The sequence below is a fragment of the Psittacula echo genome (genome assembly GCF_963264785.1).
Source record: "Psittacula echo genome assembly, contig: SCAFFOLD_52, whole genome shotgun sequence".
Lineage (NCBI taxonomy): Eukaryota > Metazoa > Chordata > Aves > Psittaciformes > Psittacidae > Psittacula > Psittacula echo.
Window position 1 is genome coordinate 248556 of NW_027664280.1, and position 69169 is coordinate 317724.

The following is a 69169-nucleotide window of genomic DNA, read 5'->3' on the forward strand; positions in this document are numbered from 1 at the left end:
TCGTGCTCTACTCCCTGGGATGCTGGGCAGCCCAGCACGGGTGCCAAAGAGGTTCCATTGTAATGGACTTTGAGTTGGGAAATCGAGGAGCGACAGCCATGCGGATGGCAGCGTTGCAAAGCTGACTTTCTGCAGAAGAGGCACAGCTCAAGTTTTTTGCCCTGGCTCTTCGGCTGTGGGAGCAGAGGCCAACCGTTTGTGCTCTACTCCCTGGGATGCTGGGCAGCCCAGCACGGGTGCCAAAGAGGTTCCATTGTAATGGACTTTGAGTTGGGAAATCAAGGAGCGACAGCCATGCGGATGGCACCGTTGCAAAGCTGACTTTCTGCAGAAGAGGCCCAGCTCAAGTTTTTTGTCCTGGCTCTTCGGCTGTGGGAGCAGAGGCCGAATGTTCGTGCTCTACTCCCTGGGATGCTGGGCAGCCCAGCACGGGTGCCAAAGAGGTTCCATTGTAATGGACTTTGAGTTGGGAAATCGAGGAGCGACAGCCATGCGGATGGCAGCGTTGCAAAGCTGACTTTCTGCAGAAGAGGCACAGCTCAAGTTTTTTGCCCTGGCTCTTCGGCTGTGGGAGCAGAGGCCAACCGTTTGTGCTCTACTCCCTGGGATGCTGGGCAGCCGAGCACGGGTGCCAAAGAGGTTCCATTGTAATGGACTTTGAGTTGGGAAATCGAGGAGCGACAGCCATGCGGATGGCACCGTTGCAAAGCTGACTTTCTGCAGAAAAGGCACAGCTCAAGTTTTTTGCCCTGGCTCTTCGGCTGTGGGAGCAGAGGCCAACCGTTCGTGCTCTACTCCCTGGGATGCTGGGCAGCCGAGCACGGGTGCCAAAGAGGTTCCATTGTAATGGACTTTGAGTTGGGAAATCAAGGAGCGACTGCAATGCGGATGGCAGCGTTGCAAAGCTGACTTTCTGCAGAAGAGGCACAGCTCAAGTTTTTTGCCCTGGCTCTTCGGCTGTGGGAGCAGAGGCCAACCGTTTGTGCTCTACTCCCTGGGATGCTGGGCAGCCGAGCACGGGTGCCAAAGAGGTTCCATTGTAATGGACTTTGAGTTGGGAAATCGAGGAGCGACAGCAATGCGGATGGCAGCGTTGCAAAGCTGACTTTCTGCAGAAGAGGCACAGCTCAAGTTTTTTGCCCTGGCTCTTCGGCTGTGGGAGCAGAGGCCAACCGTTCGTGCTCTACTCCCTGGGATGCTGGGCAGCCCAGCACGGGTGCCAAAGAGGTTCCATTGTAATGGACTTTGAGTTGGGAAATCGAGGAGCGACAGCAATGCGGATGTCAGCGTTGCAAAGCTGACTTCTGCAGAAGAGGCACAGCTCAAGTTTTTTGCCCTGGCTCTTCGGCTGTGGGAGCAGAGGACAACCGTTCGTGCTCTACTCCTTGGGATGCTGGGCAGCCCAGCACGGGTGCCAAAGAGGTTCCATTGTAATGGACTTTGAGTTGGGAAATCGAGGAGCGACAGCAATGCGGATGGCAGCGTTGCAAAGCTGACTTTCTGCAGAAGAGGCACAGCTCAAGTTTTTTGCCCTGGCTCTTCGGCTGTGGGAGCAGAGGCCAACCGTTCGTGCTCTACTCCCTGGGATGCTGGGCAGCCGAGCACGGGTGCCAAAGAGGTTCCATTGTAATGGACTTTGAGTTGGGAAATCGAGGAGCGACAGCCATGCGGATGGCACCGTTGCAAAGCTGACTTTCTGCAGAAGAGGCCCAGCTCAAGTTTTTTGCCCTGGCTCTTCGGCTGTGGGAGCAGAGGCCAACCGTTCGTGCTCTACTCCCTGGGATGCTGGGCAGCCCAGCACGGGTGCCAAAGAGGTTCCATTGTAATGGACTTTGAGTTGGGAAATCGAGGAGCGACAGCAATGCGGATGGCACCGTTGCAAAGCTGACTTTCTGCAGAAGAGGCACAGCTCAAGTTTTTTGCCCTGGCTCTTTGGCTGTGGGAGCAGAGGCCAACCGTTTGTGCTCTACTCCCTGGGATGCTGGGCAGCCGGGCACGGGTGCCAAAGAGGTTCCATTGTAATGGACTTTGAGTTGGGAAATCGAGGAGCGACAGCAATGCGGATGGCACCGTTGCAAAGCTGACTTTCTGCAGAAGAGGCACAGCTCAAGTTTTTTGCCCTGGCTCTTCGGCTGTGGGAGCAGAGGCCAACCGTTCGTGCTCTACTGCCTGGGATGCTGGGCAGCCCAGCACGGGTGCCAAAGAGGTTCCATTGTAATGGACTTTGAGTTGGGAAATCGAGGAGCGACAGCAATGCGGATGGCAGCGTTGCAAAGCTGACTTCTGCAGAAGAGGCACAGCTCAAGTTTTTTGCCCTGGCTCTTCGGCTGTGGGAGCAGAGGCCGAATGTTCGTGCTCTACTCCTTGGGATGCTGGGCAGCCGAGCACGGGTGCCAAAGAGGTTCCATTGTAATGGACTTTGAGTTGGGAAATCGAGGAGCGACAGCAATGCGGATGGCAGCGTTGCAAAGCTGACTTTCTGCAGAAGAGGCACAGCTCACGTTTTTTGCCCTGGCTCTTCGGCTGTGGGAGCAGAGGCCAACCGTTCGTGCTCTACTCCCTGGGATGCTGGGCAGCCGAGCACGGGTGCCAAAGAGGTTCCATTGTAATGGACTTTGAGTTGGGAAATCGAGGAGCGACAGCCATGCGGATGGCAGCGTTGCAAAGCTGACTTTCTGCAGAAGAGGCCCAGCTCAAGTTTTTTGCCCTGGCTCTTCGGCTGTGGGAGCAGAGGCCAACCGTTCGTGCTCTACTCCCTGGGATGCTGGGCAGCCCAGCACGGGTGCCAAAGAGGTTCCATTGTAATGGACTTTGAGTTGGGAAATCGAGGAGTGACAGCAATGCGGATGGCACCGTTGCAAAGCTGACTTTCTGCAGAAGAGGCCCAGCTCAAGTTTTTTGCCCTGGCTCTTCGGCTGTGGGAGCAGAGGCCAACCGTTTGTGCTCTACTCCCTGGGATGCTGGGCAGCCGAGCACGGGTGCCAAAGAGGTTCCATTGTAATGGACTTTGAGTTGGGAAATCGAGGAGCGACAGCAATGCGGATGGCACCGTTGCAAAGCTGACTTTCTGCAGAAGAGGCCCAGCTCAAGTTTTTTGCCCTGGCTCTTCGGCTGTGGGAGCAGAGGCCAACCGTTCGTGCTCTACTCCCTGGGATGATGGGCAGCCCAGCACGGGTGCCAAAGAGGTTCCATTGTAATGGACTTTGAGTTGGGAAATCGAGGAGCGACAGCCATGCGGATGGCACCGTTGCAAAGCTGACTTTCTGCAGAAGAGGCACAGCTCAAGTTTTTTGTCCTGGCTCTTCGGCTGTGGGAGCAGAGGCCGAATGTTCGTGCTCTACTCCCTGGGATGCTGGGCAGCCCAGCACGGGTGCCAAAGAGGTTCCATTGTAATGGACTTTGAGTTGGGAAATCGAGGAGCGACAGCCATGCGGATGGCAGCGTTGCAAAGCTGACTTTCTGCAGAAGAGGCACAGCTCAAGTTTTTTGCCCTGGCTCTTCGGCTGTGGGAGCAGAGGCCAACCGTTCGTGCTCTACTCCCTGGGATGCTGGGCAGCCGAGCACGGGTGCCAAAGAGGTTCCATTGTAATGGACTTTGAGTTGGGAAATCGAGGAGCGACAGCCATGCGGATGGCACCGTTGCAAAGCTGACTTTCTGCAGAAAAGGCACAGCTCAAGTTTTTTGCCCTGGCTCTTCGGCTGTGGGAGCAGAGGCCAACCGTTCGTGCTCTACTCCCTGGGATGCTGGGCAGCCGAGCACGGGTGCCAAAGAGGTTCCATTGTAATGGACTTTGAGTTGGGAAATCAAGGAGCGACTGCAATGCGGATGGCAGCGTTGCAAAGCTGACTTTCTGCAGAAGAGGCACAGCTCAAGTTTTTTGCCCTGGCTCTTCGGCTGTGGGAGCAGAGGCCAACCGTTCGTGCTCTACTCCCTGGGATGCTGGGCAGCCGAGCACTGGTGCCAAAGAGGTTCCATTGTAATGGACTTTGAGTTGGGAAATCGAGGAGCGACAGCAATGCGGATGGCAGCGTTGCAAAGCTGACTTTCTGCAGAAGAGGCACAGCTCAAGTTTTTTGCCCTGGCTCTTCGGCTGTGGGAGCAGAGGCCAACCGTTCGTGCTCTACTCCCTGGGATGCTGGGCAGCCCAGCACGGGTGCCAAAGAGGTTCCATTGTAATGGACTTTGAGTTGGGAAATCGAGGAGCGACAACAATGCGGATGGCACCGTTGCAAAGCTGACTTCTGCAGAAGAGGCACAGCTCAAGTTTTTTGCCCTGGCTCTTCGGCTGTGGGAGCAGAGGCCAACCGTTCGTGCTCTACTCCTTGGGATGCTGGGCAGCCCAGCACGGGTGCCAAAGAGGTTCCATTGTAATGGACTTTGAGTTGGGAAATCGAGGAGCGACAGCAATGCGGATGGCAGCGTTGCAAAGCTGACTTTCTGCAGAAGAGGCACAGCTCAAGTTTTTTGCCCTGGCTCTTCGGCTGTGGGAGCAGAGGCCAACCGTTCGTGCTCTACTCCCTGGGATGCTGGGCAGCCGAGCACGGGTGCCAAAGAGGTTCCATTGTAATGGACTTTGAGTTGGGAAATCGAGGAGCGACAGCCATGCGGATGGCACCGTTGCAAAGCTGACTTTCTGCAGAAGAGGCCCAGCTCAAGTTTTTTGCCCTGGCTCTTCGGCTGTGGGAGCAGAGGCCAACCGTTCGTGCTCTACTCCCTGGGATGCTGGGCAGCCCAGCACGGGTGCCAAAGAGGTTCCATTGTAATGGACTTTGAGTTGGGAAATCGAGGAGCGACAGCAATGCGGATGGCACCGTTGCAAAGCTGACTTTCTGCAGAAGAGGCACAGCTCAAGTTTTTTGCCCTGGCTCTTTGGCTGTGGGAGCAGAGGCCAACCGTTTGTGCTCTACTCCCTGGGATGCTGGGCAGCCGGGCACGGGTGCCAAAGAGGTTCCATTGTAATGGACTTTGAGTTGGGAAATCGAGGAGCGACAGCAATGCGGATGGCAGCGTTGCAAAGCTGACTTTCTGCAGAAGAGGCACAGCTCAAGTTTTTTGCCCTGGCTCTTCGGCTGTGGGAGCAGAGGCCAACCGTTCGTGCTCTACTCCCTGGGATGCTGGGCAGCCCAGCACGGGTGCCAAAGAGGTTCCATTGTAATGGACTTTGAGTTGGGAAATCGAGGAGCGACAGCAATGCGGATGGCAGCGTTGCAAAGCTGACTTCTGCAGAAGAGGCACAGCTCAAGTTTTTTGCCCTGGCTCTTCGGCTGTGGGAGCAGAGGCCGAATGTTCGTGCTCTACTCCTTGGGATGCTGGGCAGCCGAGCACGGGTGCCAAAGAGGTTCCATTGTAATGGACTTTGAGTTGGGAAATCGAGGAGCGACAGCAATGCGGATGGCAGCGTTGCAAAGCTGACTTTCTGCAGAAGAGGCACAGCTCACGTTTTTTGCCCTGGCTCTTCGGCTGTGGGAGCAGAGGCCAACCGTTCGTGCTCTACTCCCTGGGATGCTGGGCAGCCCAGCACGGGTGCCAAAGAGGTTCCATTGTAATGGACTTTGAGTTGGGAAATCGAGGAGCGACAGCCATGCGGATGGCAGCGTTGCAAAGCTGACTTTCTGCAGAAGAGGCACAGCTCAAGTTTTTTGCCCTGGCTCTTCGGCTGTGGGAGCAGAGGCCAACCGTTCGTGCTCTACTCCCTGGGATGCTGGGCAGCCCAGCACGGGTGCCAAAGAGGTTCCATTGTAATGGACTTTGAGTTGGGAAATCGAGGAGTGACAGCAATGCGGATGGCACCGTTGCAAAGCTGACTTTCTGCAGAAGAGGCCCAGCTCAAGTTTTTTGCCCTGGCTCTTCGGCTGTGGGAGCAGAGGCCAACCGTTTGTGCTCTACTCCCTGGGATGCTGGGCAGCCGAGCACGGGTGCCAAAGAGGTTCCATTGTAATGGACTTTGAGTTGGGAAATCGAGGAGCGACAGCAATGCGGATGGCACCGTTGCAAAGCTGACTTTCTGCAGAAGAGGCCCAGCTCAAGTTTTTTGCCCTGGCTCTTCGGCTGTGGGAGCAGAGGCCAACCGTTCGTGCTCTACTCCCTGGGATGATGGGCAGCCCAGCACGGGTGCCAAAGAGGTTCCATTGTAATGGACTTTGAGTTGGGAAATCGAGGAGCGACAGCAATGCGGATGGCACCGTTGCAAAGCTAACTTTCTGCAGAAGAGGCACAGCTCAAGTTTTTCTCCCTGTCTCTTCGGCTGTGGGAGCAGAGGCCAACCGTTTGTGCTCTACTCCCTGGGATGCTGGGCAGCCGAGCACGGGTGCCAAAGAGGTTCCATTGTAATGGACTTTGAGTTGGGAAATCGAGGAGCGACAGCCATGCGGATGGCAGCGTTGCAAAGCTGACTTCTGCAGAAGAGGCCCAGCTCAAGTTTTTTGCCCTGGCTCTTCGGCTGTGGGAGCAGAGGCCAACCGTTCGTGCTCTACTCCCTGGGATGCTGGGCAGCCCAGCACGGGTGCCAAAGAGGTTCCATTGTAATGGACTTTGAGTTGGGAAATCGAGGAGCGACAGCCATGCGGATGGCACCATTGCAAAGCTGACTTTCTGCAGAAGAGGCACAGCTGAAGTTTTTTGCCCTGGCTCTTCGGCTGTGGGAGCAGAGGCCAACCGTTCGTGCTCTACTCCCTGGGATGCTGGGCAGCCGGGCACGGGTGCCAAAGAGGTTCCATTGTAATGGACTTTGAGTTGGGAAATCAAGGAGCGACTGCAATGCGGATGGCACCGTTGCAAAGCTGACTTTCTGCAGAAGAGGCCCAGCTCAAGTTTTTTGCCCTGGCTCTTCGGCTGTGGGAGCAGAGGCCAACCGTTTGTGCTCTGCTCCCTGGGATGCTGGGCAGCCGAGCACGGGTGCCAAAGAGGTTCCATTGTAATGGACTTTGAGTTGGGAAATCGAGGAGCGACAGCAATGCGGATGGCACCGTTGCAAAGCTGACTTTCTGCAGAAGAGGCCCAGCTCAAGTTTTTTGCCCTGGCTCTTCGGCTGTGGGAGCAGAGGCCAACCGTTTGTGCTCTACTCCCTGGGATGCTGGGCAGCCGAGTACGGGTGCCAAAGAGGTTCCATTGTAATGGACTTTGATTTGGGAAATCGAAGAGCGACAGCAATGCGGATGGCACCGTTGCAAAGCTGACTTTCTGCAGAAGAGGCCCAGCTCAAGTTTTTTGCCCTGGCTCTTCGGCTGTGGGAGCAGAGGCCAACCGTTCGTGCTCTACTCCCTGGGATGCTGGGCAGCCCAGCACGGGTGCCAAAGAGGTTCCATTGTAATGGACTTTGAGTTGGGAAATCGAGGAGCGACAGCAATGCGGATGGCAGCGTTGCAAAGCTGACTTTCTGCAGAAGAGGCACAGCTCACGTTTTTTGCCCTGGCTCTTCGGCTGTGGGAGCAGAGGCCAACCGTTCGTGCTCTACTCCCTGGGATGCTGGGCAGCCGAGCACGGGTGCCAAAGAGGTTCCATTGTAATGGACTTTGAGTTGGGAAATCAAGGAGCGACTGCAATGCGGATGGCAGCGTTGCAAAGCTGACTTTCTGCAGAAGAGGCACAGCTCAAGTTTTTTGCCCTGGCTCTTCGGCTGTGGGAGCAGAGGCCAACCGTTCGTGCTCTACTCCCTGGGATGCTGGGCAGCCCAGCACGGGTGCCAAAGAGGTTCCATTGTAATGGACTTTGAGTTGGGAAATCGAGGAGCGACAGCAATGCGGATGGCAGCGTTGCAAAGCTGACTTTCTGCAGAAGAGGCACAGCTCAAGTTTTTTGCCCTGGCTCTTCGGCTGTGGGAGCAGAGGCCAACCGTTCGTGCTCTACTCCCTGGGATGCTGGGCAGCCGAGCACGGGTGCCAAAGAGGTTCCATTGTAATGGACTTTGAGTTGGGAAATGGAGGAGCGACAGCCATGCGGATGGCACCGTTGCAAAGCTGACTTTCTGCAGAAGAGGCCCAGCTCAAGTTTTTTGCCCTGGCTCTTCGGCTGTGGGAGCAGAGGCCAACCGTTCGTGCTCTACTCCCTGGGATGCTGGGCAGCCGAGCACGGGTGCCAAAGAGGTTCCATTGTAATGGACTTTGAGTTGGGAAATCGAGGAGCGACAGCAAAGTGGATGGCAGCGTTGCAAAGCTGACTTTCTGCAGAAGAGGCACAGCTCAAGTTTTTTGCCCTGGCTCTTCGGCTGTGGGAGCAGAGGCCAACCGTTCGTGCTCTACTGCCTGGGATGCTGGGCAGCCGGGCACGGGTGCCAGAGAGGTTCCATTGTAATGGACTTTGAGTTGGGAAATCGAGGAGCGACAGCCATGCGGATGGCACCGTTGCAAAGCTGACTTTCTGCAGAAGAGGCCCAGCTCAAGTTTTTTGCCCTGGCTCTTCGGCTGTGGGAGCAGAGGCCGAATGTTCGTGCTCTACTCCCTGGGATGCTGGGCAGCCCAGCACGGGTGCCAAAGAGGTTCCATTGTAATGGACTTTGAGTTGGGAAATCGAGGAGCGACAGCAATGCGGATGGCAGCGTTGCAAAGCTGACTTTCTGCAGAAGAGGCACAGCTCAAGTTTTTTGCCCTGGCTCTTCGGCTGTGGGAGCAGAGGCCAACCGTTTGTGCTCTACTCCCTGGGATGCTGGGCAGCCGAGCACGGGTGCCAAAGCGGTTCCATTGTAATGGACTTTGAGTTGGGAAATCAAGGAGCGACAGCAATGCGGATGGCAGCGTTACAAAGCTGACTTTCTGCAGAAGAGGCCCAGCTCACGTTTTTTGCTCTGGCTCTTCGGCTGTGGGAGCAGAGGCCAACCGTTCGTGCTCTACTCCCTGGGATGCTGGGCAGCCGGGCACGGGTGCCAAAGAGGTTCCATTGTAATGGACTTTGAGTTGGGAAATCAAGGAGCGACAGCAATGCGGATGGCACCGTTGCAAAGCTGACTTTCTGCAGAAGAGGCACAGCTAAAGATTTTTGCCCTGGCTCTTTGGCTGTGGGAGCAGAGGCCAACCGTTTGTGCTCTACTCCCTGGGATGCTGGGCAGCCGGGCACGGGTGCCAAAGAGGTTCCATTGTAATGGACTTTGAGTTGGGAAATCGAGGAGCAACAGCCATGCGGATGGCACCGTTGCAAAGCTGACTTTCTGCAGAAGAGGCACAGCTCAAGTTTTTTGCCCTGGCTCTTCGGCTGTGGGAGCAGAGGCCAACCGTTCGTGCTCTACTCCTTGGGATGCTGGGCAGCCGGGCACGGGTGCCAAAGAGGTTCCATTGTAATGGACTTTGAGTTGGGAAATCGAGGAGCGACAGCAATGCGGATGGCAGCGTTGCAAAGCTGACTTTCTGCAGAAGAGGCACAGCTCAAGTTTTTTGCCCTGGCTCTTCGGCTGTGGGAGCAGAGGCCAACCGTTCGTGCTCTACTCCCTGGGATGCTGGGCAGCCCAGCACGGGTGCCAAAGAGGTTCCATTGTAATGGACTTTGAGTTGGGAAATCGAGGAGCGACAGCAATGCGGATGGCACCGTTGCAAAGCTGACTTTCTGCAGAAGAGGCCCAGCTCAAGTTTTTTGCCCTGGCTCTTCGGCTGTGGGAGCAGAGGCCAACCGTTTGTGCTCTACTCCCTGGGATGCTGGGCAGCCCAGCACGGGTGCCAAAGAGGTTCCATTGTAATGGACTTTGAGTTGGGAAATCAAGGAGCGACAGCCATGCGGATGGCACCGTTGCAAAGCTGACTTTCTGCAGAAGAGGCACAGCTCAAGTTTTTTGTCCTGGCTCTTCGGCTGTGGGAGCAGAGGCCAACCGTTCGTGCTCTACTCCCTGGGATGCTGGGCAGCCGAGCACGGGTGCCAAAGAGGTTCCATTCTAATGGACTTTGAGTTGGGAAATCGAGGAGCGACAGCCATGCTGATGGCAGCGTTGTAAAGCTGACTTTCTGCAGAAGAGGCACAGCTCAAGTTTTTTGCCCTGGCTCTTCGGCTGTGGGAGCAGAGGCCAACCGTTCGTGCTCTACTCCCTGGGATGCTGGGCAGCCGAGCACGGGTGCCAAAGAGGTTCCATTGTAATGTACTTTGAGTTGGGAAATGGAGGAGCGACAGCCATGCGGATGGCACCGTTGCAAAGCTGACTTTCTGCAGAAGAGGCACAGCTCAAGTTTTTTGCCCTGGCTCTTCGGCTGTGGGAGCAGAGGCCAACCGTTCGTGCTCTACTCCCTGGGATGCTGGGCAGCCCAGCACGGGTGCCAAAGAGGTTCCATTGTAATGGACTTTGAGTTGGGAAATCGAGGAGCGACTGCAATGCGGATGGCAGCGTTGCAAAGCTGACTTTCTGCAGAAGAGGCCCAGCTCAAGTTTTTTGCCCTGGCTCTTCGGCTGTGGGAGCAGAGGCCAACCGTTCGTGCTCTACTCCCTGGGATGCTGGGCAGCCCAGCACGGGTGCCGAAGAGGTTCCATTGTAATGGACTTTGAGTTGGGAAATGGAGGAGCGACAGCCATGCGGATGGCAGCGTTGCAAAGCTGACTTTCTGCAGAAGAGGCCCAGCTCAAGTTTTTTGCCCTGGCTCTTCGGCTGTGGGAGCAGAGGCCAACCGTTTGTGCTCTACTCCCTGGGATGCTGGGCAGCCGAGCACGGGTGCCAAAGAGGTTCCATTGTAATGGACTTTGAGTTGGGAAATCGAGGAGCGACAGCAATGCGGATGGCAGCGTTGAAAAGCTGACTTTCTGCAGAAGAGGCACAGCTCAAGTTTTTTGCCCTGGCTCTTCGGCTGTGGGAGCAGAGGCCAACCGTTCGTGCTCTACTCCCTGGGATGCTGGGCAGCCCAGCACGGGTGCCAAAGAGGTTCCATTTTAATGGACTTTGAGTTGGGAAATCGAGGAGCGACAGCCATGCGGATGGCACCGTTGCAAAGCTGACTTTCTGCAGAAGAGGCCCAGCTCAAGTTTTTTGCCCTGGCTCTTCGGCTGTGGCAGCCGAGGCCAACCGTTCGTGCTCTACTCCCTGGGATGCTGGGCAGCCGAGCACGGGTGCCAAAGAGGTTCCATTTTAACGGACTTTGAGTTGGGCAATCGAGGAGCGACAGCCATGCGGATGGCAGCGTTGCAAAGCTGACTTTCTGCAGAAGAGGCACAGCTCAAGTTTTTTGCCCTGGCTCTTCGGCTGTGGGAGCAGAGGCCAACCGTTTGTGCTCTACTCCCTGGGATGCTGGGCAGCCGAGCACGGCTGCCAAAGAGGTTCCATTGTAATGGACTTTGAGTTGGGAAATCGAGGAGCGACAGCAATGCGGATGGCACCGTTGCAAAGCTGACTTTCTGCAGAAGAGGCACAGCTCAAGTTTTTTGCCCTGGCTCTTCGGCTGTGGGAGCCGAGGCCAACCGTTCGTGCTCTACTCCCTGGGATGCTGGGCAGCCGGGCACGGGTGCCAAAGAGGTTCCATTCTAATGGACTTTGAGTTGGGAAATCGAGGAGCGACAGCAATGCGGATGGCACCGTTGCAAAGCTGACTTTCTGCAGAAGATTCCCAGCTCACGTTTTTTGCCCTGGCTCTTCGGCTGTGGGAGCAGAGGCCAACCGTTCGTGCTCTACTCCCTGGGATGCTGGGCAGCCGGGCACGGGTGCCAAAGAGGTTCCATTGTAATGGACTTTGAGTTGGGAAATCAAGGAGCGACAGCAATGCGGATGGCACCGTTGCAAAGCTGACTTTCTGCAGAAGAGGCACAGCTCAAGTTTTTTGCCCTGGCTCTTCGGCTGTGGGAGCAGAGGCCAACCGTTCGTGCTCTACTCCCTGGGATGCTGGGCAGCCGAGCACGGGTGCCAAAGAGGTTCCATTGTAATGGACTTTGAGTTGGGAAATCGAGGAGCGACAGCCATGCGGATGGCAGCGTTGCAAAGCTGACTTTCTGCAGAAGAGGCCCAGCTGAAGATTTTTGCCCTGGCTCTTTGGCTGTGGGAGCAGAGGCCAACCGTTTGTGCTCTACTCCCTGGGATGCTGGGCAGCCCAGCACGGGTGCCAAAGAGGTTCCATTGTAATGGACTTTGAGTTGGGAAATCGAGGAGCAACAGCCATGCGGATGGCACCGTTGCAAAGCTGACTTTCTGCAGAAGAGGCACAGCTCAAGTTTTTTGCCCTGGCTCTTCGGCTGTGGGAGCAGAGGCCAACCGTTCGTGCTCTACTCCTTGGGATGCTGGGCAGCCAAGCACGGGTGCCAAAGAGGTTCCATTGTAATGGACTTTGATTTGGGAAATCGAGGAGCGACAGCAATGCGGATGGCACCGTTGCAAAGCTGACTTTCTGCAGAAGAGGCACAGCTCAAGTTTTTTGCCCTGGCTCTTCGGCTGTGGGAGCAGAGGCCAACCGTTCGTGCTCTACTCCCTGGGATGCTGGGCAGCCCAGCACGGGTGCCAAAGAGGTTCCATTGTAATGGACTTTGAGTTGGGAAATGGAGGAGCGACAGCCATGAGGATGGCACCGTTGCAAAGCTGACTTTCTGCAGAAGAGGCCCAGCTCAAGTTTTTTGCCCTGGCTCTTCGGCTGTGGGAGCAGAGGCCAACCGTTCGTGCTCTACTCCCTGGGATGCTGGGCAGCCCAGCACGGGTGCCAAAGAGGTTCCATTGTAATGGACTTTGAGTTGGGAAATCGAGGAGCGACAGCCATGCGGATGGCAGCGTTGCAAAGCTGACTTTCTGCAGAAGAGGCACAGCTCAAGTTTTTTGCCCTGGCTCTTCGGCTGTGGGAGCAGAGGCCAACCGTTTGTGCTCTACTCCCTGGGATGCTGGGCAGCCCAGCACGGGTGCCAAAGAGGTTCCATTGTAATGGACTTTGAGTTGGGAAATCAAGGAGCGACAGCCATGCGGATGGCACCGTTGCAAAGCTGACTTTCTGCAGAAGAAGCCCAGCTCAAGTTTTTTGTCCTGGCTCTTCGGCTGTGGGAGCAGAGGCCGAATGTTCGTGCTCTACTCCCTGGGATGCTGGGCAGCCCAGCACGGGTGCCAAAGAGGTTCCATTGTAATGGACTTTGAGTTGGGAAATCGAGGAGCGACAGCCATGCGGATGGCAGCGTTGCAAAGGTGACTTTCTGCAGAAGAGGCACAGCTCAAGTTTTTTGCCCTGGCTCTTCGGCTGTGGGAGCAGAGGCCAACCGTTCGTGCTCTACTCCCTGGGATGCTGGGCAGCCGAGCACGGGTGCCAAAGAGGTTCCATTGTAATGGACTTTGAGTTGGGAAATCGAGGAGCGACAGCCATGCGGATGGCACCGTTGCAAAGCTGACTTTCTGCAGAAAAGGCACAGCTCAAGTTTTTTGCCCTGGCTCTTCGGCTGTGGGAGCAGAGGCCAACCGTTCGTGCTCTACTCCCTGGGATGCTGGGCAGCCCAGCACGGGTGCCAAAGAGGTTCCATTGTAATGGACTTTGAGTTGGGAAATCAAGGAGCGACTGCAATGCGGATGGCAGCGTTGCAAAGCTGACTTTCTGCAGAAGAGGCACAGCTCAAGTTTTTTGCCCTGGCTCTTCGGCTGTGGGAGCAGAGGCCAACCGTTTGTGCTCTACTCCCTGGGATGCTGGGCAGCCGAGCACGGGTGCCAAAGAGGTTCCATTGTAATGGACTTTGAGTTGGGAAATCGAGGAGCAACAGCAATGCGGATGGCAGCGTTGCAAAGCTGACTTTCTGCAGAAGAGGCACAGCTCAAGTTTTTTGCCCTGGCTCTTCGGCTGTGGGAGCAGAGGCCAACCGTTCGTGCTCTACTCCCTGGGATGCTGGGCAGCCCAGCACGGGTGCCAAAGAGGTTCCATTGTAATGGACTTTGAGTTGGGAAATCGAGGAGCGACAGCAATGCGGATGTCAGCGTTGCAAAGCTGACTTCTGCAGAAGAGGCACAGCTCAAGTTTTTTGCCCTGGCTCTTCGGCTGTGGGAGCAGAGGCCAACCGTTCGTGCTCTACTCCTTGGGATGCTGGGCAGCCCAGCACGGGTGCCAAAGAGGTTCCATTGTAATGGACTTTGAGTTGGGAAATCGAGGAGGGACAGCAATGCGGATGGCACCGTTGCAAAGCTGACTTTCTGCAGAAGAGGCACAGCTCAAGTTTTTTGCCCTGGCTCTTCGGCTGTGGGAGCAGAGGCCAACCGTTCGTGCTCTACTCCCTGGGATGCTGGGCAGCCGAGCACGGGTGCCAAAGAGGTTCCATTGTAATGGACTTTGAGTTGGGAAATCGAGGAGCGACAGCCATGCGGATGGCACCGTTGCAAAGCTGACTTTCTGCAGAAGAGGCCCAGCTCAAGTTTTTTGCCCTGGCTCTTCGGCTGTGGGAGCAGAGGCCAACCGTTCGTGCTCTACTCCCTGGGATGCTGGGCAGCCCAGCACGGGTGCCAAAGAGGTTCCATTGTAATGGACTTTGAGTTGGGAAATCGAGGAGCGACAGCAATGCGGATGGCACCGTTGCAAAGCTGACTTTCTGCAGAAGAGGCACAGCTCAAGTTTTTTGCCCTGGCTCTTTGGCTGTGGGAGCAGAGGCCAACCGTTTGTGCTCTACTCCCTGGGATGCTGGGCAGCCGGGCACGGGTGCCAAAGAGGTTCCATTGTAATGGACTTTGAGTTGGGAAATCGAGGAGCGACAGCAATGCGGATGGCACCGTTGCAAAGCTGACTTTCTGCAGAAGAGGCACAGCTCAAGTTTTTTGCCCTGGCTCTTCGGCTGTGGGAGCAGAGGCCAACCGTTCGTGCTCTACTCCCTGGGATGCTGGGCAGCCCAGCACGGGTGCCAAAGAGGTTCCATTGTAATGGACTTTGAGTTGGGAAATCGAGGAGCGACAGCAATGCGGATGGCAGCGTTGCAAAGCTGACTTCTGCAGAAGAGGCACAGCTCAAGTTTTTTGCCCTGGCTCTTCGGCTGTGGGAGCAGAGGCCGAATGTTCGTGCTCTACTCCTTGGGATGCTGGGCAGCCGAGCACGGGTGCCAAAGAGGTTCCATTGTAATGGACTTTGAGTTGGGAAATCGAGGAGCGACAGCCATGCGGATGGCAGCGTTGCAAAGCTGACTTTCTGCAGAAGAGGCACAGCTCAAGTTTTTTGCCCTGGCTCTTCGGCTGTGGGAGCAGAGGCCAACCGTTCGTGCTCTACTCCCTGGGATGCTGGGCAGCCGAGCACGGGTGCCAAAGAGGTTCCATTGTAATGGACTTTGAGTTGGGAAATCGAGGAGCGACAGCCATGCGGATGGCAGCGTTGCAAAGCTGACTTTCTGCAGAAGAGGCACAGCTCAAGTTTTTTGCCCTGGCTCTTCGGCTGTGGGAGCAGAGGCCAACCGTTCGTGCTCTACTCCCTGGGATGCTGGGCAGCCCAGCACGGGTGCCAAAGAGGTTCCATTGTAATGGACTTTGAGTTGGGAAATCGAGGAGTGACAGCAATGCGGATGGCACCGTTGCAAAGCTGACTTTCTGCAGAAGAGGCCCAGCTCAAGTTTTTTGCCCTGGCTCTTCGGCTGTGGGAGCAGAGGCCAACCGTTTGTGCTCTACTCCCTGGGATGCTGGGCAGCCGAGCACGGGTGCCAAAGAGGTTCCATTGTAATGGACTTTGAGTTGGGAAATCGAGGAGCGACAGCAATGCGGATGGCAGCGTTGCAAAGCTGACTTTCTGCAGAAGAGGCCCAGCTCAAGTTTTTTGCCCTGGCTCTTCGGCTGTGGGAGCAGAGGCCGAATGTTCGTGCTCTACTCCCTGGGATGCTGGGCAGCCCAGCACGGGTGCCAAAGAGGTTCCATTGTAATGGACTTTGAGTTGGGAAATCGAGGAGCGACAGCCATGCGGATGGCAGCGTTGCAAAGCTGACTTTCTGCAGAAGAGGCACAGCTCAAGTTTTTTGCCCTGGCTCTTCGGCTGTGGGAGCAGAGGCCAACCGTTCGTGCTCTACTCCCTGGGATGATGGGCAGCCCAGCACGGGTGCCAAAGAGGTTCCATTGTAATGGACTTTGAGTTGGGAAATCGAGGAGCGACAGCCATGCGGATGGCACCGTTGCAAAGCTGACTTTCTGCAGAAGAGGCCCAGCTCAAGTTTTTTGCCCTGGCTCTTCGGCTGTGGGAGCAGAGGCCAACCGTTCGTGCTCTACTCCCTGGGATGCTGGGCAGCCGAGCACGGGTGCCAAAGAGGTTCCATTGTAATGGACTTTGAGTTGGGAAATCAAGGAGCGACTGCAATGCGGATGGCAGCGTTGCAAAGCTGACTTTCTGCAGAAGAGGCACAGCTCAAGTTTTTTGCCCTGGCTCTTCGGCTGTGGGAGCAGAGGCCAACCGTTTGTGCTCTACTCCCTGGGATGCTGGGCAGCCGAGCACGGGTGCCAAAGAGGTTCCATTGTAATGGACTTTGAGTTGGGAAATCGAGGAGCGACAGCAATGCGGATGGCAGCGTTGCAAAGCTGACTTTCTGCAGAAGAGGCACAGCTCAAGTTTTTTGCCCTGGCTCTTCGGCTGTGGGAGCAGAGGCCAACCGTTCGTGCTCTACTCCCTGGGATGCTGGGCAGCCCAGCACGGGTGCCAAAGAGGTTCCATTGTAATGGACTTTGAGTTGGGAAATCGAGGAGCGACAGCAATGCGGATGTCAGCGTTGCAAAGCTGACTTCTGCAGAAGAGGCCCAGCTCACGTTTTTTGCCCTGGCTCTTCGGCTGTGGGAGCAGAGGCCAACCGTTCGTGCTCTACTCCTTGGGATGCTGGGCAGCCCAGCACGGGTGCCAAAGAGGTTCCATTGTAATGGACTTTGAGTTGGGAAATCGAGGAGCGACAGCAATGCGGATGGCAGCGTTGCAAAGCTGACTTTCTGCAGAAGAGGCACAGCTCAAGTTTTTTGCCCTGGCTCTTCGGCTGTGGGAGCAGAGGCCAACCGTTCGTGCTCTACTCCCTGGGATGCTGGGCAGCCGAGCACGGGTGCCAAAGAGGTTCCATTGTAATGGACTTTGAGTTGGGAAATCGAGGAGCGACAGCCATGCGGATGGCACCGTTGCAAAGCTGACTTTCTGCAGAAGAGGCCCAGCTCAAGTTTTTTGCCCTGGCTCTTCGGCTGTGGGAGCAGAGGCCAACCGTTCGTGCTCTACTCCCTGGGATGCTGGGCAGCCGAGCACGGGTGCCAAAGAGGTTCCATTGTAATGGACTTTGAGTTGGGAAATCGAGGAGCGACAGCAATGCGGATGGCACCGTTGCAAAGCTGACTTTCTGCAGAAGAGGCACAGCTCAAGTTTTTTGCCCTGGCTCTTTGGCTGTGGGAGCAGAGGCCAACCGTTTGTGCTCTACTCCCTGGGATGCTGGGCAGCCGGGCACGGGTGCCAAAGAGGTTCCATTGTAATGGACTTTGAGTTGGGAAATCGAGGAGCGACAGCAATGCGGATGGCACCGTTGCAAAGCTGACTTTCTGCAGAAGAGGCACAGCTCAAGTTTTTTGCCCTGGCTCTTCGGCTGTGGGAGCAGAGGCCAACCGTTCGTGCTCTACTCCCTGGGATGCTGGGCAGCCCAGCACGGGTGCCAAAGAGGTTCCATTGTAATGGACTTTGAGTTGGGAAATCGAGGAGCGACAGCAATGCGGATGGCAGCGTTGCAAAGCTGACTTCTGCAGAAGAGGCACAGCTCAAGTTTTTTGCCCTGGCTCTTCGGCTGTGGGAGCAGAGGCCGAATGTTCGTGCTCTACTCCTTGGGATGCTGGGCAGCCGAGCACGGGTGCCAAAGAGGTTCCATTGTAATGGACTTTGAGTTGGGAAATCGAGGAGCGACAGCAATGCGGATGGCAGCGTTGCAAAGCTGACTTTCTGCAGAAGAGGCACAGCTCACGTTTTTTGCCCTGGCTCTTCGGCTGTGGGAGCAGAGGCCAACCGTTCGTGCTCTACTCCCTGGGATGCTGGGCAGCCGAGCACGGGTGCCAAAGAGGTTCCATTGTAATGGACTTTGAGTTGGGAAATCGAGGAGCGACAGCCATGCGGATGGCAGCGTTGCAAAGCTGACTTTCTGCAGAAGAGGCCCAGCTCAAGTTTTTTGCCCTGGCTCTTCGGCTGTGGGAGCAGAGGCCAACCGTTCGTGCTCTACTCCCTGGGATGCTGGGCAGCCCAGCACGGGTGCCAAAGAGGTTCCATTGTAATGGAGTTTGAGTTGGGAAATCGAGGAGTGACAGCAATGCGGATGGCACCGTTGCAAAGCTGACTTTCTGCAGAAGAGGCCCAGCTCAAGTTTTTTGCCCTGGCTCTTCGGCTGTGGGAGCAGAGGCCAACCGTTTGTGCTCTACTCCCTGGGATGCTGGGCAGCCGAGCACGGGTGCCAAAGAGGTTCCATTGTAATGGACTTTGAGTTGGGAAATCGAGGAGCGACAGCAATGCGGATGGCACCGTTGCAAAGCTGACTTTCTGCAGAAGAGGCCCAGCTCAAGTTTTTTGCCCTGGCTCTTCGGCTGTGGGAGCAGAGGCCAACCGTTCGTGCTCTACTCCCTGGGATGATGGGCAGCCCAGCACGGGTGCCAAAGAGGTTCCATTGTAATGGACTTTGAGTTGGGAAATCGAGGAGCGACAGCAATGCGGATGGCACCGTTGCAAAGCTAACTTTCTGCAGAAGAGGCACAGCTCAAGTTTTTCTCCCTGTCTCTTCGGCTGTGGGAGCAGAGGCCAACCGTTTGTGCTCTACTCCCTGGGATGCTGGGCAGCCGAGCACGGGTGCCAAAGAGGTTCCATTGTAATGGACTTTGAGTTGGGAAATCGAGGAGCGACAGCCATGCGGATGGCAGCGTTGCAAAGCTGACTTCTGCAGAAGAGGCCCAGCTCAAGTTTTTTGCCCTGGCTCTTCGGCTGTGGGAGCAGAGGCCAACCGTTCGTGCTCTACTCCCTGGGATGCTGGGCAGCCCAGCACGGGTGCCAAAGAGGTTCCATTGTAATGGACTTTGAGTTGGGAAATCGAGGAGCGACAGCCATGCGGATGGCACCATTGCAAAGCTGACTTTCTGCAGAAGAGGCACAGCTGAAGTTTTTTGCCCTGGCTCTTCGGCTGTGGGAGCAGAGGCCAACCGTTCGTGCTCTACTCCCTGGGATGCTGGGCAGCCGGGCACGGGTGCCAAAGAGGTTCCATTGTAATGGACTTTGAGTTGGGAAATCAAGGAGCGACTGCAATGCGGATGGCACCGTTGCAAAGCTGACTTTCTGCAGAAGAGGCCCAGCTCAAGTTTTTTGCCCTGGCTCTTCGGCTGTGGGAGCAGAGGCCAACCGTTTGTGCTCTGCTCCCTGGGATGCTGGGCAGCCCAGCACGGGTGCCAAAGAGGTTCCATTGTAATGGACTTTGAGTTGGGAAATCGAGGAGCGACAGCAATGCGGATGGCACCGTTGCAAAGCTGACTTTCTGCAGAAGAGGCCCAGCTCAAGTTTTTTGCCCTGGCTCTTCGGCTGTGGGAGCAGAGGCCAACCGTTTGTGCTCTACTCCCTGGGATGCTGGGCAGCCGAGTACGGGTGCCAAAGAGGTTCCATTGTAATGGACTTTGAGTTGGGAAATCGAAGAGCGACAGCAATGCGGATGGCACCGTTGCAAAGCTGACTTTCTGCAGAAGAGGCACAGCTCAAGTTTTTTGCCCTGGCTCTTCGGCTGTGGGAGCAGAGGCCAACCGTTCGTGCTCTACTCCCTGGGATGCTGGGCAGCCCAGCACGGGTGCCAAAGAGGTTCCATTGTAATGGACTTTGAGTTGGGAAATCGAGGAGCGACAGCAATGCGGATGGCAGCGTTGCAAAGCTGACTTTCTGCAGAAGAGGCACAGCTCACGTTTTTTGCCCTGGCTCTTCGGCTGTGGGAGCAGAGGCCAACCGTTCGTGCTCTACTCCCTGGGATGCTGGGCAGCCGAGCACGGGTGCCAAAGAGGTTCCATTGTAATGGACTTTGAGTTGGGAAATCAAGGAGCGACTGCAATGCGGATGGCAGCGTTGCAAAGCTGACTTTCTGCAGAAGAGGCACAGCTCAAGTTTTTTGCCCTGGCTCTTCGGCTGTGGGAGCAGAGGCCAACCGTTCGTGCTCTACTCCCTGGGATGCTGGGCAGCCCAGCACGGGTGCCAAAGAGGTTCCATTGTAATGGACTTTGAGTTGGGAAATCGAGGAGCGACAGCAATGCGGATGGCAGCGTTGCAAAGCTGCCTTTCTGCAGAAGAGGCACAGCTCAAGTTTTTTGCCCTGGCTCTTCGGCTGTGGGAGCAGAGGCCAACCGTTCGTGCTCTACTCCCTGGGATGCTGGGCAGCCGAGCACGGGTGCCAAAGAGGTTCCATTGTAATGGACTTTGAGTTGGGAAATGGAGGAGCGACAGCCATGCGGATGGCACCGTTGCAAAGCTGACTTTCTGCAGAAGAGGCCCAGCTCAAGTTTTTTGCCCTGGCTCTTCGGCTGTGGGAGCAGAGGCCAACCGTTCGTGCTCTACTCCCTGGGATGCTGGGCAGCCGAGCACGGGTGCCAAAGAGGTTCCATTGTAATGGACTTTGAGTTGGGAAATCGAGGAGCGACAGCAAAGTGGATGGCAGCGTTGCAAAGCTGACTTTCTGCAGAAGAGGCCCAGCTCAAGTTTTTTGCCCTGGCTCTTCGGCTGTGGGAGCAGAGGCCAACCGTTCGTGCTCTACTCCCTGGGATGCTGGGCAGCCGGGCACGGGTGCCAAAGAGGTTCCATTGTAATGGACTTTGAGTTGGGAAATCGAGGAGCGACAGCAATGCGGATGGCACCGTTGCAAAGCCGACTTTCTGCAGAAGAGGCACAGCTGACGTTTTTTGCCCTGGCTCTTCGGCTGTGGGAGCAGAGGCCAACCGTTTGTGCTCTACTCCCTGGGATGCTGGGCAGCCCAGCACGGGTGCCAAAGAGGTTCCATTGTAATGGACTTTGAGTTGGGAAATCGAGGAGCGACAGCCATGCGGATGGCAGCGTTGCAAAGCTGACTTTCTGCAGAAGAGGCACAGCTCAAGTTTTTTGCCCTGGCTCTTCGGCTGTGGGAGCACAGGCCAACCGTTCGTGCTCTACTCCCTGGGATGCTGGGCAGCCGAGCACGGGTGCCAAAGAGGTTCCATTGTAATGGACTTTGAGTTGGGAAATCGAGGAGCGACAGCCATGCGGATGGCACCGTTGCAAAGCTGACTTTCTGCAGAAGAGGCACAGCTCAAGTTTTTTGCCCTGGCTCTTCGGCTGTGGGAGCAGAGGCCAACCGTTCGTGCTCTACTCCCTGGGATGCTGGGCAGCCGAGCACGGGTGCCAAAGAGGTTCCATTGTAATGGACTTTGAGTTGGCAAATCGAGGAGCGACAGCAATGCGGATGGCACCGTTGCAAAGCTGACTTTCTGCAGAAGAGGCCCAGCTCCCGTTTTTTGCCCTGGCTCTTCGGCTGTGGGAGCAGAGGCCAACCATTCGTGCTCTACTCCCTGGGATGCTGGGCAGCCCAGCACGGGTGCCAAAGAGGTTCCATTGTAATGGACTTTGAGTTGGGAAATCAAGGAGCGACAGCAATGCGGATGGCAGCGTTGCAAAGCTGACTTTCTGCAGAAGAGGCACAGCTCAAGTTTTTTGCCCTGGCTCTTCGGCTGTGGGAGCAGAGGCCAACCGTTGGTGCTCTACTCCCTGGGATGCTGGGCAGCCGAGCACGGGTGCCAAAGAGGTTCCATTGTAATGGACTTTGAGTTGGGAAATCGAGGAGCGACAGCCATGCGGATGGCACCGTTGCAAAGCTGACTTTCTGCAGAAGAGGCACAGCTCAAGTTTTTTGCCCTGGCTCTTCGGCTGTGGGAGCAGAGGCCAACCGTTCGTGCTCTACTCCCTGGGATGCTGGGCAGCCGAGCACGGGTGCCAAAGAGGTTCCATTGTAATGGACTTTGAGTTGGGAAATCGAGGAGCGACAGCAATGCGGATGGCAGCATTGCAAAGCTGACTTTCTGCAGAAGAGGCACAGCTCAAGTTTTTTGCCCTGGCTCTTCAGCTGTGGGAGCAGAGGCCAACCGTTCGTGCTCTTCTCCCTGGGATGCTGGGCAGCCGAGCACGGGTGCCAAAGAGGTTCCATTGTAATGGACTTTGAGTTGGGAAATGGAGGAGCGACAGCCATGCGGATGGCACCGTTGCAAAGCTGACTTTCTGCAGAAGAGGCCCAGCTCAAGTTTTTTGTCCTGGCTCTTTGGCTGTGGGAGCAGAGGCCAACCGTTCGTGCTCTACTCCCTGGGATGCTGGGCAGCCGGGCACGGGTGCCAAAGAGGTTCCATTGTAATGGACTTTGAGTTGGGAAATCGAGGAGCGACAGCAATGCGGATGGCAGCGTTGCAAAGCTGACTTTCTGCAGAAGAGGCACAGCTCAAGTTTTTTGCCCTGGCTCTTCGGCTGTGGGAGCAGAGGCCAACCGTTTGTGCTCTGCTCCCTGGGATGCTGGGCAGCCCAGCACGGGTGCCAAAGAGGTTCCATTGTAATGGACTTTGAGTTGGGAAATCGAGGAGCGACAGCAATGCGGATGGCACCGTTGCAAAGCTGACTTTCTGCAGAAGAGGCACAGCTCAAGTTTTTTGTCCTGGCTCTTCGGCTGTGGGAGCAGAGGCCAACCGTTCGTGCTCTACTCCCTGGGATGCTGGGCAGCCGGGCACGGGTGCCAAAGAGGTTCCATTGTAATGGACTTTGAGTTGGGAAATCGAGGAGCGACAGCCATGCGGATGGCAGCGTTGCAAAGCTGACTTTCTGCAGAAGAGGCACAGCTCAAGTTTTTTGCCCTGGCTCTTCGGCTGTGGGAGCAGAGGCCAACCGTTGATGCTCTACTCCCTGGGATGCTGGGCAGCCGAGCACGGGTGCCAAAGAGGTTCCATTGTAATGGACTTTGAGTTGGGAAATCGAGGAGCGACAGCCATGCGGATGGCAGCGTTGCAAAGCTGACTTTCTGCAGAAGAGGCCCAGCTCAAGTTTTTTGCCCTGGCTCTTCGGCTGTGGGAGCAGAGGCCAACCGTTCGTGCTCTACTCCCTGGGATGCTGGGCAGGCGAGCACGGGTGCCAAAGAGGTTCCATTGTAATGGACTTTGAGTTGGGAAATCGAGGAGCGACAGCCATGCGGATGGCAGCGTTGCAAAGCTGACTTTCTGCAGAAGAGGCACAGCTCAAGTTTTTTGCCCTGGCTCTTCGGCTGTGGGAGCAGAGGCCAACCGTTCGTGCTCTACTCCCTGAGATGCTGGGCAGCCCAGCACGGGTGCCAAAGAGGTTCCATTGTAATGGACTTTGAGTTGGGAAATCGAGGAGCGACAGCCATGCGGATGGCAGCGTTGCAAAGCTGACTTTCTGCAGAAGAGGCACAGCTCAAGTTTTTTGCCCTGGCTCTTCGGCTGTGGGAGCAGAGGCCAACCGTTGATGCTCTACTCCCTGGGATGCTGGGCAGCCGAGCACGGGTGCCAAAGAGGTTCCATTGTAATGGACTTTGAGTTGGGAAATCGAGGAGCGACAGCCATGCGGATGGCAGCGTTGCAAAGCTGACTTTCTGCAGAAGAGGCACAGCTCAAGTTTTTTGCCCTGGCTCTTCGGCTGTGGGAGCAGAGGCCAACCGTTCGTGCTCTACTCCCTGGGATGCTGGGCAGCCGAGCACGGGTGCCAAAGAGGTTCCATTGTAATGGACTTTGAGTTGGCAAATCGAGGAGCGACAGCAATGCGGATGGCACCGTTGCAAAGCTGACTTTCTGCAGAAGAGGCCCAGCTCCCGTTTTTTACCCTGGCTCTTCGGCTGTGGGAGCAGAGGCCAACCATTCGTGCTCTACTCCCTGGGATGCTGGGCAGCCCAGCACGGGTGCCAAAGAGGTTCCATTGTAATGGACTTTGAGTTGGGAAATCAAGGAGCGACAGCAATGCGGATGGCAGCGTTGCAAAGCTGACTTTCTGCAGAAGAGGCACAGCTCAAGTTTTTTGCCCTGGCTCTTCGGCTGTGGGAGCAGAGGCCAACCGTTGGTGCTCTACTCCCTGGGATGCTGGGCAGCCGAGCACGGGTGCCAAAGAGGTTCCATTGTAATGGACTTTGAGTTGGGAAATCGAGGAGCGACAGCCATGCGGATGGCAGCGTTGCAAAGCTGACTTTCTGCAGAAGAGGCACAGCTCAAGTTTTTTGCCCTGGCTCTTCGGCTGTGGGAGCAGAGGCCAACCGTTCGTGCTCTACTCCCTGGGATGCTGGGCAGCCGAGCACGGGTGCCAAAGAGGTTCCATTGTAATGGACTTTGAGTTGGGAAATCGAGGAGCGACAGCAAAGTGGATGGCAGCGTTGCAAAGCTGACTTTCTGCAGAAGAGGCCCAGCTCAAGTTTTTTGCCCTGGCTCTTCGGCTGTGGGAGCAGAGGCCAACCGTTGGTGCTCTACTCCCTGGGATGCTGGGCAGCCGAGCACGGGTGCCAAAGAGGTTCCATTGTAATGGACTTTGAGTTGGGAAATGGAGGAGCGACAGCCATGCGGATGGCACCGTTGCAAAGCTGACTTTCTGCAGAAGAGGCCCAGCTCAAGTTTTTTGTCCTGGCTCTTTGGCTGTGGGAGCAGAGGCCAACCGTTCGTGCTCTACTCCCTGGGATGCTGGGCAGCCGGGCACGGGTGCCAAAGAGGTTCCATTGTAATGGACTTTGAGTTGGGAAATCGAGGAGCGACAGCAATGCGGATGGCACCGTTGCAAAGCTGACTTTCTGCAGAAGAGGCCCAGCTCAAGTTTTTTGCCCTGGCTCTTCGGCTGTGGGAGCAGAGGCCAACCGTTCGTGCTCTACTCCCTGGGATGCTGGGCAGCCGAGCACGCGTGCCAAAGAGGTTCCATTGTAATGGACTTTGAGCTGGGAAATCGAGGAGCGACAGCCATGCGGATGGCACCGTTGCAAAGCTGACTTTCTGCAGAAGAGGCACAGCTCAAGTTTTTTGTCCTGGCTCTTCGGCTGTGGGAGCAGAGGCCAACCGTTCGTGCTCTACTCCCTGGGATGCTGGGCAGCCCAGCACGGGTGCCAAAGAGGTTCCATTGTAATGGACTTTGAGTTGGGAAATCGAGGAGCGACAGCCATGCGGATGGCACCATTGCAAAGCTGACTTTCTGCAGAAGAGGCACAGCTGAAGTTTTTTGCCCTGGCTCTTCGGCTGTGGGAGCAGAGGCCAACCGTTCGTGCTCTACTCCCTGGGATGCTGGGCAGCCGGGCACGGGTGCCAAAGAGGTTCCATTGTAATGGACTTTGAGTTGGGAAATCAAGGAGCGACTGCAATGCGGATGGCACCGTTGCAAAGCTGACTTTCTGCAGAAGAGGCCCAGCTCAAGTTTTTTGCCCTGGCTCTTCGGCTGTGGGAGCAGAGGCCAACCGTTTGTGCTCTGCTCCCTGGGATGCTGGGCAGCCCAGCACGGGTGCCAAAGAGGTTCCATTGTAATGGACTTTGAGTTGGGAAATCGAAGAGCGACAGCAATGCGGATGGCACCGTTGCAAAGCTGACTTTCTGCAGAAGAGGCCCAGCTCAAGTTTTTTGCCCTGGCTCTTCGGCTGTGGGAGCAGAGGCCAACCGTTCGTGCTCTACTCCCTGGGATGCTGGGCAGCCCAGCACGGGTGCCAAAGAGGTTCCATTGTAATGGACTTTGAGTTGGGAAATCGAGGAGCGACAGCAATGCGGATGGCAGCGTTGCAAAGCTGACTTTCTGCAGAAGAGGCACAGCTCACGTTTTTTGCCCTGGCTCTTCGGCTGTGGGAGCAGAGGCCAACCGTTCGTGCTCTACTCCCTGGGATGCTGGGCAGCCGAGCACGGGTGCCAAAGAGGTTCCATTGTAATGGACTTTGAGTTGGGAAATCAAGGAGCGACTGCAATGCGGATGGCAGCGTTGCAAAGCTGACTTTCTGCAGAAGAGGCACAGCTCAAGTTTTTTGCCCTGGCTCTTCGGCTGTGGGAGCAGAGGCCAACCGTTCGTGCTCTACTCCCTGGGATGCTGGGCAGCCCAGCACGGGTGCCAAAGAGGTTCCATTGTAATGGACTTTGAGTTGGGAAATCGAGGAGCGACAGCCATGCGGATGGCAGCGTTGCAAAGCTGACTTTCTGCAGAAGAGGCACAGCTCAAGTTTTTTGCCCTGGCTCTTCGGCTGTGGGAGCAGAGGCCAACCGTTCGTGCTCTACTCCCTGGGATGCTGGGCAGCCGAGCACGGGTGCCAAAGAGGTTCCATTGTAATGGACTTTGAGTTGGGAAATGGAGGAGCGACAGCCATGCGGATGGCACCGTTGCAAAGCTGACTTTCTGCAGAAGAGGCCCAGCTCAAGTTTTTTGCCCTGGCTCTTCGGCTGTGGGAGCAGAGGCCAACCGTTCGTGCTCTACTCCCTGGGATGCTGGGCAGCCGAGCACGGGTGCCAAAGAGGTTCCATTGTAATGGACTTTGAGTTGGGAAATCGAGGAGCGACAGCAATGCGGATGGCAGCATTGCAAAGCTGACTTTCTGCAGAAGAGGCACAGCTCAAGTTTTTTGCCCTGGCTCTTCAGCTGTGGGAGCAGAGGCCAACCGTTCGTGCTCTTCTCCCTGGGATGCTGGGCAGCCGAGCACGGGTGCCAAAGAGGTTCCATTGTAATGGACTTTGAGTTGGGAAATGGAGGAGCGACAGCCATGCGGATGGCACCGTTGCAAAGCTGACTTTCTGCAGAAGAGGCCCAGCTCAAGTTTTTTGTCCTGGCTCTTTGGCTGTGGGAGCAGAGGCCAACCGTTCGTGCTCTACTCCCTGGGATGCTGGGCAGCCGGGCACGGGTGCCAAAGAGGTTCCATTGTAATGGACTTTGAGTTGGGAAATCGAGGAGCGACAGCAATGCGGATGGCAGCGTTGCAAAGCTGACTTTCTGCAGAAGAGGCACAGCTCAAGTTTTTTGCCCTGGCTCTTCGGCTGTGGGAGCAGAGGCCAACCGTTTGTGCTCTGCTCCCTGGGATGCTGGGCAGCCCAGCACGGGTGCCAAAGAGGTTCCATTGTAATGGACTTTGAGTTGGGAAATCGAGGAGCGACAGCAATGCGGATGGCACCGTTGCAAAGCTGACTTTCTGCAGAAGAGGCACAGCTCAAGTTTTTTGTCCTGGCTCTTCGGCTGTGGGAGCAGAGGCCAACCGTTCGTGCTCTACTCCCTGGGATGCTGGGCAGCCCAGCACGGGTGCCAAAGAGGTTCCATTGTAATGGACTTTGAGTTGGGAAATCGAGGAGCGACAGCCATGCGGATGGCAGCGTTGCAAAGCTGACTTTCTGCAGAAGAGGCACAGCTCAAGTTTTTTGCCCTGGCTCTTCGGCTGTGGGAGCAGAGGCCAACCGTTGATGCTCTACTCCCTGGGATGCTGGGCAGCCGAGCACGGGTGCCAAAGAGGTTCCATTGTAATGGACTTTGAGTTGGGAAATCGAGGAGCGACAGCCATGCGGATGGCAGCGTTGCAAAGCTGACTTTCTGCAGAAGAGGCCCAGCTCAAGTTTTTTGCCCTGGCTCTTCGGCTGTGGGAGCAGAGGCCAACCGTTCGTGCTCTACTCCCTGGGATGCTGGGCAGGCGAGCACGGGTGCCAAAGAGGTTCCATTGTAATGGACTTTGAGTTGGGAAATCGAGGAGCGACAGCCATGCGGATGGCAGCGTTGCAAAGCTGACTTTCTGCAGAAGAGGCACAGCTCAAGTTTTTTGCCCTGGCTCTTCGGCTGTGGGAGCAGAGGCCAACCGTTCGTGCTCTACTCCCTGAGATGCTGGGCAGCCGAGCACGGGTGCCAAAGAGGTTCCATTGTAATGGACTTTGAGTTGGGAAATCGAGGAGCGACAGCCATGCGGATGGCAGCGTTGCAAAGCTGACTTTCTGCAGAAGAGGCACAGCTCAAGTTTTTTGCCCTGGCTCTTCGGCTGTGGGAGCAGAGGCCAACCGTTGATGCTCTACTCCCTGGGATGCTGGGCAGCCGAGCACCGGTGCCAAAGAGGTTCCATTGTAATGGACTTTGAGTTGGGAAATCGAGGAGCGACAGCCATGCGGATGGCAGCGTTGCAAAGCTGACTTTCTGCAGAAGAGGCACAGCTCAAGTTTTTTGCCCTGGCTCTTCGGCTGTGGGAGCAGAGGCCAACCGTTCGTGCTCTACTCCCTGGGATGCTGGGCAGCCGAGCACGGGTGCCAAAGAGGTTCCATTGTAATGGACTTTGAGTTGGCAAATCGAGGAGCGACAGCAATGCGGATGGCACCGTTGCAAAGCTGACTTTCTGCAGAAGAGGCCCAGCTCCCGTTTTTTACCCTGGCTCTTCGGCTGTGGGAGCAGAGGCCAACCATTCGTGCTCTACTCCCTGGGATGCTGGGCAGCCCAGCACGGGTGCCAAAGAGGTTCCATTGTAATGGACTTTGAGTTGGGAAATCAAGGAGCGACAGCAATGCGGATGGCAGCGTTGCAAAGCTGACTTTCTGCAGAAGAGGCACAGCTCAAGTTTTTTGCCCTGGCTCTTCGGCTGTGGGAGCAGAGGCCAACCGTTCGTGCTCTACTCCCTGGGATGCTGGGCAGCCCAGCACGGGTGCCAAAGAGGTTCCATTGTAATGGACTTTGAGTTGGGAAATCGAGGAGCGACAGCAATGCGGATGGCAGCGTTGCAAAGCTGACTTTCTGCAGAAGAGGCACAGCTCACGTTTTTTGCCCTGGCTCTTCGGCTGTGGGAGCAGAGGCCAACCGTTCGTGCTCTACTCCCTGGGATGCTGGGCAGCCGAGCACGGGTGCCAAAGAGGTTCCATTGTAATGGACTTTGAGTTGGGAAATCAAGGAGCGACTGCAATGCGGATGGCAGCGTTGCAAAGCTGACTTTCTGCAGAAGAGGCACAGCTCAAGTTTTTTGCCCTGGCTCTTCGGCTGTGGGAGCAGAGGCCAACCGTTCGTGCTCTACTCCCTGGGATGCTGGGCAGCCCAGCACGGGTGCCAAAGAGGTTCCATTGTAATGGACTTTGAGTTGGGAAATCGAGGAGCGACAGCCATGCGGATGGCAGCGTTGCAAAGCTGACTTTCTGCAGAAGAGGCACAGCTCAAGTTTTTTGCCCTGGCTCTTCGGCTGTGGGAGCAGAGGCCAACCGTTCGTGCTCTACTCCCTGGGATGCTGGGCAGCCGAGCACGGGTGCCAAAGAGGTTCCATTGTAATGGACTTTGAGTTGGGAAATGGAGGAGCGACAGCCATGCGGATGGCACCGTTGCAAAGCTGACTTTCTGCAGAAGAGGCCCAGCTCAAGTTTTTTGCCCTGGCTCTTCGGCTGTGGGAGCAGAGGCCAACCGTTCGTGCTCTACTCCCTGGGATGCTGGGCAGCCGAGCACGGGTGCCAAAGAGGTTCCATTGTAATGGACTTTGAGTTGGGAAATCGAGGAGCGACAGCAATGCGGATGGCAGCATTGCAAAGCTGACTTTCTGCAGAAGAGGCACAGCTCAAGTTTTTTGCCCTGGCTCTTCAGCTGTGGGAGCAGAGGCCAACCGTTCGTGCTCTTCTCCCTGGGATGCTGGGCAGCCGAGCACGGGTGCCAAAGAGGTTCCATTGTAATGGACTTTGAGTTGGGAAATGGAGGAGCGACAGCCATGCGGATGGCACCGTTGCAAAGCTGACTTTCTGCAGAAGAGGCCCAGCTCAAGTTTTTTGTCCTGGCTCTTTGGCTGTGGGAGCAGAGGCCAACCGTTCGTGCTCTACTCCCTGGGATGCTGGGCAGCCGGGCACGGGTGCCAAAGAGGTTCCATTGTAATGGACTTTGAGTTGGGAAATCGAGGAGCGACAGCAATGCGGATGGCAGCGTTGCAAAGCTGACTTTCTGCAGAAGAGGCACAGCTCAAGTTTTTTGCCCTGGCTCTTCGGCTGTGGGAGCAGAGGCCAACCGTTTGTGCTCTGCTCCCTGGGATGCTGGGCAGCCCAGCACGGGTGCCAAAGAGGTTCCATTGTAATGGACTTTGAGTTGGGAAATCGAGGAGCGACAGCAATGCGGATGGCACCGTTGCAAAGCTGACTTTCTGCAGAAGAGGCACAGCTCAAGTTTTTTGTCCTGGCTCTTCGGCTGTGGGAGCAGAGGCCAACCGTTCGTGCTCTACTCCCTGGGATGCTGGGCAGCCGGGCACGGGTGCCAAAGAGGTTCCATTGTAATGGACTTTGAGTTGGGAAATCGAGGAGCGACAGCCATGCGGATGGCAGCGTTGCAAAGCTGACTTTCTGCAGAAGAGGCACAGCTCAAGTTTTTTGCCCTGGCTCTTCGGCTGTGGGAGCAGAGGCCAACCGTTGATGCTCTACTCCCTGGGATGCTGGGCAGCCGAGCACGGGTGCCAAAGAGGTTCCATTGTAATGGACTTTGAGTTGGGAAATCGAGGAGCGACAGCCATGCGGATGGCAGCGTTGCAAAGCTGACTTTCTGCAGAAGAGGCCCAGCTCAAGTTTTTTGCCCTGGCTCTTCGGCTGTGGGAGCAGAGGCCAACCGTTCGTGCTCTACTCCCTGGGATGCTGGGCAGGCGAGCACGGGTGCCAAAGAGGTTCCATTGTAATGGACTTTGAGTTGGGAAATCGAGGAGCGACAGCCATGCGGATGGCAGCGTTGCAAAGCTGACTTTCTGCAGAAGAGGCACAGCTCAAGTTTTTTGCCCTGGCTCTTCGGCTGTGGGAGCAGAGGCCAACCGTTCGTGCTCTACTCCCTGAGATGCTGGGCAGCCGAGCACGGGTGCCAAAGAGGTTCCATTGTAATGGACTTTGAGTTGGGAAATCGAGGAGCGACAGCCATGCGGATGGCAGCGTTGCAAAGCTGACTTTCTGCAGAAGAGGCACAGCTCAAGTTTTTTGCCCTGGCTCTTCGGCTGTGGGAGCAGAGGCCAACCGTTGATGCTCTACTCCCTGGGATGCTGGGCAGCCGAGCACGGGTGCCAAAGAGGTTCCATTGTAATGGACTTTGAGTTGGGAAATCGAGGAGCGACAGCCATGCGGATGGCAGCGTTGCAAAGCTGACTTTCTGCAGAAGAGGCACAGCTCAAGTTTTTTGCCCTGGCTCTTCGGCTGTGGGAGCAGAGGCCAACCGTTCGTGCTCTACTCCCTGGGATGCTGGGCAGCCGAGCACGGGTGCCAAAGAGGTTCCATTGTAATGGACTTTGAGTTGGCAAATCGAGGAGCGACAGCAATGCGGATGGCACCGTTGCAAAGCTGACTTTCTGCAGAAGAGGCCCAGCTCCCGTTTTTTACCCTGGCTCTTCGGCTGTGGGAGCAGAGGCCAACCATTCGTGCTCTACTCCCTGGGATGCTGGGCAGCCCAGCACGGGTGCCAAAGAGGTTCCATTGTAATGGACTTTGAGTTGGGAAATCAAGGAGCGACAGCAATGCGGATGGCAGCGTTGCAAAGCTGACTTTCTGCAGAAGAGGCACAGCTCAAGTTTTTTGCCCTGGCTCTTCGGCTGTGGGAGCAGAGGCCAACCGTTGGTGCTCTACTCCCTGGGATGCTGGGCAGCCGAGCACGGGTGCCAAAGAGGTTCCATTGTAATGGACTTTGAGTTGGGAAATCGAGGAGCGACAGCCAGGCGGATGGCAGCGTTGCAAAGCTGACTTTCTGCAGAAGAGGCACAGCTCAAGTTTTTTGCCCTGGCTCTTCGGCTGTGGGAGCAGAGGCCAACCGTTCGTGCTCTACTCCCTGGGATGCTGGGCAGCCGAGCACGGGTGCCAAAGAGGTTCCATTGTAATGGACTTTGAGTTGGGAAATCGAGGAGCGACAGCAAAGTGGATGGCAGCGTTGCAAAGCTGACTTTCTGCAGAAGAGGCCCAGCTCAAGTTTTTTGCCCTGGCTCTTCGGCTGTGGGAGCAGAGGCCAACCGTTCGTGCTCTACTCCCTGGGATGCTGGGCAGCCGAGCACGGGTGCCAAAGAGGTTCCATTGTAATGGACTTTGAGTTGGGAAATGGAGGAGCGACAGCCATGCGGATGGCACCGTTGCAAAGCTGACTTTCTGCAGAAGAGGCCCAGCTCAAGTTTTTTGTCCTGGCTCTTTGGCTGTGGGAGCAGAGGCCAACCGTTCGTGCTCTACTCCCTGGGATGCTGGGCAGCCGGGCACGGGTGCCAAAGAGGTTCCATTGTAATGGACTTTGAGTTGGGAAATCGAGGAGCGACAGCAATGCGGATGGCACCGTTGCAAAGCTGACTTTCTGCAGAAGAGGCACAGCTCAAGTTTTTTGCCCTGGCTCTTCGGCTGTGGGAGCAGAGGCCAACCGTTCGTGCTCTACTCCCTGGGATGCTGGGCAGCCGAGCACGCGTGCCAAAGAGGTTCCATTGTAATGGACTTTGAGCTGGGAAATCGAGGAGCGACAGCCATGCGGATGGCACCGTTGCAAAGCTGACTTTCTGCAGAAGAGGCCCAGCTCAAGTTTTTTGCCCTGGCTCTTCGGCTGTGGGAGCAGAGGCCAACCGTTCGTGCTCTACTCCCTGGGATGCTGGGCAGCCCAGCACGGGTGCCAAAGAGGTTCCATTGTAATGGACTTTGAGTTGGGAAATCGAGGAGCGACAGCCATGCGGATGGCACCATTGCAAAGCTGACTTTCTGCAGAAGAGGCACAGCTGAAGTTTTTTGCCCTGGCTCTTCGGCTGTGGGAGCAGAGGCCAACCGTTCGTGCTCTACTCCCTGGGATGCTGGGCAGCCGGGCACGGGTGCCAAAGAGGTTCCATTGTAATGGACTTTGAGTTGGGAAATCAAGGAGCGACTGCAATGCGGATGGCACCGTTGCAAAGCTGACTTTCTGCAGAAGAGGCCCAGCTCAAGTTTTTTGCCCTGGCTCTTCGGCTGTGGGAGCAGAGGCCAACCGTTTGTGCTCTGCTCCCTGGGATGCTGGGCAGCCCAGCACGGGTGCCAAAGAGGTTCCATTGTAATGGACTTTGAGTTGGGAAATCGAGGAGCGACAGCAATGCGGATGGCACCGTTGCAAAGCTGACTTTCTGCAGAAGAGGCCCAGCTCAAGTTTTTTGCCCTGGCTCTTCGGCTGTGGGAGCAGAGGCCAACCGTTTGTGCTCTACTCCCTGGGATGCTGGGCAGCCGAGTACGGGTGCCAAAGAGGTTCCATTGTAATGGACTTTGATTTGGGAAATCGAAGAGCGACAGCAATGCGGATGGCACCGTTGCAAAGCTGACTTTCTGCAGAAGAGGCCCAGCTCAAGTTTTTTGCCCTGGCTCTTCGGCTGTGGGAGCAGAGGCCAACCGTTCGTGCTCTACTCCCTGGGATGCTGGGCAGCCCAGCACGGGTGCCAAAGAGGTTCCATTGTAATGGACTTTGAGTTGGGAAATCGAGGAGCGACAGCAATGCGGATGGCAGCGTTGCAAAGCTGACTTTCTGCAGAAGAGGCACAGCTCACGTTTTTTGCCCTGGCTCTTCGGCTGTGGGAGCAGAGGCCAACCGTTCGTGCTCTACTCCCTGGGATGCTGGGCAGCCCAGCACGGGTGCCAAAGAGGTTCCATTGTAATGGACTTTGAGTTGGGAAATCAAGGAGCGACTGCAATGCGGATGGCAGCGTTGCAAAGCTGACTTTCTGCAGAAGAGGCACAGCTCAAGTTTTTTGCCCTGGCTCTTCGGCTGTGGGAGCAGAGGCCAACCGTTCGTGCTCTACTCCCTGGGATGCTGGGCAGCCCAGCACGGGTGCCAAAGAGGTTCCATTGTAATGGACTTTGAGTTGGGAAATCGAGGAGCGACAGCCATGCGGATGGCAGCGTTGCAAAGCTGACTTTCTGCAGAAGAGGCACAGCTCAAGTTTTTTGCCCTGGCTCTTCGGCTGTGGGAGCAGAGGCCAACCGTTCGTGCTCTACTCCCTGGGATGCTGGGCAGCCGAGCACGGGTGCCAAAGAGGTTCCATTGTAATGGACTTTGAGTTGGGAAATGGAGGAGCGACAGCCATGCGGATGGCACCGTTGCAAAGCTGACTTTCTGCAGAAGAGGCCCAGCTCAAGTTTTTTGCCCTGGCTCTTCGGCTGTGGGAGCAGAGGCCAACCGTTCGTGCTCTACTCCCTGGGATGCTGGGCAGCCGAGCACGGGTGCCAAAGAGGTTCCATTGTAATGGACTTTGAGTTGGGAAATCGAGGAGCGACAGCAAAGTGGATGGCAGCGTTGCAAAGCTGACTTTCTGCAGAAGAGGCACAGCTCAAGTTTTTTGCCCTGGCTCTTCGGCTGTGGGAGCAGAGGCCGAATGTTCGTGCTCTGCTCCCTGGGATGCTGGGCAGCCGGGCACGGGTGCCAAAGAGGTTCCATTGTAATGGACTTTGAGTTGGGAAATGGAGGAGCGACAGCAATGCGGATGGCACCGTTGCAAAGCTGACTTTCTGCAGAAGAGGCACAGCTCAAGTTTTTTGCCCTGGCTCTTCGGCTGTGGGAGCCGAGGCCAACCGTTCGTGCTCTACTCCCTGGGATGCTGGGCAGCCGGGCACGGGTGCCAAAGAGGTTCCATTGTAATGGACTTTGAGTTGGGAAATCGAGGAGCGACAGCCATGCGGATGGCACCGTTGCAAAGCCGACTTTCTGCAGAAGAGGCACAGCTCAAGTTTTTTGCCCTGGCTCTTCGGCTGTGGGAGCAGAGGCCAACCGTTTGTGCTCTACTCCCTGGGATGCTGGGCAGCCCAGCACGGGTGCCAAAGAGGTTCCATTGTAATGGACTTTGAGTTGGGAAATCGAGGAGCGACAGCCATGCGGATGGCAGCGTTGCAAAGCTGACTTTCTGCAGAAGAGGCACAGCTCAAGTTTTTTGCCCTGGCTCTTCGGCTGTGGGAGCAGAGGCCAACCGTTGGTGCTCTACTCCCTGGGATGCTGGGCAGCCGAGCACGGGTGCCAAAGAGGTTCCATTGTAATGGACTTTGAGTTGGGAAATGGAGGAGCGACAGCCATGCGGATGGCACCGTTGCAAAGCTGACTTTCTGCAGAAGAGGCCCAGCTCAAGTTTTTTGCCCTGGCTCTTCGGCTGTGGGAGCAGAGGCCAACCGTTCGTGCTCTACTCCCTGGGATGCTGGGCAGCCGAGCACGGGTGCCAAAGAGGTTCCATTGTAATGGACTTTGAGTTGGCAAATCGAGGAGCGACAGCAATGCGGATGGCACCGTTGCAAAGCTGACTTTCTGCAGAAGAGGCCCAGCTCCCGTTTTTTGCCCTGGCTCTTCGGCTGTGGGAGCAGAGGCCAACCATTCGTGCTCTACTCCCTGGGATGCTGGGCAGCCCAGCACGGGTGCCAAAGAGGTTCCATTGTAATGGACTTTGAGTTGGGAAATCAAGGAGCGACAGCAATGCGGATGGCAGCGTTGCAAAGCTGACTTTCTGCAGAAGAGGCACAGCTCAAGTTTTTTGCCCTGGCTCTTCGGCTGTGGGAGCAGAGGCCAACCGTTCGTGCTCTACTCCCTGGGATGCTGGGCAGCCCAGCACGGGTGCCAAAGAGGTTCCATTGTAATGGACTTTGAGTTGGGAAATCGAGGAGCGACAGCCATGCGGATGGCAGCGTTGCAAAGCTGACTTTCTGCAGAAGAGGCACAGCTCAAGTTTTTTGCCCTGGCTCTTCGGCTGTGGGAGCAGAGGCCAACCGTTCGTGCTCTACTCCCTGGGATGCTGGGCAGCCGAGCACGGGTGCCAAAGAGGTTCCATTGTAATGGACTTTGAGTTGGGAAATCGAGGAGCGACAGCAATGCGGATGGCAGCATTGCAAAGCTGACTTTCTGCAGAAGAGGCACAGCTCAAGTTTTTTGCCCTGGCTCTTCAGCTGTGGGAGCAGAGGCCAACCGTTCGTGCTCTTCTCCCTGGGATGCTGGGCAGCCGAGCACGGGTGCCAAAGAGGTTCCATTGTAATGGACTTTGAGTTGGGAAATGGAGGAGCGACAGCCATGCGGATGGCACCGTTGCAAAGCTGACTTTCTGCAGAAGAGGCCCAGCTCAAGTTTTTTGTCCTGGCTCTTTGGCTGTGGGAGCAGAGGCCAACCGTTCGTGCTCTACTCCCTGGGATGCTGGGCTGCCCAGCACGGGTGCCAAAGAGGTTCCATTGTAATGGACTTTGAGTTGGGAAATCGAGGAGCGACAGCAATGCGGATGGCACCGTTGCAAAGCTGACTTTCTGCAGAAGAGGCCCAGCTCAAGTTTTTTGCCCTGGCTCTTCGGCTGTGGGAGCAGAGGCCAACCGTTCGTGCTCTACTCCCTGGGATGCTGGGCAGCCGAGCACGGGTGCCAAAGAGGTTCCATTGTAATGGACTTTGAGCTGGGAAATCGAGGAGCGACAGCCATGCGGATGGCACCGTTGCAAAGCTGACTTTCTGCAGAAGAGGCACAGCTCAAGTTTTTTGTCCTGGCTCTTCGGCTGTGGGAGCAGAGGCCAACCGTTCGTGCTCTACTCCCTGGGATGCTGGGCAGCCCAGCACGGGTGCCAAAGAGGTTCCATTGTAATGGACTTTGAGTTGGGAAATCGAGGAGCGACAGCCATGTGGATGGCAGCGTTGCAAAGCTGACTTTCTGCAGAAGAGGCACAGCTCAAGTTTTTTGCCCTGGCTCTTCGGCTGTGGGAGCAGAGGCCAACCGTTGATGCTCTACTCCCTGGGATGCTGGGCAGCCCAGCACGGGTGCCAAAGAGGTTCCATTGTAATGGACTTTGAGTTGGGAAATCGAGGAGCGACAGCCATGCGGATGGCAGCGTTGCAAAGCTGACTTTCTGCAGAAGAGGCCCAGCTCAAGTTTTTTGCCCTGGCTCTTCGGCTGTGGGAGCAGAGGCCAACCGTTCGTGCTCTACTCCCTGGGATGCTGGGCAGCCGAGCACGGGTGCCAAAGAGGTTCCATTGTAATGGACTTTGAGTTGGGAAATCGAGGAGCGACAGCCATGCGGATGGCAGCGTTGCAAAGCTGACTTTCTGCAGAAGAGGCCCAGCTCAAGTTTTTTGCCCTGGCTCTTCGGCTGTGGGAGCAGAGGCCAACCGTTCGTGCTCTACTCCCTGGGATGCTGGGCAGCCGAGCACGGGTGCCAAAGAGGTTCCATTGTAATGGACTTTGAGTTGGGAAATCGAGGAGCGACAGCCATGCGGATGGCAGCGTTGCAAAGCTGACTTTCTGCAGAAGAGGCACAGCTCAAGTTTTTTGCCCTGGCTCTTCGGCTGTGGGAGCAGAGGCCAACCGTTGATGCTCTACTCCCTGGGATGCTGGGCAGCCGAGCACGGGTGCCAAAGAGGTTCCATTGTAATGGACTTTGAGTTGGGAAATCGAGGAGCGACAGCCATGCGGATGGCAGCGTTGCAAAGCTGACTTTCTGCAGAAGAGGCCCAGCTCAAGTTTTTTGCCCTGGCTCTTCGGCTGTGGGAGCAGAGGCCAACCGTTCGTGCTCTACTCCCTGGGATGCTGGGCAGCCGAGCACGGGTGCCAAAGAGGTTCCATTGTAATGGACTTTGAGTTGGGAAATCGAGGAGCGACAGCCATGCGGATGGCAGCGTTGCAAAGCTGACTTTCTGCAGAAGAGGCACAGCTCAAGTTTTTTGCCCTGGCTCTTCGGCTGTGGGAGCAGAGGCCAACCGTTCGTGCTCTACTCCCTGGGATGCTGGGCAGCCGAGCACGGGTGCCAAAGAGGTTCCATTGTAATGGACTTTGAGTTGGCAAATCGAGGAGCGACAGCAATGCGGATGGCACCGTTGCAAAGCTGACTTTCTGCAGAAGAGGCCCAGCTCCCGTTTTTTACCCTGGCTCTTCGGCTGTGGGAGCAGAGGCCAACCATTCGTGCTCTACTCCCTGGGATGCTGGGCAGCCCAGCACGGGTGCCAAAGAGGTTCCATTGTAATGGACTTTGAGTTGGGAAAACAAGGAGCGACAGCAATGCGGATGGCAGCGTTGCAAAGCTGACTTTCTGCAGAAGAGGCACAGCTCAAGTTTTTTGCCCTGGCTCTTCGGCTGTGGGAGCAGAGGCCAACCGTTGGTGCTCTACTCCCTGGGATGCTGGGCAACCGAGCACGGGTGCCAAAGAGGTTCCATTGTAATGGACTTTGAGTTGGGAAATCGAGGAGCGACAGCCATGCGGATGGCAGCGTTGCAAAGCTGACTTTCTGCAGAAGAGGCACAGCTCAAGTTTTTTGCCCTGGCTCTTCGGCTGTGGGAGCAGAGGCCAACCGTTCGTGCTCTACTCCCTGAGATGCTGGGCAGCCGAGCACGGGTGCCAAAGAGGTTCCATTGTAATGGACTTTGAGTTGGGAAATCGAGGAGCGACAGCAATGCGGATGGCAGCGTTGCAAAGCTGACTTTCTGCAGAAGAGGCACAGCTCAAGTTTTTTGCCCTGGCTCTTCGGCTGTGGGAGCAGAGGCCAACCGTTCGTGCTCTTCTCCCTGGGATGCTGGGCAGCCGAGCACGGGTGCCAAAGAGGTTCCATTGTAATGGACTTTGAGTTGGGAAATGGAGGAGCGACAGCCATGCGGATGGCACCGTTGCAAAGCTGACTTTCTGCAGAAGAGGCCCAGCTCAAGTTTTTTGTCCTGGCTCTTTGGCTGTGGGAGCAGAGGCCAACCGTTCGTGCTCTACTCCCTGGGATGCTGGGCAGCCGGGCACGGGTGCCAAAGAGGTTCCATTGTAATGGACTTTGAGTTGGGAAATCGAGGAGCGACAGCAATGCGGATGGCACCGTTGCAAAGCTGACTTTCTGCAGAAGAGGCCCAGCTCAAGTTTTTTGCCCTGGCTCTTCGGCTGTGGGAGCAGAGGCCAACCGTTCGTGCTCTACTCCCTGGGATGCTGGGCAGCCGAGCACGGGTGCCAAAGAGGTTCCATTGTAATGGACTTTGAGCTGGGAAATCGAGGAGCGACAGCCATGCGGATGGCACCGTTGCAAAGCTGACTTTCTGCAGAAGAGGCACAGCTCAAGTTTTTTGTCCTGGCTCTTCGGCTGTGGGAGCAGAGGCCAACCGTTCGTGCTCTACTCCCTGGGATGCTGGGCAGCCGAGCACGGGTGCCAAAGAGGTTCCATTGTAATGGACTTTGAGTTGGGAAATCGAGGAGCGACAGCAATGCGGATGGCAGCGTTGCAAAGCTGACTTTCTGCAGAAGAGGCACAGCTCAAGTTTTTTGCCCTGGCTCTTCGGCTGTGGGAGCAGAGGCCAACCGTTGATGCTCTACTCCCTGGGATGCTGGGCAGCCGAGCACGGGTGCCAAAGAGGTTCCATTGTAATGGACTTTGAGTTGGGAAATCGAGGAGTGACAGCCATGCGGATGGCAGCGTTGCAAAGCTGACTTTCTGGAGAAGAGGCCCAGCTCAAGTTTTTTGCCCTGGTTCTTCGGCTGTGGGAGCAGAGGCCAACCGTTCGTGCTCTACTCCCTGGGATGCTGGGCAGCCGAGCACGGGTGCCAAAGAGGTTCCATTGTAATGGACTTTGAGTTGGGAAATCGAGGAGCGACAGCCATGCGGATGGCAGCGTTGCAAAGCTGACTTTCTGCAGAAGAGGCACAGCTCAAGTTTTTTGCCCTGGCTCTTCGGCTGTGGGAGCAGAGGCCAACCGTTCGTGCTCTACTCCCTGGGATGCTGGGCAGCCGAGCACGGGTGCCAAAGAGGTTCCATTGTAATGGACTTTGAGTTGGGAAATCGAGGAGCGACAGCAATGCGGATGGCAGCATTGCAAAGCTGACTTTCTGCAGAAGAGGCACAGCTCAAGTTTTTTGCCCTGGCTCTTCGGCTGTGGGAGCAGAGGCCAACCGTTCGTGCTCTTCTCCCTGGGATGCTGGGCAGCCGAGCATGGGTGCCAAAGAGGTTCCATTGTAATGGACTTTGAGTTGGGAAATGGAGGAGCGACAGCCATGCGGATGGCACCGTTGCAAAGCTGACTTTCTGCAGAAGAGGCCCAGCTCAAGTTTTTTGTCCTGGCTCTTTGGCTGTGGGAGCAGAGGCCAACCGTTCGTGCTCTACTCCCTGGGATGCTGGGCAGCCGGGCACGGGTGCCAAAGAGGTTCCATTGTAATGGACTTTGAGTTGGGAAATCGAGGAGCGACAGCAATGCGGATGGCACCGTTGCAAAGCTGACTTTCTGCAGAAGAGGCCCAGCTCAAGTTTTTTGCCCTGGCTCTTCGGCTGTGGGAGCAGAGGCCAACCGTTCGTGCTCTACTCCCTGGGATGCTGGGCAGCCGAGCACGGGTGCCAAAGAGGTTCCATTGTAATGGACTTTGAGCTGGGAAATCGAGGAGCGACAGCCATGCGGATGGCACCGTTGCAAAGCTGACTTTCTGCAGAAGAGGCACAGCTCAAGATTTTTGCCCTGGCTCTTCGGCTGTGGGAGCAGAGGCCAACCGTTCGTGCTCTACTCCCTGGGATGCTGGGCAGCCGAGCACGGGTGCCAAAGAGGTTCCATTGTAATGGACTTTGAGTTGGGAAATCGAGGAGCGACAGCAATGCGGATGGCAGCGTTGCAAAGCTGACTTTCTGCAGAAGAGGCACAGCTCAAGTTTTTTGCCCTGGCTCTTCGGCTGTGGGAGCAGAGGCCAACCGTTCGTGCTCTACTCCCTGGGATGCTGGGCAGCCGAGCACGGGTGCCAAAGAGGTTCCATTGTAATGGACTTTGAGTTGGGAAATCGAGGAGCGACAGCCATGCGGATGGCAGCGTTGCAAAGCTGACTTTCTGCAGAAGAGGCCCAGCTCAAGTTTTTTGCCCTGGCTCTTCGGCTGTGGGAGCAGAGGCCAACCGTTCGTGCTCTACTCCCTGGGATGCTGGGCAGCCCAGCACGGGTGCCAAAGAGGTTCCATTGTAATGGACTTTGAGTTGGGAAATCGAGGAGCAACAGCCATGCGGATGGCTGCGTTGCAAAGCTGACTTTCTGCAGAAGAGGCACAGCTCAAGTTTTTTGCCCTGGCTCTTCGGCTGTGGGAGCAGAGGCCAACCGTTCGTGCTCTACTCCCTGGGATGCTGGGCAGCCGAGCACGGGTGCCAAAGAGGTTCCATTGTAATGGACTTTGAGTTGGGAAATGGAGGAGCGACAGCCATGCGGATGGCACCGTTGCAAAGCTGACTTTCTGCAGAAGAGGCCCAGCTCAAGTTTTTTGCCCTGGCTCTTCGGCTGTGGGAGCAGAGGCCAACCGTTCGTGCTCTACTCCCTGGGATGCTGGGCAGCCGGGCACGGGTGCCAAAGAGGTTCCATTGTAATGGACTTTGAGTTGGGAAATCGAGGAGCGACAGCAATGCGGATGGCACCGTTGCAAAGCTGACTTTCTGCAGAAGAGGCAAAGCTCAAGTTTTTTGCCCTGGCTCTTCGGCTGTGGGAGCAGAGGCCAACCGTTGGTGCTCTACTCCCTGGGATGCTGGGCAGCCGAGCACGGGTGCCAAAGAGGTTCCATTGTAATGGACTTTGAGTTGGGAAATCGAGGAGCGACAGCAATGCGGATGGCAGCGTTGCAAAGCTGACTTTCTGCAGAAGAGGCACAGCTCAAGTTTTTTGCCCTGGCTCTTCGGCTGTGGGAGCAGAGGCCAACCGTTCGTGCTCTACTCCCTGGGATGCTGGGCAGCCGGGCACGGGTGCCAAAGAGGTTCCATTGTAATGGACTTTGAGTTGGGAAATCGAGGAGCGACAGCCATGCGGATGGCAGCGTTGCAAAGCTGACTTTCTGCAGAAGAGGCCCAGCTCAAGTTTTTTGCCCTGGCTCTTCGGCTGTGGGAGCAGAGGCCAACCGTTGGTGCTCTGCTCCCTGGGATGCTGGGCAGCCCAGCACGGGTGCCAAAGAGGTTCCATTGTAATGGACTTTGAGTTGGGAAATCGAGGAGCGACAGCAATGCGGATGGCACCGTTGCAAAGCTGACTTTCTGCAGAAGAGGCACAGCTCAAGTTTTTTGTCCTGGCTCTTTGGCTGTTGGAGCAGAGGCCAACCGTTCGTGCTCTACTCCCTGGGATGCTGGGCAGCCCAGCACGGGTGCCAAAGAGGTTCCATTGTAATGGACTTTGAGTTGGGAAATCGAGGAGCGACAGCCATGCGGATGGCACCGTTGCAAAGCTGACTTTCTGCAGAAGAGGCACAGCTCAAGTTTTTTGCCCTGGCTCTTCGGCTGTGGGAGCAGAGGCCAACCGTTCGTGCTCTACTCCCTGGGATGCTGGGCAGCCCAGCACGGGTGCCAAAGAGGCTCCATTGTAATGGACTTTGAGTTGGGAAATCGAGGAGCGACAGCAATGCGGATGGCACCGTTGCAAAGCTGACTTTCTGCAGAAGAGGCACAGCTCAAGCTTTTTGCCCTGGCTCTTCGGCTGTGGGAGCAGAGGCCAACCGTTCGTGCTCTACTCCCTGGGATGCTGGGCAGCCGAGCACGGGTGCCAAAGAGGTTCCATTGTAATGGACTTTGAGTTGGGAAATCGAGGAGCAACAGCAATGTGGATGGCAGCGTTGCAAAGCTGACTTTCTGCAGAAGAGGCCCAGCTCAAGTTTTTTGCCCTGGCTCTTCGGCTGTGGGAGCAGAGGCCAACCGTTCGTGCTCTACTGCCTGGGATGCTGGGCAGCCGAGCACGGGTGCCAAAGAGGTTCCATTGTAATGGACTTTGAGTTGGGAAATCGAGGAGCGACAGCAATGCGGATGGCAGCGTTGCAAAGCTGACTTTCTGCAGAAGAGGCACAGCTCAAGTTTTTTGCCCTGGCTCTTCGGCTGTGGGAGCAGAGGCCAACCGTTCGTGCTCTACTCCCTGGGATGCTGGGCAGTCCAGCACGGGTGCCAAAGAGGTTCCATTGTAATGGACTTTGAGTTGGGAAATCGAGGAGCGACAGCAATGCGGATGGCAGCGTTGCAAAGCTGACTTTCTGCAGAAGAGGCACAGCTCAAGTTTTTTGCCCTGGCTCTTCGGCTGTGGGAGCAGAGGCCAACCGTTCGTGCTCTACTCCCTGGGATGCTGGGCAGCCCAGCACGGGTGCCAAAGAGGCTCCATTGTAATGGACTTTGAGTTGGGAAATCGAGGAGCGACAGCCATGCGGATGGCACCGTTGCAAAGCTGACTTTCTGCAGAAGAGGCACAGCTCAAGCTTTTTGCCCTGGCTCTTCGGCTGTGGGAGCAGAGGCCAACCGTTCGTGCTCTACTCCCTGGGATGCTGGGCAGCCGAGCACGGGTGCCAAAGAGGTTCCATTGTAATGGACTTTGAGTTGGGAAATCGAGGAGCAACAGCCATGTGGATGGCAGCGTTGCAAAGCTGACTTTCTGCAGAAGAGGCCCAGCTCAAGTTTTTTGCCCTGGCTCTTCGGCTGTGGGAGCAGAGGCCAACCGTTCGTGCTCTACTGCCTGGGATGCTGGGCAGCCGAGCACGGGTGCCAAAGAGGTTCCATTGTAATGGACTTTGAGTTGGGAAATCGAGGAGGGACAGCCATGCGGATGGCAGCGTTGCAAAGCTGACTTTCTGCAGAAGAGGCACAGCTCAAGTTTTTTGCCCTGGCTCTTCGGCTGTGGGAGCAGAGGCCAACCGTTCGTGCTCTACTCCCTGGGATGCTGGGCAGCCGAGCACGGGTGCCAAAGAGGTTCCATTGTAATGGACTTTGAGTTGGGAAATCGAGGAGCGACAGCAATGCGGATGGCAGCGTTGCAAAGCTGATTTTCTGCAGAAGAGGCACAGCTCAAGTTTTTTGCCCTGGCTCTTCGGCTGTGGGAGCCGAGGCCAACCGTTCGTGCTCTACTCCCTGGGATGCTGGGCAGCCGAGCACGGGTGCCAAAGAGGTTCCATTGTAATGGACTTTGAGTTGGGAAATCGAGGAGCGACAGCCATGCGGATGGCAGCGTTGCAAAGCTGACTTTCTGCAGAAGAGGCACAGCTCAAGTTTTTTGCCCTGGCTCTTCGGCTGTGGGAGCAGAGGCCAACCGTTCGTGCTCTACTCCCTGGGATGCTGGGCAGCCGAGCACGGGTGCCAAAGAGGTTCCATTGTAATGGACTTTGAGTTGGGAAATCGAGGAGCGACAGCAATGCGGATGGCACCGTTGCAAAGCTGACTTTCTGCAGAAGAGGCACAGCTCAAGTTTTTTGCCCTGGCTCTTCGGCTGTGGTAGCAGAGGCCAACCGTTGATGCTCTACTCCCTGGGATGCTGGGCAGCCGAGCACGGGTGCCAAAGAGGTTCCATTGTAATGGACTTTGAGTTGGGAAATCGAGGAGCGACAGCCATGCGGATGGCAGCGTTGCAAAGCTGACTTTCTGCAGAAGAGGCCCAGCTCAAGTTTTTTGCCCTGGCTCTTCGGCTGTGGGAGCAGAGGCCAACCGTTCGTGCTCTACTCCCTGGGATGCTGGGCAGCCCAGCACGGGTGCCAAAGAGGTTCCATTGTAATGGACTTTGAGTTGGGAAATCGAGGAGCAACAGCAATGCGGATGGCACCGTTGCAAAGCTGACTTTCTGCAGAAGAGGCACAGCTCAAGTTTTTTGCCCTGGCTCTTCGGCTGTGGGAGCAGAGGCCAACCGTTCGTGCTCTACTCCCTGGGATGCTGGGCAGCCGAGCACGGGTGCCAAAGAGGTTCCATTGTAATGGACTTTGAGTTGGGAAATCGAGGAGCGACAGCCATGCGGATGGCAGCGTTGCAAAGCTGACTTTCTGCAGAAGAGGCACAGCTCAAGTTTTTTGCCATGGCTCTTCGGCTGTGGGAGCAGAGGCCAACCGTTCGTGCTCTACTCCTTGGGATGCTGGGCAGCCGAGCACGGGTGCCAAAGAGGTTCCATTGTAATGGACTTTGAGTTGGGAAATCGAGGAGCGACAGCAATGCGGATGGCAGCGTTGCAAAGCTGACTTTCTGCAGAAGAGGCACAGCTCAAGTTTTTTGCCCTGGCTCTTCGGCTGTGGGAGCAGAGGCCAACCGTTCGTGCTCTACTCCCTGGGATGCTGGGCAGCCCAGCACGGGTGCCAAAGAGGTTCCATTGTAATGGACTTTGAGTTGGGAAATGGAGGAGCGACAGCCATGCGGATGGCAGCGTTGCAAAGCTGACTTTCTGCAGAAGAGGCACAGCTCAAGTTTTTTGCCATGGCTCTTCGGCTGTGGGAGCAGAGGCCAACCGTTCGTGCTCTACTCCCTGGGATGCTGGGCAGCCCAGCAGGGGTGCCAAAGAGGTTCCATTGTAATGGACTTTGAGTTGGGAAATCGAGGAGCGACAGCAATGCGGATGGCAGCGTTGGAAAGCTGACTTTCTGCAGAAGAGGCCCAGCTCAAGTTTTTTGCCCTGGCTCTTCGGCTGTGGGAGCAGAGGCCAACCGTTCGTGCTCTACTCCCTGGGATGCTGGGCAGCCCAGCACGGGTGCCAAAGAGGTTCCATTGTAATGGACTTTGAGTTGGGAAATGGAGGAGCGACAGCCATGCGGATGGCACCGTTGCAAAGCTGACTTTCTGCAGAAGAGGCCCAGCTCAAGTTTTTTGCCCTGGCTCTTCGGCTGTGGGAGCAGAGGCCAACCGTTCGTGCTCTACTCCCTGGGATGCTGGGCAGCCGGGCACGGGTGCCAAAGAGGTTCCATTGTAATGGACTTTGAGTTGGGAAATCGAGGAGCGACAGCAATGCGGATGGCACCGTTGCAAAGCTGACTTTCTGCAGAAGAGGCAAAGCTCAAGTTTTTTGCCCTGGCTCTTCGGCTGTGGGAGCAGAGGCCAACCGTTGGTGCTCTACTCCCTGGGATGCTGGGCAGCCGAGCACGGGTGCCAAAGAGGTTCCATTGTAATGGACTTTGAGTTGGGAAATCGAGGAGCGACAGCAATGCGGATGGCAGCGTTGCAAAGCTGACTTTCTGCAGAAGAGGCACAGCTCAAGTTTTTTGCCCTGGCTCTTCGGCTGTGGGAGCAGAGGCCAACCGTTCGTGCTCTACTCCCTGGGATGCTGGGCAGCCGGGCACGGGTGCCAAAGAGGTTCCATTGTAATGGACTTTGAGTTGGGAAATCGAGGAGCGACAGCCATGCGGATGGCAGCGTTGCAAAGCTGACTTTCTGCAGAAGAGGCCCAGCTCAAGTTTTTTGCCCTGGCTCTTCGGCTGTGGGAGCAGAGGCCAACCGTTGGTGCTCTGCTCCCTGGGATGCTGGGCAGCCGAGCACGGGTGCCAAAGAGGTTCCATTGTAATGGACTTTGAGTTGGGAAATCGAGGAGCGACAGCAATGCGGATGGCACCGTTGCAAAGCTGACTTTCTGCAGAAGAGGCACAGCTCAAGTTTTTTGTCCTGGCTCTTTGGCTGTTGGAGCAGAGGCCAACCGTTCGTGCTCTACTCCCTGGGATGCTGGGCAGCCCAGCACGGGTGCCAAAGAGGTTCCATTGTAATGGACTTTGAGTTGGGAAATCGAGGAGCGACAGCCATGCGGATGGCACCGTTGCAAAGCTGACTTTCTGCAGAAGAGGCACAGCTCAAGTTTTTTGCCCTGGCTCTTCGGCTGTGGGAGCAGAGGCCAACCGTTCGTGCTCTACTCCCTGGGATGCTGGGCAGCCCAGCACGGGTGCCAAAGAGGCTCCATTGTAATGGACTTTGAGTTGGGAAATCGAGGAGCGACAGCCATGCGGATGGCACCGTTGCAAAGCTGACTTTCTGCAGAAGAGGCACAGCTCAAGCTTTTTGCCCTGGCTCTTCGGCTGTGGGAGCAGAGGCCAACCGTTCGTGCTCTACTCCCTGGGATGCTGGGCAGCCGAGCACGGGTGCCAAAGAGGTTCCATTGTAATGGACTTTGAGTTGGGAAATCGAGGAGCAACAGCCATGTGGATGGCAGCGTTGCAAAGCTGACTTTCTGCAGAAGAGGCCCAGCTCAAGTTTTTTGCCCTGGCTCTTCGGCTGTGGGAGCAGAGGCCAACCGTTCGTGCTCTACTGCCTGGGATGCTGGGCAGCCGAGCACGGGTGCCAAAGAGGTTCCATTGTAATGGACTTTGAGTTGGGAAATCGAGGAGCGACAGCCATGTGGATGGCAGCGTTGCAAAGCTGACTTTCTGCAGAAGAGGCACAGCTCAAGTTTTTTGCCCTGGCTCTTCGGCTGTGGGAGCAGAGGCCAACCGTTCGTGCTCTACTCCCTGGGATGCTGGGCAGCCGAGCACGGGTGCCAAAGAGGTTCCATTGTAATGGACTTTGAGTTGGGAAATCGAGGAGCGACAGCAATGCGGATGGCAGCGTTGCAAAGCTGACTTTCTGCAGAAGAGGCACAGCTCAAGTTTTTTGCCCTGGCTCTTCGGCTGTGGGAGCAGAGGCCAACCGTTCGTGCTCTACTCCCTGGGATGCTGGGCAGCCCAGCACGGGTGCCAAAGAGGCTCCATTGTAATGGACTTTGAGTTGGGAAATCGAGGAGCGACAGCCATGCGGATGGCACCGTTGCAAAGCTGACTTTCTGCAGAAGAGGCACAGCTCAAGCTTTTTGCCCTGGCTCTTCGGCTGTGGGAGCAGAGGCCAAGCGTTCGTGCTCTACTCCCTGGGATGCTGGGCAGCCGAGCACGGGTGCCAAAGAGGTTCCATTGTAATGGACTTTGAGTTGGGAAATCGAGGAGCAACAGCCATGTGGATGGCAGCGTTGCAAAGCTGACTTTCTGCAGAAGAGGCCCAGCTCAAGTTTTTTGCCCTGGCTCTTCGGCTGTGGGAGCAGAGGCCGAATGTTCGTGCTCTACTGCCTGGGATGCTGGGCAGCCGAGCACGGGTGCCAAAGAGGTTCCATTGTAATGGACTTTGAGTTGGGAAATCGAGGAGCGACAGCCATGCGGATGGCAGCGTTGCAAAGCTGACTTTCTGCAGAAGAGGCACAGCTCAAGTTTTTTGCCCTGGCTCTTCGGCTGTGGGAGCAGAGGCCAACCGTTCGTGCTCTACTCCCTGGGATGCTGGGCAGCCGAGCACGGGTGCCAAAGAGGTTCCATTGTAATGGACTTTGAGTTGGGAAATCGAGGAGCGACAGCAATGCGGATGGCAGCGTTGCAAAGCTGACTTTCTGCAGAAGAGGCACAGCTCAAGTTTTTTGCCCTGGCTCTTCAGCTGTGGGAGCCGAGGCCAACCGTTCGTGCTCTACTCCCTGGGATGCTGGGCAGCCGAGCACGGGTGCCAAAGAGGTTCCATTGTAATGGACTTTGAGTTGGGAAATCGAGGAGCGACAGCCATGCGGATGGCAGCGTTGCAAAGCTGACTTTCTGCAGAAGAGGCACAGCTCAAGTTTTTTGCCCTGGCTCTTCGGCTGTGGGAGCAGAGGCCGAATGTTCGTGCTCTACTCCCTGGGATGCTGGGCAGCCGGGCACAGGTGCCAAAGAGGTTCCATTGTAATGGACTTTGAGTTGGGAAATCGAGGAGCAACAGCAATGCGGATTCCACAGCTGCAAAGCTGACTTTCTGCAGAAGAGGCACAGCTCAAGTTTTTTGCCCTGGCTCTTTGGCTGTGGGAGCAGAGGCCAACCGTTCGTGCTCTACTCCCTGGGATGCTGGGCAGCCGAGCACGGGTGCCAAAGAGGTTCCATTGTAATGGACTTTGAGTTGGGAAATCGAGGAGCGACAGCCATGCGGATGGCAGCGTTGCAAAGCTGACTTTCTGCAGAAGAGGCCCAGCTCAAGTTTTTTGCCCTGGCTCTTCGGCTGTGGGAGCAGAGGCCAACCGTTCGTGCTCTACTCCCTGGGATGCTGGGCAGCCCAGCACGGGTGCCAAAGAGGTTCCATTGTAATGGACTTTGAGTTTGGAAATCGAGGAGCGACAGCCATGCGGATGGCACCGTTGCAAAGCTGACTTTCTGCAGAAGAGGCACAGCTCAAGTTTTTTGCCCTGGCTCTTCGGCTGTGGGAGCAGAGGCCAACCGTTCGTGCTCTACTCCCTGGGATGCTGGGCAGCCGAGCACGGGTGCCAAAGAGGTTCCATTGTAATGGACTTTGAGTTGGGAAATCGAGGAGCGACAGCAATGCGGATGGCAGCGTTGCAAAGCTGACTTTCTGCAGAAGAGGCACAGCTCCAGTTTTTTGCCCTGGCTCTTCGGCTGTGGGAGCAGAGGCCAACCGTTCGTGCTCTACTCCCTGGGATGCTGGGCAGCCGAGCACGGGTGCCAAAGAGGTTCCATTGTAATGGACTTTGAGTTGGGAAATCGAGGAGCGACAGCCATGCGGATGGCAGCGTTGCAAAGCTGACTTTCTGCAGAAGAGGCCCAGCTCACGTTTTTTGCCCTGGCTCTTCGGCTGTGGGAGCAGAGGCCAACCGTTCGTGCTCTACTCCCTGGGATGCTGGGCAGCCGGGCACGGGTGCCAAAGAGGTTCCATTGTAATGGACTTTGAGTTGGGAAATCGAGGAGCGACAGCAATGCGGATGGCAGCGTTGCAAAGCTGACTTTCTGCAGAAGAGGCACAGCTCCAGTTTTTTGCCCTGGCTCTTCGGCTGTGGGAGCAGAGGCCAACCGTTCGTGCTCTACTCCCTGGGATGCTGGGCAGCCGAGCACGGGTGCCAAAGAGGTTCCATTGTAATGGACTTTGAGTTGGGAAATCGAGGAGCGACAGCAATGCGGATGGCAGCGTTGCAAAGCTGACTTTCTGCAGAAGAGGCCCAGCTCAAGTTTTTTGCCCTGGCTCTTCGGCTGTGGGAGCAGAGGCCAACCGTTCGTGCTCTACTCCCTGGGATGCTGGGCAGCCGTGCACCGGTGCCAAAGAGGTTCCATTGTAATGGACTTTGAGTTGGGAAATCGAGGAGCGACAGCAATACGGATGGCACCGTTGCAAAGCTGACTTTCTGCAGAAGAGGCCCAGCTCAAGTTTTTTGCCCTGGCTCTTCGGCTGTGGGAGCAGAGGCCAGCCGTTCGTGCTCTACTCCCTGGGATGCTGGGCAGCCGAGCATGGGTGCCAAAGTGGTTCCATTGTAATCGACTTTGAGTTGGGAAATCAAGGAGCGACAGCAATGCGGATGGCACCGTTGCAAAGCTGACTTGCTGCAGAAGAGGCACAGCTCAAGTTTTTTGCCCTGGCTCTTCGGCTGTGGGAGCAGAGGCCAACCGTTCGTGCTCTACTCCCTGGGATACTGGGCAGCCGAGTATGTGTGCCAAAGAGGTTCCATTGTAATGGACTTTGAGTTGGGAAATCGAGGAGCAACAGCCATGCGGATGGCAGCGTTGCAAAGCTGACTTTCTGCAGAAGAGGCACAGCTCAAGTTTTTTGCCCTGGCTCTTCGGCTGTGGGAGCAGAGGCCGAATGTTCGTGCTCTACTCCCTGGGATGCTGGGCAGCCGAGCACGGGTGCCAAAGAGGTTCCATTGTAATGGACTTTGAGTTGGGAAATCGAGGAGCGACAGCAATGCGGATGGCAGCGTTGCAAAGCTGACTTTCTGCAGAAGAGGCCCAGCTCAAGTTTTTTGCCCTGGCTCTTCGGCTGTGGGAGCAGAGGCCAGCCGTTCGTGCTCTACTCCCTGGGATGTTGGGCAGCCCAGCACGGGTGCCAAAGAGGTTCCATTGTAATGGACTTTGAGTTGGGAAATGGAGGAGCGACAGCAATGCGGATGGCACCGTTGCAAAGCTGACTTTCTGCAGAAGAGGCACAGCTCAAGTTTTTTGCCCTGGTTCTTCGGCTGTGGGAGCAGAGGCCAACCGTTCGTACTCTACTCCCTGGGATGCTGGGCAGCCCAGCACGGGTGCCAAAGAGGTTCCATTGTAATGGACTTTGAGTTGGGAAATGGAGGAGCGACAGCCATGCGGATGGCACCGTTGCAAAGCTGACTTTCTGCAGAAGAGGCACAGCTCACGTTTTTTGCCCTGGCTCTTCGGCTGTGGGAGCAGAGGCCAACCGTTCGTGCTCTACTCCCTGGGATGCTGGGCAGCCGAGCACCGGTGCCAAAGAGGTTCCATTGTAATGGACTTTGAGTTGGGAAATCAAGGAGCGACAGCCATGCGGATGGCAGCGTTGCAAAGCTGACTTTCTGCAGAAGAGGCACAGCTCAAGTTTTTTGCCCTGGCTCTTCGGCTGTGGGAGCAGAGGCCAACCGTTTGTGCTCTACTCCCTGGGATGCTGGGCAGCCGAGCACAGGTGCCAAAGAGGTTCCATTGTAATGGACTTTGAGTTGGGAAATCGAGGAGCGACAGCAATGCGGATGGCAGCGTTGCAAAGCTGACTTTCTGCAGAAGAGGCACAGCTCAAGTTTTTTGCCCTGGCTCTTCGGCTGTGGGAGCACAGGCCAACCGTTCGTGCTCTACTCCCTGGAATGCTGGGCAGCCGGGCACGGGTGCCAAAGAGGTTCCATTGTAATGGACTTTGAGTTGGGAAATGGAGGAGCGACAGCCATGCGGATGGCAGCGTTGTAAAGCTGACTTGCTGCAGAAGAGGCACAGCTCAAGTTTTTTGCCCTGGCTCTTCGGCTGTGGGAGCAGAGGCCAACCGTTCGTGCTCTACTCCCTGGGATGCTGGGCAGCCGAGCACGGGTGCCAAAGAGGTTCCATTGTAATGGACTTTGAGTTGGGAAATCGAGGAGCGACAGCCATGCGGATGGCAGCGTTGCAAAGCTGACTTTCTGCAGAAGAGGCCCAGCTCAAGTTTTTTGCCCTGGCTCTTCGGCTGTGGGAGCAGAGGCCAACCATTCGTGCTCTACTCCCTGGGATGCTGGGCAGCCCAGCAGGGGTGCCAAAGAGGTTCCATTGTAATGGACTTTGAGTTGGGAAATCGAGGAGCGACAGCAATGCGGATGGCAGCGTTGGAAAGCTGACTTTCTGCAGAAGAGGCCCAGCTCAAGTTTTTTGCCCTGGCTCTTCGGCTGTGGGAGCAGAGGCCAACCGTTCGTGCTCTACTGCCTGGGATGCTGGGCAGCCGGGCACGGGTGCCAAAGAGGTTCCATTGTAATGGACTTTGAGTTGGGAAATCGAGGAGCGACAGCAATGCGGATGGCAGCGTTGGAAAGCTGACTTTCTGCAGAAGAGGCACAGCTCAAGTTTTTTGCCCTGGCTCTTCGGCTGTGGGAGCAGAGGCCAACCGTTTGTGCTCTACTCCCTGGGATGCTGGGCAGCCCAGCACTGGTGCCAAAGAGGTTCCATTGTAATGGACTTTGAGTTGGGAAATGGAGGAGCGACAGCAATGCGGATGGCACCGTTGCAAAGCTGACTTTCTGCAGAAGAGGCACAGCTCAAGTTTTTTGCCCTGGCTCTTCGGCTGTGGGAGCAGAGGCCAATCGTTGGTGCTCTACTCCCTGGGATGCTGGGCAGCCCAGCACGGGTGCCAAAGAGGTTCCATTGTAATGGACTTTGAGTTGGGAAATGGAGGAGCGACAGCCATGCGGATGGCACCGTTGCAAAGCTGACTTTCTGCAGAAGAGGCCCAGCTCAAGTTTTTTGCCCCGGCTCTTTGGCTGTGGGAACAGAGGCCAACCGTTTGTGCTCTACTCCCTGGGATGCTGGACAGCCGAGCACGGGTGCCAAAGAGGTTCCATTGTAATGGACTTTGAGTTGGGAAATCGAGGAGCGACAGCAATGCGGATGGCAGCGTTGCAAAGCTGACTTTCTTCAGAAGAGGCACAGCTCAAGTTTTTTGCCCTGGCTCTTCGGCTGTGGGAGCAGAGGCCAACCGTTCGTGCTCTACTCCCTGGGATGCTGGGCAGCCCAGCACGGGTGCCAAAGAGGTTCCATTGTAATGGACTTTGAGTTGGGAAATCGAGGAGCGACAGCAATGCGGATGGCAGCGTTGCAAAGCTGACTTTCTGCAGAAGAGGCCCAGCTCAAGTTTTTTGCCCTGGCTCTTCGGCTGTGGGAGCAGAGGCCAACCGTTGATGCTCTACTCCCTGGGATGCTGGGCAGCCGAGCACGGGTGCCAAAGAGGTTCCATTGTAATGGACTTTGAGTTGGGAAATCGAGGAGCGACAACAATGCGGATGGCAGCGTTGCAAAGCTGACTTTCTGCAGAAGAGGCACAGCTCAAGTTTTTTGCCCTGGCTCTTCGGCTGTGGGAGCAGAGGCCGAATGTTCGTGCTCTACTCCCTGGGATGCTGGGCAGCCGGGCACGGGTGCCAAAGAGGTTCCATTGTAATGGACTTTGAGTTGGGAAATCGAGGAGCAACAGCAATGCGGATTCCACAGCTGCAAAGCTGACTTTCTGCAGAAGAGGCACAGCTCAAGTTTTTTGCCATGGCTCTTTGGCTGTGGGAGCAGAGGCCAACCGTTCGTGCTCTACTCCCTGGGATGCTGGGCAGCCGAGCACGGGTGCCAAAGAGGTTCCATTGTAATGGACTTTGAGTTGGGAAATCGAGGAGCGACAGCCATGCGGATGGCAGCGTTGCAAAGCTGACTTTCTGCAGAAGAGGCCCAGCTCAAGTTTTTTGCCCTGGCTCTTCGGCTGTGGGAGCAGAGGCCAACCGTTCGTGCTCTACTCCCTGGGATGCTGGGCAGCCCAGCACGGGTGCCAAAGAGGTTCCATTGTAATGGACTTTGAGTTTGGAAATCGAGGAGCGACAGCCATGCGGATGGCACCGTTGCAAAGCTGACTTTCTGCAGAAGAGGCACAGCTCAAGTTTTTTGCCCTGGCTCTTCGGCTGTGGGAGCAGAGGCCAACCGTTCGTGCTCTACTCCCTGGGATGCTGGGCAGCCGAGCACGGGTGCCAAAGAGGTTCCATTGTAATGGACTTTGAGTTGGGAAATCGAGGAGCGACAGCAATGCGGATGGCAGCGTTGCAAAGCTGACTTTCTGCAGAAGAGGCACAGCTCCAGTTTTTTGCCCTGGCTCTTCGGCTGTGGGAGCAGAGGCCAACCGTTCGTGCTCTACTCCCTGGGATGCTGGGCAGCCGAGCACGGGTGCCAAAGAGGTTCCATTGTAATGGACTTTGAGTTGGGAAATCGAGGAGCGACAGCAATGCGGATGGCAGCGTTGCAAAGCTGACTTTCTGCAGAAGAGGCCCAGCTCACGTTTTTTGCCCTGGCTCTTCGGCTGTGGGAGCAGAGGCCAACCGTTCGTGCTCTACTCCCTGGGATGCTGGGCAGCCGGGCACGGGTGCCAAAGAGGTTCCATTGTAATGGACTTTGAGTTGGGAAATCGAGGAGCGACAGCAATGCGGATGGCAGCGTTGCAAAGCTGACTTTCTGCAGAAGAGGCACAGCTCCAGTTTTTTGCCCTGGCTCTTCGGCTGTGGGAGCAGAGGCCAACCGTTCGTGCTCTACTCCCTGGGATGCTGGGCAGCCGAGCACGGGTGCCAAAGAGGTTCCATTGTAATGGACTTTGAGTTGGGAAATCGAGGAGCGACAGCAATGCGGATGGCAGCGTTGCAAAGCTGACTTTCTGCAGAAGAGGCCCAGCTCAAGTTTTTTGCCCTGGCTCTTCGGCTGTGGGAGCAGAGGCCAACCGTTCGTGCTCTACTCCCTGGGATGCTGGGCAGCCGTGCACCGGTGCCAAAGAGGTTCCATTGTAATGGACTTTGAGTTGGGAAATCGAGGAGCGACAGCAATACGGATGGCACCGTTGCAAAGCTGACTTTCTGCAGAAGAGGCCCAGCTCAAGTTTTTTGCCCTGGCTCTTCGGCTGTGGGAGCAGAGGCCAGCCGTTCGTGCTCTACTCCCTGGGATGCTGGGCAGCCGAGCACGGGTGCCAAAGTGGTTCCATTGTAATCGACTTTGAGTTGGGAAATCAAGGAGCGACAGCAATGCGGATGGCACCGTTGCAAAGCTGACTTGCTGCAGAAGAGGCACAGCTCAAGTTTTTTGCCCTGGCTCTTCGGCTGTGGGAGCAGAGGCCAACCGTTCGTGCTCTACTCCCTGGGATACTGGGCAGCCGAGCACGGGTGCCAAAGAGGTTCCATTGTAATGGACTTTGAGTTGGGAAATCGAGGAGCAACAGCCATGCGGATGGCAGCGTTGCAAAGCTGACTTTCTGCAGAAGAGGCACAGCTCAAGTTTTTTGCCCTGGCTCTTCGGCTGTGGGAGCAGAGGCCGAATGTTCGTGCTCTACTCCCTGGGATGCTGGGCAGCCGAGCACGGGTGCCAAAGAGGTTCCATTGTAATGGACTTTGAGTTGGGAAATCGAGGAGCGACAGCAATGCGGATGGCAGCGTTGCAAAGCTGACTTTCTGCAGAAGAGGCCCAGCTCAAGTTTTTTGCCCTGGCTCTTCGGCTGTGGGAGCAGAGGCCAGCCGTTCGTGCTCTACTCCCTGGGATGTTGGGCAGCCCAGCACGGGTGCCAAAGAGGTTCCATTGTAATGGACTTTGAGTTGGGAAATGGAGGAGCGACAGCAATGCGGATGGCACCGTTGCAAAGCTGACTTTCTGCAGAAGAGGCACAGCTCAAGTTTTTTGCCCTGGTTCTTCGGCTGTGGGAGCAGAGGCCAACCGTTCGTGCTCTACTCCCTGGGATGCTGGGCAGCCGAGCACCGGTGCCAAAGAGGTTCCATTGTAATGGACTTTGAGTTGGGAAATCAAGGAGCGACAGCCATGCGGATGGCAGCGTTGCAAAGCTGACTTTCTGCAGAAGAGGCACAGCTCAAGTTTTTTGCCCTGGCTCTTCGGCTGTGGGAGCAGAGGCCAACCGTTTGTGCTCTACTCCCTGGGATGCTGGGCAGCCGGGCACGGGTGCCAAAGAGGTTCCATTGTAATGGACTTTGAGTTGGGAAATCGAGGAGCGACAGCAATGCGGATGGCAGCGTTGCAAAGCTGACTTTCTGCAGAAGAGGCACAGCTCAAGTTTTTTGCCCTGGCTCTTCGGCTGTGGGAGCACAGGCCAACCGTTCGTGCTCTACTCCCTGGAATGCTGGGCAGCCGGGCACGGGTGCCAAAGAGGTTCCATTGTAATGGACTTTGAGTTGGGAAATGGAGGAGCGACAGCCATGCGGATGGCAGCGTTGTAAAGCTGACTTGCTGCAGAAGAGGCACAGCTCAAGTTTTTTGCCCTGGCTCTTCGGCTGTGGGAGCAGAGGCCAACCGTTCGTGCTCTACTCCCTGGGATGCTGGGCAGCCGAGCACGGGTGCCAAAGAGGTTCCATTGTAATGGACTTTGAGTTGGGAAATCGAGGAGCGACAGCCATGTGGATGGCAGCGTTGCAAAGCTGACTTTCTGCAGAAGAGGCACAGCTCAAGTTTTTTGCCCTGGCTCTTCGGCTGTGGGAGCAGAGGCCGAATGTTTGTGCTCTACTCCCTGGGATGCTGGGCAGCCAGGCACCGGTGCCAAAGAGGTTCCATTGTAATGGACTTTGAGTTGGGAAATCAAGGAGCGACAGCAATGCGGATGGCAGCGTTGCAAAGCTGACTCTCTGCAGAAGAGGCCCAGCTCAAGTTTTTTGCCCTGGCTCTTCGGCTGTGGGAGCAGAGGCCAACCGTTCGTGCTCTACTCCCTGGGATGCTGGGCAGCCGTGCACCGGTGCCAAAGAGGTTCCATTGTAATGGACTTTGAGTTGGGAAATCGAGGAGCGACAGCAATACGGATGGCACCGTTGCAAAGCTGACTTTCTGCAGAAGAGGCCCAGCTCAAGTTTTTTGCCCTGGCTCTTCGGCTGTGGGAGCAGAGGCCAGCCGTTCGTGCTCTACTCCCTGGGATGCTGGGCAGCCGAGCACGGGTGCCAAAGTGGTTCCATTGTAATCGACTTTGAGTTGGGAAATCAAGGAGCGACAGCAATGCGGATGGCACCGTTGCAAAGCTGACTTGCTGCAGAAGAGGCACAGCTCAAGTTTTTTGCCCTGGCTCTTCGGCTGTGGGAGCAGAGGCCAACCGTTCGTGCTCTACTCCCTGGGATACTGGGCAGCCGAGTATGTGTGCCAAAGAGGTTCCATTGTAATGGACTTTGAGTTGGGAAATCGAGGAGCAACAGCCATGCGGATGGCAGCGTTGCAAAGCTGACTTTCTGCAGAAGAGGCACAGCTCAAGTTTTTTGCCCTGGCTCTTCGGCTGTGGGAGCAGAGGCCGAATGTTCGTGCTCTACTCCCTGGGATGCTGGGCAGCCGAGCACGGGTGCCAAAGAGGTTCCATTGTAATGGACTTTGAGTTGGGAAATCGAGGAGTGACAGCAATGCGGATGGCAGCGTTGCAAAGCTGACTTTCTGCAGAAGAGGCCCAGCTCAAGTTTTTTGCCCTGGCTCTTTGGCTGTGGGAGCAGAGGCCAACCGTTCGTGCTCTACTCCCTGGGATGTTGGGCAGCCCAGCACGGGTGCCAAAGAGGTTCCATTGTAATGGACTTTGAGTTGGGAAATGGAGGAGCGACAGCAATGCGGATGGCACCGTTGCAAAGCTGACTTTCTGCAGAAGAGGCACAGCTCAAGTTTTTTGCCCTGGTTCTTCGGCTGTGGGAGCAGAGGCCAACCGTTCGTACTCTACTCCCTGGGATGCTGGGCAGCCCAGCACGGGTGCCAAAGAGGTTCCATTGTAATGGACTTTGAGTTGGGAAATCGAGGAGCGACAGCCATGCGGATGGCACCGTTGCAAAGCTGACTTTCTGCAGAAGAGGCACAGCTCACGTTTTTTGCCCTGGCTCTTCGGCTGTGGGAGCAGAGGCCAACCGTTCGTGCTCTACTCCCTGGGATGCTGGGCAGCCGAGCACGGGTGCCAAAGAGGTTCCATTGTAATGGACTTTGAGTTGGGAAATCAAGGAGCGAGAGCAATGCGGATGGCAGCGTTGCAAAGCTGACTTTCTGCAGAAGAGGCACAGCTCAAGTTTTTTGCCCTGGCTCTTCGGCTGTGGGAGCAGAGGCCAACCGTTTGTGCTCTACTCCCTGGGATGCTGGGTAGCCGAGCACGGGTGCCAAAGAGGTTCCATTGTAATGGACTTTGAGTTGGGAAATCGAGGAGCGACAGCAATGCGGATGGCAGCGTTGCAAAGCTGACTTTCTGCAGAAGAGGCACAGCTCAAGTTTTTTGCCCTGGCTCTTCGGCTGTGGGAGCACAGGCCAACCGTTCGTGCTCTACTCCCTGGAATGCTGGGCAGCCGGGCACGGGTGCCAAAGAGGTTCCATTGTAATGGACTTTGAGTTGGGAAATGGAGGAGCGACAGCCATGCGGATGGCAGCGTTGCAAAGCTGACTTGCTGCAGAAGAGGCACAGCTCAAGTTTTTTGCCCTGGCTCTTCGGCTGTGGGAGCAGAGGCCAACCGTTCGTGCTCTACTCCCTGGGATGCTGGGCAGCCGAGCACCGGTGCCAAAGAGGTTCCATTGTAATGGACTTTGAGTTGGGAAATCGAGGAGCGACAGCCATGTGGATGGCAGCGTTGCAAAGCTGACTTTCTGCAGAAGAGGCACAGCTCAAGTTTTTTGCCCTGGCTCTTCGGCTGTGGGAGCAGAGGCCGAATGTTTGTGCTCTACTCCCTGGGATGCTGGGCAGCCAGGCACCGGTGCCAAAGATGTTCAATTGTAATGGACTTTGAGTTGGGAAATCAAGGAGCGACAGCAATGCGGATGGCAGCGTTGCAAAGCTGACTCTCTGCAGAAGAGGCACAGCTCAAGTTTTTTGCCCTGGCTCTTCGGCTGTGGGAGCAGAGGCCAACCGTTCGTGCTCTACTCCCTGGGATGCTGGGCAGCCGGGCACGGGTGCCAAAGAGGTTCCATTGTAATGGACTTTGAGTTGGGGAATGGAGGAGCGACAGCCATGCGGATGGCACCGTTGCAAAGCTGACTTTCTGCAGAAGAGGCACAGCTCAAGTTTTTTGCCCTGGCTCTTCGGCTGTGGGAGCAGAGGCCAACCGTTAGTGCTCTACTCCCTGGGATGCTGGGCAGCCGAGCATGTGTGCCAAAGAGGTTCCATTGTAATGGACTTTGAGTTGGGAAATCGAGGATCGACAACAATGCGGATGGCACCGTTGCAAAGCTGACTTTCTGCAGAAGAGGCACAGCTCAAGTTTTTTGCCCTGGCTCTTCGGCTGTGGGAGCAGAGGCCAACCGTTCGTGCTCTGCTCCCTGGGATGCTGGGCAGCCGAGCACGGGTGCCAAAGAGGTTCCATTGTAATGGACTTTGAGTTGGGAAATCGAGGAGCGACAGCCATGCGGATGGCACCGTTGCAAAGCTGACTTTCTGCAGAAGAGGCACAGCTCAAGTTTTTTGCCATGGCTCTTCGGCTGTGGGAGCAGAGGCCGAATGTTCGTGCTCTACTCCCTGGGATGCTGGGCAGCCCAGCACGGGTGCCAAAGAGGTTCCATTGTAATGGACTTTGAGTTGGGAAATCGAGGAGCGACAGCCATGCGGATGGCACCGTTGCAAAGCTGACTTTCTGCAGAAGAGGCACAGCTCAAGTTTTTTGCCCTGGCTCTTCGGCTGTGGGAGCAGAGGCCAACCGTTCGTGCTCTACTCCCTGGGATGCTGGGCAGCCGAGCACGGGTGCCAAAGAGGTTCCATTGTAATGGACTTTGAGTTGGGAAATCGAGGATCGACAACAATGCGGATGGCAGCGTTGCAAAGCTGACTTTCTGCAGAAGAGGCCCAGCTCAAGTTTTTTGCCCTGGCTCTTCGGCTGTGGGAGCAGAGGCCAACCGTTCGTGCTCTGCTCCCTGGGATGCTGGGCAGCCCAGCACGGGTGCCAAAGAGGTTCCATTGTAATGGACTTTGAGTTGGGAAATCGAGGAGCGACAGCCATGCAGATGGCAGCGTTGCAAAGCTGACTTTCTGCAGAAGAGGCACAGCTCAAGTTTTTTGCCCTGGCTCTTCGGCTGTGGGAGCAGAGGCCGAATGTTCGTGCTCTACTCCCTGGGATGCTGGGCAGCCGGGCACGGGTGCCAAAGAGGTTCCATTGTAATGGACTTTGAGTTGGGAAATCGAGGAGCGACAGCAATGCGGATGGCAGCGTTGCAAAGCTGACTTTCTGCAGAAGAGGCACAGCTCAAGTTTTTTGCCCTGGCTCTTCGGCTGTGGGAGCAGAGGCCAACCGTTCGTGCTCTACTCCCTGGGATGCTAGGCAGCCCAGCACGGGTGCCAAAGAGGTTCCATTGTAATGGACTTTGAGTTGGGAAATGGAGGAGCGGCAGCCATGCGGATGGCAGCGTTGCAAAGCTGACTTTCTGCAGAAGAGGCACAGCTCAAGTTTTTTGCCCTGGCTCTTCGGCTGTGGGAGCAGAGGCCAATCGTTCGTGCTCTACTCCCTGGGATGCTGGGCAGCCGAGCACGGGTGCCAAAGAGGTTCCATTGTAATGGACTTTGAGTTGGGAAATCGAGGAGCGACAGCCATGCGGATGGCAGCGTTGCAAAGCTGACTTTCTGCAGAAGAGGCACAGCTCAAGTTTTTTGCCCTGGCTCTTCGGCTGTGGGAGCAGAGGCCAACCATTCGTGCTCTACTCCCTGGGATGCTGGGCAGCCGAGCACGGGTGCCAAAGAGGTTCCATTGTAATGGACTTTGAGTTGGGAAATCGAGAAGCGACAGCAATGCGGATGGCACCGTTGCAAAGCTGACTTTCTGCAGAAGAGGCACAGCTCAAGTTTTTTGCCCAGGCTCTTCGGCTGTGGGAGCAGAGGCCAACCGTTTGTGCTCTACTCCCTGGGATGCTGGGCAGCCGAGCACGGGTGCCAAAGTGGTTCCATTGTAATCGACTTTGAGTTGGGAAATCGAGGAGCGACAGCAATGCGGATGGCACCGTTGCAAAGCTGACTTTCTGCAGAAGAGGCACAGCTCAAGTTTTTTGCCCTGGCTCTTCGGCTGTGGGAGCAGAGGCCAACCGTTCGTGCTCTACTCCCTGGGATGCTAGGCAGCCCAGCACGGGTGCCAAAGAGGTTCCATTGTAATGGACTTTGAGTTGGGAAATCGAGGAGCGGCAGCCATGCGGATGGCACCGTTGCAAAGCTGACTTTCTGCAGAAGAGGCACAGCTCAAGTTTTTTGCCCTGGCTCTTCGGCTGTGGGAGCAGAGGCCAACCGTTTGTGCTCTACTCCCTGGGATGCTGGGCAGCCGAGCACGGGTACCAAAGAGGTTCCATTGTAATGGACTTTGAGTTGGGAAATCGAGGAGCGACAGCCATGCGGATGGCAGCGTTGCAAAGCTGACTTTCTGCAGAAGAGGCCCAGCTCAAGTTTTTTGCCCTGGCTCTTCGGCTGTGGGAGCAGAGGCCAACCGTTCGTGCTCTACTCCCTGGGATGCTGGGCAGCCGAGCACGGGTGCCAAAGAGGTTCCATTGTAATGGACTTTGAGTTGGGAAATCAAGGAGCGACAGTAATGCGGATGGCACCGTTGCAAAGCTGACTTTCTGCAGAAGAGGCCCAGCTCAAGTTTTTTGCCCTGGCTCTTCGGCTGTGGGAGCAGAGGCCAACCGTTCGTGCTCTACTCCCTGGGATGCTGGGCAGCCGAGCACGGGTGCCAAAGAGGTTCCATTGTAATGGACTTTGAGTTGGGAAATCGAGGAGCGACAGCCATGCGGATGGCACCGTTGCAAAGCTGACTTTCTGCAGAAGAGGCACAGCTCAAGTTTTTTGCCCTGGCTCTTCGGCTGTGGGAGCAGAGGCCAACCGTTCGTGCTCTACTCCCTGGGATGCTGGGCAGCCGAGCACTGGTGCCAAAGATGTTCCATTGTAATGGACTTTGAGTTGGGAAATCAAGGAGCGACAGTAATGCGGATGGCACCGTTGCAAAGCTGACTTTCTGCAGAAGAGGCACAGCTCAAGTTTTTTGCCCTGGCTCTTCGGCTGTGGGAGCAGAGGCCAACCGTTTGTGCTCTACTCCCTGGGATGCTGGGCAGCCGAGCACGGGTACCAAAGAGGTTCCATTGTAATGGACTTTGAGTTGGGAAATCGAGGAGCGACAGCCATGCGGATGGCAGCGTTGCAAAGCTGACTTTCTGCAGAAGAGGCCCAGCTCAAGTTTTTTGCCCTGGCTCTTCGGCTGTGGGAGCAGAGGCCAACCGTTCGTGCTCTACTCCCTGGGATGCTGGGCAGCCGAGCACGGGTGCCAAAGAGGTTCCATTGTAATGGACTTTGAGTTGGGAAATGGAGGAGCGGCAGCCATGCGGATGGCAGCGTTGCAAAGCTGACTTTCTGCAGAAGAGGCACAGCTCCAGTTTTTTGCCCTGGCTCTTCGGCTGTGGGAGCAGAGGCCAACCGTTCGTGCTCTACTCCCTGGGATGCTGGGCAGCCGAGCACGGGTGCCAAAGAGGTTCCATTGTAATGGACTTTGAGTTGGGAAATGGAGGAGCGACAGCAATGCGGATGGCAGCGTTGCAAAGCTGACTTTCTGCAGAAGAGGCACAGCTCAAGTTTTTTGCCCTGGCTCTTCGGCTGTGGGAGCAGAGGCCAACCGTTCGTGCTCTACTCCCTGGGATGCTGGGCAGCCCAGCACGGGTGCCAAAGAGGTTCCATTGTAATGGACTTTGAGTTGGGAAATCGAGGAGCAACAGCAATGCGGATGGCAGCGTTGCAAAGCTGACTTTCTGCAGAAGAGGCACAGCTCAGGTTTTTTGCCCTGGCTCTTCGGCTGTGGGAGCAGAGGCCAACCGTTCGTGCTCTACTCCCTGGGATGCTGGGCAGCCCAGCACGGGTGCCAAAGAGGTTCCATTGTAATGGACTTTGAGTTGGGAAATCGAGGAGCGACAGCCATGCGGATGGCAGCGTTGCAAAGCTGACTTTCTGCAGAAGAGGCACAGCTCAAGTTTTTTGCCCTGGCTCTTCGGCTGTGGGAGCAGAGGCCAACCGTTCGTGCTCTACTCCCTGGGATGCTGGGCAGCCGGGCACGGGTGCCAAAGAGGTTCCATTGTAATGGACTTTGAGTTGGGAAATCGAGGAGCGACAGCCAGGCGGATGGCAGCGTTGCAAAGCTGACTTTCTGCAGAAGAGGCACAGCTCAAGTTTTTTGCCCTGGCTCTTCGGCTGTGGGAGCAGAGGCCAACCGTTCGTGCTCTACTCCCTGGGATGCTGGGCAGCCGAGCACGGGTGCCAAAGAGGTTCCATTGTAATGGACTTTGAGTTGGGAAATCGAGGAGCGACAGCCATGCGGATGGCACCGTTGCAAAGCTGACTTTCTGCAGAAGAGGCCCAGCTCAAGTTTTTTGCCCTGGCTCTTCGGCTGTGGGAGCAGAGGCCGAATGTTCGTGCTATACTCCCTGGGATGCTGGGCAGCCCAGCACGGGTGCCAAAGAGGTTCCATTGTAATGGACTTTGAGTTGGGAAATCAAGGAGCGACAGCAATGCGGATGGCAGCGTTGCAAAGCTGACTTTCTGCAGAAGAGGCACAGCTCAAGTTTTTTGCCCCTGCTCTTCGGCTGTGGGAGCAGAGGCCAACCGTTCGTGCTCTACTCCCTGGGATGCTGGGCAGCCGAGCACGGGTGCCAAAGAGGTTCCATTGTAATGGACTTTGAGTTGGGAAATGGAGGAGAGACAGCAATGCGGATGGCACCGTTGCAAAGCTGACTTTCTGCAGAAGAGGCCCAGCTCAAGTTTTTTGCCCTGGCTCTTCGGCTGTGGGAGCAGAGGCCAACCGTTCGTGCTCTACTCCCTGGGATGCTGGGCAGCCCAGCACGGGTGCCAAAGAGGTTCCATTGTAATGGACTATGAGTTGGGAAATCGAGGAGCGACAGCCAGGCGGATGGCAGCGTTGCAAAGCTGACTTTCTGCAGAAGAGGCACAGCTCAAGTTTTTTGCCCTGGCTCTTCGGCTGTGGGAGCAGAGGCCAACCGTTCGTGCTCTACTCCCTGGGATGCTGGGCAGCCGAGCACTGGTGCCAAAGAGGTTCCATTGTAATGGACTTTGAGTTGGGAAATCAAGGAGCGACAGTAATGCGGATGGCACCGTTGCAAAGCTGACTTTCTGCAGAAGAGGCACAGCTCAAGTTTTTTGCCCTGGCTCTTCGGCTGTGGGAGCAGAGGCCAACCGTTTGTGCTCTACTCCCTGGGATGCTGGGCAGCCGAGCACTGGTGCCAAAGAGGTTCCATTGTAATGGACTTTGAGTTGGGAAATCAAGGAGCGACAGTAATGCGGATGGCACCGTTGCAAAGCTGACTTTCTGCAGAAGAGGCACAGCTCAAGTTTTTTGCCCTGGCTCTTCGGCTGTGGGAGCAGAGGCCAACCGTTTGTGCTCTACTCCCTGGGATGCTGGGCAGCCCAGCACGGGTGCCAAAGAGGTTCCATTGTAATGGACTTTGAGTTGGGAAATCGAGGAGCGACAACAATGCCGATGGCACCGTTGCAAAGCTGACTTTCTGCAGAAGAGGCACAGCTCAAGTTTTTTGCCCTGGCTCTTCGGCTGTGGGAGCAGAGGCCAACCGTTCGTGCTCTACTCCCTGGGATGCTAGGCAGCCCAGCACGGGTGCCAAAGAGGTTCCATTGTAATGGACTTTGAGTTGGGAAATCGAGGAGCGACAGCCATGCGGATGGCAGCGTTGCAAAGCTGACTTTCTGCAGAAGAGGCACAGCTCAAGTTTTTTGCCCTGGCTCTTCGGCTGTGGGAGCAGAGGCCAACCGTTCGTGCTCTACTCCCTGGGATGCTAGGCAGCCCAGCACGGGTGCCAAAGAGGTTCCATTGTAATGGACTTTGAGTTGGGAAATCGAGGAGCGACAGCCATGCGGATGGCAGCGTTGCAAAGCTGACTTTCTGCAGAAGAGGCACAGCTCAAGTTTTTTGCCCTGGCTCTTCGGCTGTGGGAGCAGAGGCCAACCGTTCGTGCTCTACTCCCTGGGATGCTGGGCAGCCGGGCACGGGTGCCAAAGAGGTTCCATTGTAATGGACTTTGAGTTGGGAAATGGAGGAGCGACAGCCATGCGGATGGCACCGTTGCAAAGCTGACTTTCTGCAGAAGAGGCACAGCTCAAGTTTTTTGCCCTGGCTCTTCGGCTGTGGGAGCAGAGGCCGAATGTTCGTGCTCTACTCCCTGGGATGCTGGGCAGCCCAGCACGGGTGCCAAAGAGGTTCCATTGTAATGGACTTTGAGTTGGGAAATCGAGGAGCGACAGCAATGCGGATGGCACTCTTGCAAAGCTGACTTTCTGCAGAAGAGGCACAGCTCAAGTTTTTTGCCCTGGCTCTTCAGCTGTGGGAGCAGAGGCCAACCGTTCGTGCTCTACTCCCTGGGATGCTGGGCAGCCGAGCATGTGTGCCAAAGAGGTTCCATTGTAATGGACTTTGAGTTGGGAAATCGAGGAGCGACAACAATGCCGATGGCACCGTTGCAAAGCTGACTTTCTGCAGAAGAGGCACAGCTCAAGTTTTTTGCCCTGGCTCTTCGGCTGTGGGAGCAGAGGCCAACCATTCGTGCTCTACTCCCTGGGATGCTGGGCAGCCGAGCACGGGTGCCAAAGAGGTTCCATTGTAATGGACTTTGAGTTGGGAAATCGAGGATCGACAACAATGCGGATGGCACCGTTGCAAAGCTGACTTTCTGCAGAAGAGGCACAGCTCAAGTTTTTTGCCCTGGCTCTTCGGCTGTGGGAGCAGAGGCCAACCGTTCGTGCTGTGCTCCCTGGGATGCTGGGCAGCCAAGCACGGTTGCCAAAGAGGTTCCATTGTAATGGACTTTGAGTTGGCAAATCGAGGAGCGACAGCCATGCAGATGGCACCGTTGGAAAGCTGACTTTCTGCAGAAGAGGCACAGCTCAAGTTTTTTGCCCTGGCTCTTCGGCTGTGGGAGCAGAGGCCGAATGTTCGTGCTCTACTCCCTGGGATGCTGGGCAGCCGAGCACGGGTGCCAAAGAGGTTCCATTGTAATGGACTTTGAGTTGGGAAATCGAGGAGCGACAGCAATGCGGATGGCAGCGTTGCAAAGCTGACTTTCTGCAGAAGAGGCACAGCTCAAGTTTTTTGCCCTGGCTCTTCGGCTGTGGGAGCAGAGGCCAACCGTTCGTGCTCTACTCCCTGGGATGCTAGGCAGCCCAGCACGGGTGCCAAAGAGGTTCCATTGTAATGGACTTTGAGTTGGGAAATGGAGGAGCGACAGCCATGCGGATGGCAGCGTTGCAAAGCTGACTTTCTGCAGAAGAGGCACAGCTCAAGTTTTTTGCCCTGGCTCTTCGGCTGTGGGAGCAGAGGCCAACCGTTCGTGCTCTACTCCCTGGGATGCTAGGCAGCCCAGCACGGGTGCCAAAGAGGTTCCATTGTAATGGACTTTGAGTTGGGAAATGGAGGAGCGACAGCCATGCGGATGGCAGCGTTGCAAAGCTGACTTTCTGCAGAAGAGGCCCAGCTCAAGTTTTTTGCCCTGGCTCTTCGGCTGTGGGAGCAGAGGCCAACCGTTTGTGCTCTACTCCCTGGGATGTTGGGCAGCCGAGCACTGGTGCCAAAGAGGTTCCATTGTAATGGACTTTGAGTTGGGAAATCAAGGAGCGACAGTAATGCTGATGGCAGCGTTGCAAAGCTGACTTTCTGCAGAAGAGGCACAGCTCAAGTTTTTTGCCCTGGCTCTTCGGCTGTGGGAGCAGAGGCCAACCGTTCGTGCTCTACTCCCTGGGATGCTAGGCAGCCCAGCACGGGTGCCAAAGAGGTTCCATTGTAATGGACTTTGAGTTGGGAAATCGAGGAGCGACAGCCATGCGGATGGCAGCGTTGCAAAGCTGACTTTCTGCAGAAGAGGCACAGCTCAAGTTTTTTGCCCTGGCTCTTCGGCTGTGGGAGCAGAGGCCAACCGTTCGTGCTCTACTCCCTGGGATGCTAGGCAGCCCAGCACGGGTGCCAAAGAGGTTCCATTGTAATGGACTTTGAGTTGGGAAATCGAGGAGCGACAGCCATGCGGATGGCAGCGTTGCAAAGCTGACTTTCTGCAGAAGAGGCACAGCTCAAGTTTTTTGCCCTGGCTCTTCGGCTGTGGGAGCAGAGGCCAACCGTTCGTGCTCTACTCCCTGGGATGCTGGGCAGCCCAGGACGGGTGCCAAAGAGGTTCCATTGTAATGGACTTTGAGTTGGGAAATCGAGGAGCGACAGCAATGCGGATGGCAGCGTTGGAAAGCTGACTTTCTGCAGAAGAGGCCCAGCTCAAGTTTTTTGCCCTGGCTCTTCGGCTGTGGGAGCAGAGGCCAACCGTTCGTGCTCTACTGCCTGGGATGCTGGGCAGCCGGGCACGGGTGCCAAAGAGGTTCCATTGTAATGGACTTTGAGTTGGGAAATCGAGGAGCGACAGCAATGCGGATGGCAGCGTTGGAAAGCTGACTTTCTGCAGAAGAGGCACAGCTCAAGTTTTTTGCCCTGGCTCTTCGGCTGTGGGAGCAGAGGCCAACCGTTTGTGCTCTACTCCCTGGGATGCTGGGCAGCCCAGCACTGGTGCCAACGTGGTTCCATTGTAATGGACTTTGAGTTGGGAAATGGAGGAGCGACAGCAATGCGGATGGCACCGTTGCAAAGCTGACTTTCTGCAGAAGAGGCCCAGCTCAAGTTTTTTGCCCTGGCTCTTCGGCTGTGGGAGCAGAGGCCAATCGTTGGTGCTCTACTCCCTGGGATGCTGGGCAGCCCAGCACGGGTGCCAAAGAGGTTCCATTGTAATGGACTTTGAGTTGGGAAATGGAGGAGCGACAGCCATGCGGATGGCACCGTTGCAAAGCTGACTTTCTGCAGAAGAGGCCCAGCTCAAGTTTTTTGCCCCGGCTCTTTGGCTGTGGGAACAGAGGCCAACCGTTTGTGCTCTACTCCCTGGGATGCTGGACAGCCGAGCACGGGTGCCAAAGAGGTTCCATTGTAATGGACTTTGAGTTGGGAAATCGAGGAGCGACAGCAATGCGGATGGCAGCGTTGCAAAGCTGACTTTCTTCAGAAGAGGCACAGCTCAAGTTTTTTGCCCTGGCTCTTCGGCTGTGGGAGCAGAGGCCAACCGTTCGTGCTCTACTCCCTGGGATGCTGGGCAGCCCAGCACGGGTGCCAAAGAGGTTCCATTGTAATGGACTTTGAGTTGGGAAATCGAGGAGCGACAGCAATGCGGATGGCAGCGTTGCAAAGCTGACTTTCTGCAGAAGAGGCCCAGCTCAAGTTTTTTGCCCTGGCTCTTCGGCTGTGGGAGCAGAGGCCAACCGTTGATGCTCTACTCCCTGGGATGCTGGGCAGCCGAGCACGGGTGCCAAAGAGGTTCCATTGTAATGGACTTTGAGTTGGGAAATCGAGGAGCGACAACAATGCGGATGGCAGCGTTGCAAAGCTGACTTTCTGCAGAAGAGGCACAGCTCAAGTTTTTTGCCCTGGCTCTTCGGCTGTGGGAGCAGAGGCCGAATGTTCGTGCTCTACTCCCTGGGATGCTGGGCAGCCGGGCACGGGTGCCAAAGAGGTTCCATTGTAATGGACTTTGAGTTGGGAAATCGAGGAGCAACAGCAATGCGGATTCCACAGCTGCAAAGCTGACTTTCTGCAGAAGAGGCACAGCTCAAGTTTTTTGCCCTGGCTCTTTGGCTGTGGGAGCAGAGGCCAACCGTTCGTGCTCTACTCCCTGGGATGCTGGGCAGCCGAGCACGGGTGCCAAAGAGGTTCCATTGTAATGGACTTTGAGTTGGGAAATCGAGGAGCGACAGCCATGCGGATGGCAGCGTTGCAAAGCTGACTTTCTGCAGAAGAGGCCCAGCTCAAGTTTTTTGCCCTGGCTCTTCGGCTGTGGGAGCAGAGGCCAACCGTTCGTGCTCTACTCCCTGGGATGCTGGGCAGCCCAGCACGGGTGCCAAAGAGGTTCCATTGTAATGGACTTTGAGTTTGGAAATCGAGGAGCGACAGCCATGCGGATGGCACCGTTGCAAAGCTGACTTTCTGCAGAAGAGGCACAGCTCAAGTTTTTTGCCCTGGCTCTTCGGCTGTGGGAGCAGAGGCCAACCGTTCGTGCTCTACTCCCTGGGATGCTGGGCAGCCGAGCACGGGTGCCAAAGAGGTTCCATTGTAATGGACTTTGAGTTGGGAAATCGAGGAGCGACAGCAATGCGGATGGCAGCGTTGCAAAGCTGACTTTCTGCAGAAGAGGCACAGCTCCAGTTTTTTGCCCTGGCTCTTCGGCTGTGGGAGCAGAGGCCAACCGTTCGTGCTCTACTCCCTGGGATGCTGGGCAGCCGAGCACGGGTGCCAAAGAGGTTCCATTGTAATGGACTTTGAGTTGGGAAATCGAGGAGCGACAGCAATGCGGATGGCAGCGTTGCAAAGCTGACTTTCTGCAGAAGAGGCCCAGCTCACGTTTTTTGCCCTGGCTCTTCGGCTGTGGGAGCAGAGGCCAACCGTTCGTGCTCTACTCCCTGGGATGCTGGGCAGCCGGGCACGGGTGCCAAAGAGGTTCCATTGTAATGGACTTTGAGTTGGGAAATCGAGGAGCGACAGCAATACGGATGGCACCGTTGCAAAGCTGACTTTCTGCAGAAGAGGCCCAGCTCAAGTTTTTTGCCCTGGCTCTTCGGCTGTGGGAGCAGAGGCCAGCCGTTCTTGCTCTACTCCCTGGGATGCTGGGCAGCCGAGCACGGGTGCCAAAGTGGTTCCATTGTAATCGACTTTGAGTTGGGAAATCAAGGAGCGACAGCAATGCGGATGGCACCGTTGCAAAGCTGACTTGCTGCAGAAGAGGCACAGCTCAAGTTTTTTGCCCTGGCTCTTCGGCTGTGGGAGCAGAG